Genomic DNA, 72089 nt, shown 5'->3' on the forward strand with positions numbered 1-72089 from the left:
ATTTTAGTTTAGATTTCTTTACTTGTATGAGTCGTGAAGCTACTCTTTTTATTTTTTATTCGTTTATTTTCTTATTTTTATAATATTGTTCGATTTCATTTTCGAAGTTAAAATATAAATAAAAGATAAAGTCAAAAGACTGTTTGCACAGGAAAAGGATAAAACTAGGGTTGGTCACCCTATCTTGGTGGTTAGTCACTGAGACCCTCATTAAGCCTGAGTATGGTGAGGTCGCAGGTTCGATCCCCATGACCACGGAACTAAAAAAGAATTTTACTGCGAACGCTACAACCAATAGCGTGAAGGTACAGGGATTAGTGTAGTTGGACTGCATCATGGTGAATTAGTGTGTACGGTTAGGCCGCACATTTCAACTAAGGGTCATGGTGTCCTTCTAACGTTCCCTATGAGGCCATTGGCATGTGCGCAGTCCTGTCCTTGAGGTCACTACTATACCTTGGGGTAAAGTGGTGCTGTTACCTGAGAAATTAAGTACTCGGTATAATGGTTGCCTAGTGAAGATGATAGGACATAAACCCGAGGTTAGTCTCATAAAAGGCAATAGGTAGTCTGGCCGTAAAAACTAGCAAAGAAAAAGGATAAAACTACTACCATTCAATTCGTTTCAGTGAGATGATTCTAACAAGCTATGATACATCTTTGTACGATTATTAGATGCCAAGTTATTTAATATATTCTTTATATAACTGTGATTATAAATGGTTCTTTTTAATATAAGATTTTTAAGGATAGGTGTGATAGTGACTATAGATAGATTGTGACTATATAGGATAGATTTTAATAATAAAGTGTTTTGAACATTCAACTGGTGTGACTATATAGTAGAATGTGACTATAACGGGAGTGACTATAGAGGGAGTTGACTGTAGTTGATATTCTCTTGCACTTTTTACATTGCAATTGATTTGTATATCCAAAAATTATAATACTATAATCGCATAAATTGGTTGATTTAGAGGTATAAGGGGAGTCACAAACGTAGCCTGAAATATTTAAATACTTGAGGGTTGAGGGTAACTTTATCGCATTACGTGGAAATGATGGATAACTCATGGTTAAATAGGTTAATGTGTCTTGCCAATACCTAAAAAAAATAAATAAAAAAAAAATATTAAAAAATTTTTTTTTAAAAAAAATGAAGTTTCAAAAAAATGAAACTTTTGAAACTTACGTGAAGGGTCTCCCCGGCCGATAACTAAAAAAATATTAAAAAAAAATATTAATTTTTTTTTTAAAAAAACAAAGTTTTGAAAGTTTGAAGAATGAAACTTTTGAAACTTACTGTAAAAGGTCTCACCAATACCAATTAAAAAAAGGAAATAAAATTTGTGCGCACCCGCGCATGTGCGCACCCCTCCATTTTTGGTAATTTTTATATAGTAAATTTGTCGATCATTATTTATCACGTGACTTTAGTAAAATCCCGATTTTTTTAAATATTCATGCCGCAACTCTTACGTATATATTATAGAGCCTTAAAAATTTATTTACTATGTGTATTTTTGCCTATTCTACAACTTTACTTAATGAGTCATGAAGGATTTAGAATGTTATTTTTGACTTTTATATATAATATATCCATGGGATGCGCACATACGCAGGTGCGCACAAATTTTAAACCCTTAAAAAAATATTAAAAAAAATATCAATTTTTTTTAAAATTGATTTTTTTTTTAAAAAAACAAAGTTTCAAAGTTTTCAAGAATGAAACTTTCAAAACTTACCGTGAAAGGTCTCGCTTAGAGCTCTGCACAGGTCACGTCGGATCGGGTTACCTGGTTAATCTGAACTGAAATTTTTTTTCAGGTCAGGTCGGGTCGGATAAACCGTTCTGATCTAACCTGACCCATTTAACCTGAAAGTATTCAGGTCACTTCAGGTAACTCAGGTTACCCGAAGTTTTATTATTAAATATTGTAAAAAAACGTTTTGTAACGGTTTTTTACTTTTGTTTTTATATATAAAACGCTGAAACTATTTGTTTCAGTATTTTCCTTTTGATTTTACATGTAAAAATGCCGAAACTGATAGTTTCAGCATTTTTTTTTGATTTTACATGTAAAAACGCCGGAATAATTAGTTCTGGCATTTTTCTTTTTGATTTTGCATGTAAAAACGCCAAAACTGATAGTTTCAGCGTTTTTTTTCGATTTTACATGTAAAAGCGCTGGAATAATTAGTTCTGGCATTTTTCTTTTTGATTTTACATGTAAAAACGCTGGAATAATTAGTTCCGGCATTTTCCTTTTTGATTATACATGTAAAAACGCTGAAACAGATAGTTTCGGCATTTTTTTTGATTTTACATGTAAAAGCACCAGAATAATTTGTTCTGGCATCTTTCTTTTTGATTTTACATGTAAAAATGCCGAAATAATTAGTTCTGGCGTTTTTTTTTTTGATTTTACATGTAAAAATGCCGAAACTGATAGTTTTGGCATTTTTTTTTGATTTTACATGTAAAAATGCCGGAATAATTAGTTCTGGCATTTTTTTTTTGATTTTGCATGTAAAAATGCCAAAACTGATAGTTTCAGCATTTTTTTTTGATTTTACATGTAAAAACGCCAGAATCATTAATTCCGGCGTTTTTCTTTTGATTTTACATGTAAAACTGCCGAAACTGATGGTTTCTGCATTTTTTTTGATTTTACATGTAAAAATGCTGAAACTAATAGTTTCAGCATTTTTTTTTGATTTTACATGTAAAAATACTGGAATAATTAGTTTCGGCATTCTTCTTTTTGATTTTACATGTAAAAACGCTGAAACTGATAGTTTCGGTATTTTTTTCGATTGTACATGTAAAAACGCCAGAATCATTATAAGTTTCGGCGTTATTTAATTTATTTGACCCAAATATATGTCAGTCAACGGGTCGGGTCGGGGACCGACCAGCACTGACCTGACCCGTGTCAGGTCATGAATTTGATGACCTGACCTGAATATTTCAGGTCAACCTGTCGGGTTATCTGATCTGTCGGGTCAGGTTGCAGAGCTCTAGTCTCGCTGATACCTAATTAAAAAAATATTAAAAAAAATATTAATTTTTTTTAAAATTGATTTTTTTTTAAAAAAAAACAAAGTTTTGAAAGAATGAAACTTTTGAAAATTATTGATCCAAAGCGAAGGTCTCACCGATAGTGTTTGGAATCATGTAAAAGTTATTCAAATAACTCAAGTATATTCAAATATTCGAATAAGCATAGTGGTTATTCGAGTATTCATTTAGCCAGATATAGTATAGTTAAAATTTTAATTGGGCATTAAATCCTTAAATTTAACTGAGTTAAAATTATAATTCAGGCTAAAATTATGTAAATCATTACTATAAAAGGAAATTTAACTTATTCAAATATTATTCGAATACACTTTATAAATTTAAATCATCAGGAATTTTTTTGGGGTGCATATCTGCGCAGATTTTCAGAAATTATTTCTGCACAGATCTTATACCCTGGCGCAAAACATTAGAGGAAAAATCCAATAAAAAACTGCGCAGATTTTATAAATAACAAAGTTCTGCGCAGATTTTTAAATAAAAAACCTTTGAAATACCTCAGCAATTTTTTTCAGTAAAAATCTACGTCACAATAATACAAATTTATTTATTTTTTTTTTTTTAACCGCAATGCATTTGATAGTTTATTAAATAGTTCACAGACTCGGAAAATACAATAAGTATCTAAAAACCTAATCTACCCTATCTAATATAATTAACTACCAAACCACTCGTCATGCGTAAAGCACCCCACGTGTGCACTGTCGGGTGAAGTTTTTGCTCAGAGGGTATGATTGTTTTGTAAACGGTCAATCTTAGTGTAAACGCTTACAAGGCATTCACGGGACCCACTACATCGCGAATAAAAATAAAGAAAAAAAAAGAAATTTTTTTTTTTGTTAAATGCAAATAAAAAGTAAAAATTTATAAATCCATCCAGATCGTTCCTCTCACGAGCGTCCCATAAAATAGTGAGAGATAAGCATCCACCATCCAGGTCATAGGATCCTAAGAGCACAACATAATGGTAGGACTGAACAGCTGTAGTAGAAGCGAATCGTTTCCAATACGTCAGGTTGTCTGGTGCGAGGTCCCATTTACAAGTAGAAAGTGATTCGTTATCAGTAAGGGTAAACATTAACATCAGATGTCCATTGGCACGGCTTGATATCTTGAACACTGCTAATCGCTACCCTCTAATAACTTCAAGCCACCAACTATAGTAAGCTCTATCCATTTGTGTAATTATTATAGAAGATGTAAAACTAAAATACAAGTAACAGAAAAAAATATCATCTAAAACTGTAGAAAAAATTGAAAAAAAATAAAACGATAAAAGTTAAACTAGACTCCGGGTGCCATAAAGTTGAACTTTGTCTCTATCCTTCTTCCTCTGAGGTGTGTAGGTACTAGGTACAGTCGAAGATAAGACCCAAGGCTTTGATTGAAGGTTGTTTAAAGATAAACCATCAGCAGTTAGTTCCACAATATCGGAAAAAGGTCAGGTTGAGCGTTACGTTAATAAATCCATTAAAAATCCAAATTAAGTTATCCGTTCTGAAATTATTCCCAAAATAGAAGTTTTCTTCCGAGTTGTATATGGTTTGTAGTTGTACCAGCAATTTGCGGAATGTGTCCAAGAACGCGTCCAGTTTAAGACGCGATCTAATTCAAAAATCATCTGAGGGCTTCCTAATCGGGAGTCTTGTGACTTGGCGAATAGGAAAGGCTGGAAGGTGTGTATAAACAATAGGTTTCGAAGGAGGTGTAAGAGAAGGTATAGGTATGTGTCTTGAGTTCAGGAACACCACAAAGAAAAAAAAAAACACGTAAGAAGGTGAGATGTTAAAGGGTAAAAAAAAAATACTAAAACTAAATAAACCACTGTGGGTTTCTTTCTGTCAAGGCTACGCTTGAAGTTTATAAAGTATAATAAAATAAAATAAAAGTTTATAATATAAGCAAAATAAAAGAAAAAATAAAATTTTTTATTGTTTTCAAAAAGTATGGTCCAGACGTTTAGCGGAAAGAGTTCTTCACAAATTAATTTATTGCATTAATTACTAATTTATTTATATAATCAAAATTACTTTTTTATTATATATTAACAAGTTTACAAATACAATTGAAATCTATTACTAGTCATTGCTATTCATCATCTCTTTACTGCACATTTACATGTTGTTAATGGTTTGGAACATTGTTCTAGTTGGTTCGATTCTAACAAACAATAGAGACCTACAAATGAAAAAAAATTTCAAAGCAAGCAGCTTCGAAATATATAATCCAGCAGTCCGGGATCTAAATATAAAAGAAAAAATGATCATTAGTATAACGATCGTTAAAGAAAGTAAAAAAAAAAAGAAACTTCAAAGTATTTATCTTTGAAGTTCTTTAAATGGGAACCTGTGTCTTTCGGCTTCCTTTACCTAAAAAAAAGAAGTATGAACGTTAGTTAACGTTTGTCAATAAATTAATTAAAAAAAAATTTTTTTCGAAGGTTTTACCTTCGATATGGAAGTCCGGAACTCATTTTCGACTTCCTTTACCTGAAAAAAAAGGAAATACAAACGTTAGTTAATGTTCGTCAAATAACTTATTAAAAAAACTTCGAAGGTTTTTTATCTTCGAAATGGAAGTCTGGCGATGTCTTTGGACCTACAATAAAAAAGAAATGAACGTTAGTTAACATTCGTTAAACAAAATTAAAATTAAAATTATTTTTTTTCGAAGTTTACCTTCGAAATTCTTTCGTCTAAGAGCCAGAAAACAAAAACCCTACAAAAAAAAAACAACCAAAACATTAGTAAACATTTCGTAAATTAAAAGCAACAAAAAAATATAAAGAATTTTGAAGTTTTACCTTCGAAATTCTTTCCAGGAGGTATCTAGAATGACGAAGACCTACAAAAAAAAAGAAACGTTAGAAAACGTTTTGTAAATAAAAAAAACATAAAAGAAAAAAATTTCAAAGGAATTTTACCTTCGAAATTCCGTCCAGTCTCCAGGAAGCCATCAACCTACAAATAAAAAGAAAAATGAAACATTATTAACGTTTCGTTTAAATAAAATAAAAAAAAATATTAGTTTTGTAACAAAAAGTTCATTACGAAACTTACCATATTGAAAATTCTGTCCAGTCAAGCCGAAAACCTACAAAAAAGAATAAAGAACGTTAGAAACGTTCTTTTATAAAATAAAATAAAAATTTTTAAGTTTCGCAACGAAAATCGTTGCGAAACTTACCATTTAGTTTCAGATTCTTGGAGTATCAGAATCTACAAAAATAAATAAGAAACATTAGTTAATGTTTCTTAAAAAAAAAAAAATTTTCATAACGAAAATTCGTTATGAAACTTACTTAGCATCTTGAAAGGGAAACTTACAAAAAAAGATAAAGGAAGCATTAGTAAACACTTCATAAATATAAAAAAATCGGTTTCTTTTTTTAAAAAAAATCAAAGTCGAACGAACTCACCAATTTCGTTCGTCTTGTACTTTGAATCTCCCAGAACCTAAAAGAAAAATAAAGAACCAACCGGTTAGTAAAATAAATTATAAACGAAAAGCGAAAATGAAAAAAATACACTCACCTGAAGTCTTGGAGATTTACCGAAACCTAAAGAAAGAAAGAAAAAAAGAAAAAGTTGGTAAAAGGAAATTTGAAATGAAAAAATGAAAATGAAAGAATAAACGCAAACTCACCCGAAGTCTTGAAACCTAAAAGAGAAATAAAAAAACCAGTTAGTAAAAAAGAAATTCAAAGAAAATCGAAATGAAAAAAATGCAAACTCACCCGAAGTCTGCGTTTTCCTATCACCTGGTGACCGGAGACCTACAAAAGAAAGTGACGAACGTTAGCATGACACGTTTCATCGTGGTTTAATCTTTCTTCCAAGGTTTCCCGAATGGCTATTTTTAATAGTTCTTGGTATAATCTGACTGGTAGATGAAGTATATGATTAGTTTTTGTGTTCCGGATACCTAAAAAACAAAGACGAACGTTTAGGATAATATATTTCGTTAAAATTTAATAAAAAAAAAATTCTACATCTTACGTCTTACCTTCGAAATGGGCGGCAAGAAAACAAGAAACGTTAGTATTAACGTTTCGTTAAATAAAATTAACAAAGAAAAAAATATAATTTTTCAAAGTTTTACCTTTGAAATGAGCGACCAGGAATCTACAAAAGAAAAAAAAGCGAATGTTAGTATTAACGTTTCGTCAAATTAAATAAAAAAAAAATATATAATTTTTTGAAGTGTTACCTTCGAAATTGGAGACCAGAACTCGTTTTCGGCTTCCTTTAACTAAAAAAAGTAAGACGAAACGTTAGTTACTGTTCATCAATATAATTAAAAAAAAAATTATTATTTTTTTTTTTTGAAGGTTTTACCTTCAATATAGGAGCCGGAACTTATTTTCGGCTTCCTTTAACTAAAAAAAAGATGAAACGTTAGTTAACGTTCGTCAATAAAATAAAAAAAATTAATTTTTTTTTTCGAAGGTTTGTTTTACCTTCGATATAAGAGCCCGAAACTCAGTTTCGGCTTCCTTTAACTAAAAAAAAAGATGAAATGTTAGTTAACGTTCGTCAATAAAATAAAAAAAAATAATTTTTTTTTTTCAAAGGTTTGTTTTACCTTCGATATAGGAGCCCAGAACTCAGTTTCGGCTTCCTTTAACTAAAAAAAAGATGAAACGTTAGTTAACGTTCGTCAATATAAATTAATTTTAAAAAAAATTAATTTTTTTTTTCAAAGGTTTGTTTCACCTTCGATATAGGAGCCCGGAACTCAGTTTCAGCTTCCTTTATCTAAAAAAAATAAGATGAAACGTTAGTTAACGTTTGTCAATAAAGTTAATAAAAAAAAAATATTTTTTTTTTTTCAAAGGTTTTACCTTCAAAGTAAAGTCCGGAGCTGTTTTTGGCGTCCAGGACTTCAGAAAAAAAGTAAAACGAACGATAATACCGTTCGTTAAATACTAAAAATATAAAAATAAAAGTCTGTGAGCTGTTTTTCAGCGTCTAGGACTTAAGAAAAAAAGTAAATATTCCTTCAAAATGGAGAGTCCAGAACATAATTTCTTGAAGTCTACCTTCAAAATGTCCAAAAGAAGGTACAAACTTCATCAACTTCAAAGAAACTCGAAGCTTAAATAAAAACACTAAAAAATATTGACTAATTTTTTGGTATCTTTATAATAATTTATTTCTTTAAAAGTGGTAAAAAAAAAAATATTTTTTCAAAGTGTTGTAAGAAAAATTATTTTTTTTTAAAGTGTTAAAGTGTTGCAAAAAAAAGCTTTAAAAAGTTTGTGTTAAAACAAATGCAAAGTTTATCAAAATAAAAACTGAAAGAAAGTTTGTAAAGTTTATCAAATAAAAAAAGAAAATGTGAATTTAAATTTTTGATAAAATCTGCAATTTTGGAGATTATCGCAGATATTTATATAAAAAATTGTCATAAAAATCGGAAACTTGCAAAATTGCAGATTATTGCATAACTTTGTAAAAAATAAAAAGCAGAAATCTGCAAAATTGCAGACTTCCGCATAAATTCACAAAAAAATGCAGAGATCTGCTAATTTTACAGATTTCCGCAGTTCTGCATCTTAAAAAATTTCCCGATGATGAATACTCGAGTATATTCAAATATATTCGATTCCAAACACTACTCACCGATACCTAAAAAAATAAATAAAAAAATTTAACTTTTTTTAAAAAAAAGTAGTTTCAAAAGAATGAAACTTTCAAAACTTACCAATCCAAAGTGAAAGGCGCCGATACCTAAAAAAATAAATAAAAAAAATTTAATTTTTTTTTAAAAAACAAAAGTTTCGAAAGAATGAAACTTTTGAAACTTACCAATTGGATCCAAAAAGCTGATATCTACAAAAAAAAGAAGGAAAAAAATAAAACTTTTTTTAAAGTTAGATTCAGCACATAAACCATAATTGACTAGTCTGATCAGCCAAATCTTTACCAATTTCTGGTTTATATGATCTGATTGGCAATGATTACTGGTAGTGCATATGACTGTAACTGAATAATATGAATACTTCAACCGGCAATCATGTCGGTTGAACATGATAAAATTGCAGATTGAACTGATATTTCAATGAAAAATAAAAGTGAAAATCTGCAAAATTGCAGATTATTGCATAATTTTATAAAAAATAAAAGCAGAAATCTGCAAAATCACAGACTTCCGCATAAATTCACAAAAAAATGCGGAGATCTGCTAATTTTACAGATCTCTGCCGTTCTGCATCTTAAAAATTTCCTGATGCTATCTATCAATTCTAGAAACATGATATAGTCACCATTCGACGCGTCTCACTGAGACGATTTGAATGGTAGTGGTTTCATAACTGGATGACGAGTTATTCCGCTTAAACGCTTTTTTTGGAGTTTCAGAGTTTCAGCATTTTGACAAGCAACTCTACAAGTGGGAAGAGTGATTGTCATTATTTATTGGTTTGGAAATGGCCGGTCTTTATATTATTTTATGAAGACCTTTATCAGATTAATAGGTTTATTCAATATAAAAATCATTTATTATATGAAGACCGGTATGAGGACTGGTCAGTCCTCAGGACCGGTCCTACTGCGCCACAAAAAATGCAAGACCGCGGTCCGGTCCTACAAGTCCTGGGACCGACCAGTCCAGGACCGAGTAGGACCGGTAGGACCGATGACCATCCTTAAGCATAAAAGCATTGGGTCCAGTACTCCAGTAAATTTATGGTTCTTGGACCAGATTTGCCTGAACATTATCCCGGTTTGGTATTAGGAAATCCGTGGTTGCAAAAAAAAATAACGCAACTATTGAATATTGATATGTGTAATTCATTACTGACTATAAATGATGATTTCGCCGGCTCGAAAGCAATGTGATTGATCATACATGTTAAAGAAAAAATATATTTTTTTAATTAAACATCACGCGTTTTTATTAAATATATTCAGGAGAAAAATGGATATAGCAGAAATAAGGCCATCGAGAGCAGTGATTAGTGTTTCGAATTCAAGACATTTAGGTAAATAACTTTTCTCAACTTTGATCTAGAGGAATGCTCGAGTCTATTTAACAAGAAGTTAGTAACGAAAAATTACGAAACATTTCGGTAAATTCAGAACCCTAGATCCAAATCACAATATTTATTCATGACGATTATCAAATTCACAACCCGAGAGGTTATTCTATTCTTGTCAAGATCGAAGTTTGAACAATGCAATGAACGCTGTTATGTACACAAAGCTGGCATGCAAACATTTTTATTATTTTGATACACATTATAGTATGTTCACAACAACATTGATAAGTTATTGTGCATTATACATTGACAGATGAAAAATAAAACGACTATTCCTATTACAGCAAAACCCTAATTTTGTCAACAAATATCAAACAATCAAGATAAATTCAGTCATTTTTTTTCATTATATTGTGCCATTTGAACTCTATTAAATGCACTAATATTAGCTTCCCAATTGTGGCTTTTAATTAGATCAATTGCATCCGGATCATTAATTCCAGTTGAATACTTATTTCCATCATTGTCTTGAACAGTAACGTGTGCATGTCTATGAATGTTGTGCTCCGGCTTTTCTTGAGGTGAATTCGGTTTAGGGTCAAATTCACTAACAATACGAGTAGTTACATGAAATTTTTCCCACTCCTGATCTTCGGGATAATAAATTATCTGTTCTGTTTGCTTTATTTTTCCACCAGAAAGTACTTCAGTGGTCACATGGCCTTTGGACCATAGATTGCCTTCTTCAACTTCTTTGATTAGAGCCTTCTCTGCATCCTCGTTCATGTTACCATCTTCATAATTATTCCAGTTATCCGAGCTATCATTAGGTCTGACACCTACTTCGTGAACAGTTGCAAAGGCATAATTTAATGTCAAATCCGAACCCAAGATGGAACTATAAACAGGTTTGTCGTTTGTCATAATTTATTATCTGGTTTCAACCTTTTTTTAGGTATTTGTATTTAAGAGAAGAATCTTTTGTAGACAGGAAAATTGCTGGTTCCTGAGAGTTTGTAGGTATTATAGTGACTTCGTTGACAGCAACTTTGTTAAATAATTTTTTAATGTCTAGCGTTTATCAGTTGTAGTCAATTTATAAATAACGATTTCCAAATCTGTAAAATGATATCTTATCGACGACGAGTTTCTATATCCGTAAATGAAATCAAAGAAATACCCCAGCCATCTATCTGGCACAACATAATCATCAGCAATATCCCCAATAAATTTTCTATCCGATTTTTTTACTGAGCCACATCACACAACAGGTTTGTGTGACATTAATTTATAATCGAAAAGAAAATATTCACCACTACCTCTATTTTTTCCCGTGAAAAAAGTCTACATGCAACACAGGACCTCCATAAATGTTAATACTGACGACAAAAGCATATGTTATGAAAGGCTGAGGACTTTGGAATTTCGAGATCGCCAGGCGTAAAACCAGCTTTATGTCTTGCAGGGTAGATCGTTATTCGAGTGAGCGAAAAAATATTTTTGCCTTTAACATCATCTTTAAAACGAAAATGGAGGATAATGCTATTTGCCATTTCCTAAATACATGAACCTATAGTGAGAAAAAACACTTCACCCGCTCCCATACATACAGTACATAATTTAGGGCATATACATACCTTATTTTGCGTTATTTTCTCTGGGAAAGTTTTTTGCGGAAAGTTGGCTGAAACTTCCACATACCCCTACATGCTTTATACCTTGCTGGGAAAAAGTTAAGGAGGTATGAAGCATAATTAGTATTGTCGTCTGATGCCAAGAGTTCCATGAAAGCACATGCAAATAGAATCATGATCTTGTAACTGGCGGGCATGTTACTTACAAGAATTTTCATCTCTACAGGAATGATTTTGGTAAAGATGTAAGAGAACATATGAAACCGGAAGCTGAGATTGGGAAATATTTCCCTGAGTTCCCAAAGGATCCTCCAAAGAATTAGTATTTTTTTTTATTTCTAGTCGCAATTTTATGTATTGTAGCCGGCTTCCGGCAACGATTTATTTCATAAATAAAGAATATTATTTTATCGAATGTACTGTACACGAGAGAGCGGGTCACGTGTAATGATGCGGTCCATGCAATATATTTTTATCCGAACAAAATCTAGCCTATATAAAAAACGTAGCACTATATCAGGTGATAAGTGAGATGACTCCTCATCACCATCACAACGATTCAGAATTATATTCTATGCTAGAAGAAATTCGAATGCCAACAACGTAATTCAGAATTCTTACTTCAACAGCTACTTTGCTCAACACTACACATATTGTAGGTTTTAGAGAAACCTCTCAGCAAATCAACAGAATGATATGTAATCTGCTTCCGTCCCTGAAAATAAATTCCTGATCTCACAGGCTAGAGATATTGTCAATTCTGTACAATGGGGTCCATCTTCTTCAGAAACTATGTTTAAGCCTAAGACGATTCTCCCCTTTCCATTCATCTTCAACCAGGTGCTTGTGTGATGTATCTCAACAATTCTCCACGGCATTTGCAATGGTACAATAGGTATGGTTACTGATGTAAACTCTTTAGAAGAGTATGCTAGAATCACTTTTCCTGTTAGGGCTCCTATTATCAACATTGACATTTATAAGCAAACCCATTATTTTAAGATCAATGGAAACAATTGCAATCATATGCAGTTTCCCTCACAAAATTGTTTCACCCTTACCGTTCACAAAACTCAGGGTTTGACCTTACCAAGGGTATGCTTAGCATTGGATGGGAACATCTTTTCACCTGGTCAAGCTTATGTTGCTCTTAGTAGATGTTCTTCCTGGGATAATATAGAAACATCTCACCTTGATAGATCAGCTTTCATGGTTGATCAGGATGTTATCTTGGAGTATCAAAGGTTGACTGACATTTCTAATACAAATCCTCACCTCTTTTCGTGATTATTATAAGATGCTATCCCGATTTTAAAAATAAAATGTTCTTTTATTTAAACTGATTATTTCATCTATTTATACCAAAAAAATTTAATTACGCATTTTATTAATTATTTAGAACCCTAAGATTACATAGTTTTAATAATTTTATAAAATACTTAGAGTTACCGATAATAAATTAAGAATAACTCTATAACTAACTGATCTATCTAAATGATGAAAATTTAAATTCTAATTGTGAATCTAAATTATTGTTCGTTGATCGATCTAAAAACTATTTTATAATTTTGCTAATATTTCTCATCTGTTTTTGTATTATTTTTATCTTTAAATTGTGAACACAATAAACTAACTACATAAATCATTAAATTATTTAAAAAAAATTGCAAAATCGAGAAATTAATATATTAAAAAATATCTTATTAAATTTACCGATCATGTTACATATTTATTTTACGATCTACCTATCTCTATTATAATTATGTAAGATTATCTTCACGTGCTGAATTATTAGCCAATAACAGAGCACAAAGCTTTCACGAATCTCAAGATGTCAAATTGACTTTGACAAAAAAGATCGATGGAGTTACAGTTGAATAATGCATTTAAAGACCAGGATATACAGAGCATTATAGATACACAGCGGATACGATGAGGTAGTCAATAAAACCCAAAAACATATCGATACATGGAACATCATAATGGATACAATCATGACAATTATTTATAAGTTAGTGAATCTATGGAATAAGTGGCAACGAAATTCAAATGCCGAATTGTTTAGCAATGAAGATAAGAAAGATCAATGGTTTGGCCGCGTTAATAAATATAATAACGACTACAAAAATTCATCTAAGTGACACACAAGAGTTGGGTTCATTAAGCTAAAAAGCAAAATACGAGCTAGACAAAAATTGGAGTTGCGTATTTTTGCGCGAGGGAAAGATAAACCGATTCGAGATGCGATGCGCTGAAATTCGAACTAATCAAACCAAGTGGCTCGATAATGTATTAGACAAACGGAAACCTCCCATCATTATAGATAAAGCACGTATTGTTAATGAGAACGATCCTACCATCATTACTCACCCTAAGCTGATAGTTTCCCAATTCCACGAAAACCAATTTAAAGCCCGTAACACGGATCTAGACAATTTGTCCGAATTTTGGCAAGAAATATGTAAACCAAAGGATAAATATGCGGGAGGCATGGAGACACTCAATTAGCCGATTACGTTCGAAAAATGGATGCATATTTATGTCAATTTAAGTCTGGCTCTGCAGCAGGACCATCGGGAATGACAATTTCCGAATGAGGGGTACCTAATATTAATACAATTTTTTAATTATTCTCTTAAGCAAGGTTTTACCTTCAATTTGGTCAACGTCTTTAATAATACCAATACCGTTGCACTTTTGGATTGTTTTAGGAAAGCGGTCACCAAGCTTATAACCAACGGACTTAGTTCAATTATTTCATCCAATAATATATTAAAGGGCTGAACTTCTGCGGTTTAAAGGAAGAGGGCACCAGCGCACCACTATCCATCCTCACAAATATCATAGAAGATTCCCAAGTAGTGTTGTCGGTAACATCATGAGGCCATCGATATATTATACCCTCGAACTGTTTTGAGTTGAAAGTGGTAAAAATAGAGGATAAAGGATCTTCCATAACAACGGAGAGATGGCGTCTCCCTGATCTATGCCGTCCTTAGCAACAAAATTGATGTAGTAAGTGAGGGCGCTCAATTTTCGATGTAGGAAGAGATTAATAATCCATTTAATGATTAGCCTATATGGATGACACATGCTTTATAGAGAAAAAGTACAAAACAATATAGATCTAGCTAATGAATTTTATAGAATGCACGATATCCACATCAACGGCTCGAAGTTAGAACTGATTGTCTTGAACCCGAGTAATTTATAGAGGAACAGTATGTAAATGTGACAAATCAAAATCGAAGCCACAAACTCGGAGATCAGATATTTGGGATAAACAAACGATCACGGGCGAAGCAACTACTAGACTTAAGGATGTCGTCAACTCATTCATTGGAAAATTCGTCACACCTTATATATTTAACTAATAAAGTCTTAATTCCAAGACTGATTTATATAGGTCAATATTTTACGTTATCGGAGCACGATTGGAACAATATTTTTCTCCAGTCATCAAAGACCTTCCTTCTTCTTTTCACATAACGCTCTCATGCGTGAAGGTACGATAGGATTACCATCACCCATGGGCACAACTCCACTCAACAGATAGCCGAATTTGCACATAGAATTAATAATCCCTCCTTGGCTCAACGGATCAGATTGAGATCCGCACAATTGAAAGCTCTCATTACACTCCCATCTTTGATATTGCTCTATCTGACGTTCCGAATCTCAGATATTTTTCCGTTCATAATGTCAACTTGCATATACTTTTGGCGGCTCGTACTATGAATATTTCATTCTAAACTGGCAGATTTGATCGAGGTCATTGGTCGATCAAAGGAGGGCTAACTTCTCTTTACCAATTATTTCAATAATATAATACTAGAAAACTTATGTTCCGCATTAAGCGTTTCTCATCTTATTCATTGGTAACAATACAGACATCTGACGAGATTATCTTCTAAGCACACTCTCGATTATTTTTAGTTTAGATGACCAAATATAGTTTAGACTTTTATCACATTATATATGTATTTTTGACATCATTATTGGTAATATAATAATATAATGCATTTAATGATAAAAAAGGAAAAAAAAAAATAGTTAAATTATTACCAGAATAGCAGGTACTCCGAAATCACCAAGAACGTCGAGTCAAATCTTCATTAGATACATTGTCATCGAATCTCTTGATTAAAATGAACGGTTTACTTCTTTTGTCTTTCGGTATATCTTAAAGTTCCTTTTGACGTATACACATATCATGAACTTATCGCGGTGTCAATCACACAATCATAGCTTCATAGAAAACCCTGTAAAAAATCTGATCCGTGTTTTATCTTTCCATGTTTTTTCCGTGAATGTATCATTTTCATGGAATTTATAGCCTTAAATCATGGAAATTTTCATCTCGCTAACACGGATATCCGTGAATGTATCATTTTCACGGAATTTTTACGGAAGACACGGAGAAATAATGGAAATATTCGGATAAAAATTTTTTATAGGGAAATAATTATCTGCCCACATGTAGACTGGATCAAACTAAGTTACTTTCTAGTTACTTCCTATAATCAAATCATCTGAGGGCAAAATATTATTACATGACGATTGGGTTCTTCTCTTTAATCTTACCAGTAAAGAGTCAAGCAACGGCACCACCATTACATCGGGAATTAACCATAGCTCCAATCACCAAAACAGACGTATGTGTATGGATAGAGGGATGTATTGAGAACCAAGAACTGAAACGTGAGCTTATAACAGTCCGCAATGAACTGAAACATAAATCGGCAGTAACATTCTATACCGATGGATCGTTAGTTTACAAACACATATCATCACAAACAACGGGATGTTGATTTAGATACACCAGTTGTCGATGGGGCCGCTTTCATTGTTCAGGACAGTTAATGCGAGCTTATCATTATGTCTCTTCAACCAGATCGGAACTAGTGACGATCTTTTTAGTTCTTCTATCGGCACTATGTGCTTCTAAAGTTACCATTCATACAGATAGTCAAGCTGCAATTCACCACTAATCATATTCAATATTTGTCTACAAGAACAAGTAGATGTTTTAGCTAAAGAAGCAGGGAATACGGAGGGTCATTTTAATAATAGTTTTAACTATAGCCACCCTAATATGCGTTACTTTTCCTCATTTTCAAAGATTCCCAATTGAACAGAAATTTAGAAAATTCGTGAAACCATTTTTCAGACTTATGTCGCGGCAGAACATTCATTACTTCTCGTTAGCGACAACATAGGCGGGACAAACATGGACATCATTGGTTGGGATATTACATGGTCGATTTTCAAACAAATCAAAGGCTTTAAATGTGACTCAATGACCAATCATAAGCTTTTTATATTTATTAATAAATTATTTTATAACCTTCTCCCGACTGCGAATATACTTAAACGCAGAAACAATAATCTTTACACAGACCTGAATGTCCTTCATGCCAAGAGAATATTATTGAAGTCTCATAACATCTTATGGATGGTCATTCATACTCGGGTCAGAGACAAGAATTACACCGACGATTGCACGATTTGGCTATCAGCTATAAAGTTATTACAACAGCAGAATCTGCATTCGTTTCCGTACAGTACAGTTTAACTTTTCGTACAGTACAGTTTATCTATCTACCTTGCATTAACATGCATCGTAAATCAAAATAAGAAAATTCATTACTTTAGATATTATGACTGAAACATTATTTTGACGGAAAGTTATACTTCGATAATATCACGAAAAATATTTCACATGTTTGAGTTTTATTGGAGTAAAGACTAGAAAAATGATTATTTATCACCTTATTTAATAATTATATATCAGAATAACAAAAATTTATAAAAAATATTCCTTTATTTATAATATAACTATAAAAAAAAATAATAAAAAAATACACTGTAAATTGTAATAATTTATCTATTGAAATACAGGTGTATGATAGTTAAACATTACTTTGCAACTTAAATATTTCGCTTTCTCGACTCTCGAGGTTCCCAAGCATTATTTCGTAAGTCTATAACATTCTAAAAAAAAAAATCAAATATTTATTAGCAATATAATATATTAAATATAATACAAAATTATTCAACAAAATTTACCATTAACAAAAATTTAATGCGGATTGACAAATTCGGAGATGTTGATAGCTCCTCCATTTGTTCAAAGTATGATTCCATTTTTTGATCACGTTTGTTTGATTCGATATGATGATCAAGTTGTTTTCCTACTATATTCATTAATCTACATAAACTTTCCATTTCTACTTCCTCAGGTAATTCTAAGAATTTCTCAATACATTCATATATATCTCTCTTTGCAATAATTTTTGATTTAAATAATTCGCCAATGAAACTAATTAAACCAAGACCTTGCCGCCTAATCTTTGCAGCCGCATAATATTCATATGACATCAGATCCGGTTCCCCTTTTTTATTGAGGGGAAATTCAATGTTAACCTTCCAGGAACCATTCTTAAAATCATTTTCACAGCGACCAATAAGATACTTTTTAAATAATCTACCGCCTTTAGGAAACTCATTCCCGAATTTTTTTAAGGAAATTATTTTAGGATCGACTCTTTCTATCATCCTACAGCAAAGCTTAGCATAGTATATTGCACAGAAATTCGATTCATCAAGGGATTCAAATATAAGTTGAACTATTTCCCTAAACATATATCCATCTCTTCTATTGTTAGCATAGTAAATAATTTGATTTGATATAGAATCAAAGTTTTTTAACGTCAATTTATTTAATAACGCTTTGATTTTACATTGTGCTATGCGAAAAGGGATGAAAAATTCAATTTGTCTAGGTATATTTAGAACTTGAAGCATTTGATGTACATCTTGGATTATAGGTTCACTGGGTGGATGAGGATCTGCTATAGATGATATTACTGGAGTTAGTAATTGTGTACTTCTAAATAAGATCGATCAAGTACGAATTAAGTCCAAAAATACCTGAAGTAGAGTCTCTCATTAACGTAGTAGTAAATCTTTCTTCAAATTGGTCTTTTTGAAGTTGATTTGAACTAATTTCTTTATTAAGGATTAATTCAATATTTGGTCTACTATTGTGAACACGTAATGTTTTTATATTTGAACCAACTTTGACGGTAATATTTTTATAGAGTTCTTCGTTTTTTAAAATGTCGATTAAGTTTTGTAATAAGTCTGACAAGAGACTTTTATCTGTCATTTTTTTTAATGAAAATGAACGGAAGGAAAGACCCTATAAATATTATTTTTCTGTAATAAGTGCAACGTTTAGTTTGTTACTTTTTTAGATCAAAAATGGTTATCTTTTGTACCCTTCGTATAGGAATAAATCATGTATATCTTTTCATTTTGAAACATTGACTAAAGTTATTATAATGACAACCTTAAAAATGTTTTTTTTCGGCCGTATCTATTACAATATACATTATTTTGCAGAAGTTTATTACTTTATTATACCCGCCATTCAATGTTTCAGATATTTATGATGCACGTCAGTGTGCATCAAATAGATGAGTCAATTAATTTAAATAAAATAAATAAAATTATGAATTATGATGTTCCCCTCATTATTTAACGAATAAAGGTTTATACAATCATAATTAAAAAATGCGAATTGGCGTTACGGAAAAGTCTCGTTTTTTTTCGTACAATTTTAGGTTAAGGGGGAATAAACATAGTTGCTATATTTGTAATCAAGCGGCACTCAGTCTAATTAATTATACAATATCTGATATAATTAGAGTCGAATCAAACTTTATGCGACTTCGATTTTTATTGGTCAATTGGATCAACAAAGATGGGACTGCGGGCTGTGCCAAGCAAATAGTAGTACAAATATGAGTTTAATAATTGTATCTAATTATGGCACTTTTTTCATACATTCTTTTGGGATTATAATATGCATTATAATATAACTTTCTTTAACCACAACTTGTATCATCATTTATCAAAAATATACTATCAAAATAATAGAAAAAAATTTTTAATTTCTTTTTTTAAATCTATAATACAAATAAATAATGTATAATACCTCGTTTATTTTATGCATACACCATAAATTATTTGTTCTACGTACTCTTAAGTCCGAGTTTCAATAATAACAGAGAATATTCTTATTGTTCTTAAAAAATTTATTCTCTATTATATGAACCATTGAAACAAGTATCATCAATGATTTGTTACTATTATACAATTTTATTCTCTTAATTTTTATGTAACATATTCTTTCATCGCCTCCATATTTAGTTCTATAAAAATCAAGGATTGAATGATTTTTTGTTTCGCATATTATTTTCTCTAACTCAAAATGTATAATTCACAATCGGAGAAGTCGGAGAAAAGAGTTATTAAATGTTATAACGTACTTGATTATGATTAAGTCACTTTATTTTAGTTATTTCACAGAATTTTTACAGAAAGTATTATAGCAATTTACTATATCAAATCAATTTACATCTTACATTGATTTTTTTTCATGAATTAATTTGTTACCCATTGATACAGAAAAAATATATGCCTTATCAAATCATAAGATGGTATTGAGCACGTTCAGAATTTTTGTACTCATGATGGTCGAATAATTTCTACCGAGTTCCGAATATTTATGAAACTAATACCCTGTCTCGGCCGTAATTAGATATTATCTTGCGTCACGTTTCATTTATCAAAATAGAAAAGGGAGTTCGATTAAAAAAAAAAAAATATGTTTTTTTAACCATATATATGCTTGTAGGCTTGCAAAAGAAACTTTATTGTCAATAATTAATGTATCAAATCGCTTACATATTTGTTTCAAATACGTGATAAATAAATTTTAAAAAATTTCGTTCAATTGTTGGACTTTGACACATTAATTTGGTATTTTAACAAAGGCAATTAATATTTTCTTACAACATGAGTTTTAAATCTTAATAACAATTTTAGATACGGTACAATTGTGGGACATTCATTTTATTGATTGAAATCAATAAACCTTAATTTGCGTATTAAGATCCTTATAATAATCAATTACTGTAAAAGATACATATTCGCTTAGTTTAATTTAAAATTAAAAATGAAAACTTTTTACGTTTTTAAAAGAGATATAAACATGATAAACTTTATTCAATAAAATTATAAATGGAAACAAAATATGTGTAATATCCGTTCATATCCGATAAACAACAAATGCCCATTGTGTCCTAATTAAAACATGAAGAGGTTTGAGAAATTATTATGTACTACATGTCATTACAATATTACAGCAATAAAAATGTAAAACTATTGTTCCTTTTACAACATTACTATTGTTTTTTTTTAAACTTCATTAAAAAAGTTAAAAGTTTGTTGAATCAAATTTAGGAAATTATTTACTGATCCCGGTTAAAATTTAGTTATAAGCTTAACAAATAAATGTCAAATGATCAACTGCAAACATAGAGGTTGTAGTGAACTAGTGATTGCATAATAATTACCATACTCTCGTTAATTGTACGTGATATATTTACCCAAGCGACTCCGAGACCGGTTTCATATCAAACCGGTTCGAATGCCAGTCCGTAATTTACTAAAAAAGGAATTATTAAAGAGATTATAAACTTGTTTAGACTCGGAGATCGACTAATGCAATAACCGCATATGACTATGTGTAATCTATCGATTTCCCTAAAAAAATTCTTTCTTGCGAAAGATATTTTTGCATTTATTCAATAATTTTTTATGTTTAAAGAGCTATAACTTTACTACCTTTTTTATCAACACTATTACAAGCAAGCTAGTATTCCTGCTTTCCACTTAGAAATTTCGCAACTATACGGAGAGGCGGGAGAGCTTCGTCCGTTCACGTGCTTAAGAGATTCAGACATCTCTACAAATAATAAGAGTTTTTATTTCATTTTACTTTTACCAGTATTTACAAGTGGCGCTTCCTCGGAAGTGAAAGAAAATATGGGGAGGACATTCAAAATTGAAGAGAATGTCCGTCACCCGTTGTCCAACTGGCGCTTCTTTGTCTTCTATTTTTAACAAAATACAAAAAAAAAGAACCCTTATACTTATAGGAACAATAGAGAGGCGACTCTGGTTACTTACCATGGAATTATATATTATACACAACTTACTACTGATTGTCTTGATAAAGTCCTTTATAATTACATTATAATCAAAAAAGAAAGAAACAACAATTTATCGATTCAATTTCTTTTTTTTTTTTTATAATATTTTGGATATATTACTTTTGATTTTAGATAATAATATTATACAAAGACAATTTTCCTGTAGAATTATTGATATTTGAAGATTTTATTCTTAGAGCCTCATCCATTCACCTATGGGCAGTGATGTTGGAAACCATATTTGGACTTCCAAATCTTCCAATTCCAATCTTACTTCAACATTGAGAATTATTGAAGGATTGGAATTGGAAGGAAGAAATTGGAAGTCCAATTTCATTGGAAACTTCTGAACATCACTGCCTATAGGTCGCGGAGATGGGGCTTCGTAGAGTCAAATATCTTTGTCTTCACATATAGAATTAAGATAAATAATCAATCTGTAATAAATTTTGCTTATGTGAGGTAATTAAAGATTTGGGAGCGGTTTAATACATATATGTACATTTACTTTCAATATGTATTTCTTTTATTTCTTTTATTTCTTTTATAAATAGTATTACTGAAATCGACAATGATTTTTATAATGTATTTGATAATAATAATAAAGGAACGAAATAATTAAGTTTTTTTTTTTATTTACAAAATCCGAACATTGATATTTTATAATAATTTTTTTTTAAAAAAAAATATGCGTTGCGTTGAATTAAAAGTATTCGATGTTGATAATAGTGCTTCGATCCGTTGATTAGCATCACAACATTTTTCTATTGTTTTTGTCAAACTATAATTTTTGTCAGATTTAAAAAAATTATTCTTTTACAAATTTTATTAATTTTGGCCAAACTTATAGCTCCAACTCAAATAAACCGTTGCCAAACCGTAGTAAACCGCGGATTGATCCGTTAAAATCCCATCCGGATCGAAGCACTAGTTGACAGATCACGAAATTTTAAAAATGTTATCCATGGGTACTATTGGAAATTTTTGCACTATTTCATTATTTTTCTCGGAAAAAATATTTTTCGTTATTATGCTATTATACAAATGTTCGTACCTTCGATTGACATGTGACTAAATATGAGACTTTATAGATATAATTCAATTAAAATAATAAAACTGATCAGTTAGTTAGTTCATTTGGACGTATAGATATTCCCTGTTAATAATAAATCATGAATATAAATAAGTAAATTTAAAAATTTTTTATTATCCAATAAACCTTATTTTTATTAACAAAGATTTTTTTTTTTTTTTGGCAACGGTGGCCACAGCAGAATTGTACATACAGAATTATTGAAACGTATTGGTATGCTAATACATGAATTACATTTTTTTTTTAACTCATCATTTCAAAAGTATTATGTGAATGTGAATTCAATTAATTCTTTGTTATCTATGCTAAAGACCAACAATACTCCCACGACAGATTGTTAAAATATTTGTCCTTTATAGTTTCTCCGGCAACCATTCTAAAAATTCTTATTCATTAATCGAAAACAATATAAGTAATAAGATTTTGAAAATTTTAAAACACTATATTTCAACAAAATTAATACTAGATGCAAATAACTCCAATAATTATAGCATTAAATAATCCATTCTTTAATGACTTTTCGATCATTTAATCTAATTTCAATGCACTTGGATCCCTTCTTTTAAAATTTGGATCATAATTAGATTAATACCCATGTATTCTACCTCGCGAATTTCGCATTATTCCCTGAACTTGCATGATTAAATCAATCATAAATAAAGAATTAATTTTAAATAAACACTAACCACCTTCAGGGATAGTTCTAATCGAAAGATATGAAATACTAAATATCTTATTAATTTGAGTTGCCAATTAATCATGGTCAGTCAGTTGTCTATATATAAAATCCCGCCGTAGCTTAATCTTTCACATCATGATCCTGACAATCGGTATAAATTAATCAGAAGATAGTGAACCTTGCATTAAGTAAGAGAAAGATATTAGAGTTAGAAGGAATTAAAGTAAGAGAATTAGGATAAATGATTAAAGTAAGGAACTGGGTAAAAGAAAATTGGGTTATGAAAGGGAATTGAAGTATAAGGGGAGTGGAAGAGCGTGCCTTTGGTTCTACGAGGATCTGACTTAAATTCTTAATTGGAAAGTTATATCTCGGTAACGAATTTTTTTTTTAACAAAAAAGTTTTCTTTTCTTCTAAGCTTTAATTAATCATAAAATGTAAGTGCTAGTGCTGTATTACCCACAATACTGATTCACTATTAATTTGAAATTACTGATTCTCTAACATGATAAATAATATTAACGCATTAAAAGACAACATTTCTCCTTAATATTACTAGTGAAATAAATCATAAATAGTAAATCGAACTATATGTTTGAAAATACTAGCGTATATATTGCCATTACTCAAAGATACGCGTGATTTTTTCCCTCCTCACAAGAGCATGGAAAATACTAATCTCATATGCTCCAGTTTCCTATCCCTATTTCTTTTGAAACATCACATGCTCTTTTATTTCAACTGGTCTATTTTAAATTCGGGACTGACTATCTCGTTTTTTCTATTCACATTTTAACGATTTGGCAGATGACCTAAACTCTCCAAACTTGAGAGAATAATAGTCATACTTTTTTCGGGTTTCTTTCCATCATTTCTCTCGCTAATAACAGATCATTTTTTGTGATTTCCATTTTTTGTAAATACTCTAATTAACTTGCCCTATTTGGTTGGATAATGTTTAAGATTCTGAATGATTTGGAAGAGTTTGAAAATTCCAGAGCCAGTCCGTATTGGTCTTTCACCATCGGTGCCATATGTAGATACTGATAGATAATAGTGCGTTGGTGTCCTCCGACCAGAAAAATCTATAACTTTGCGGGATATAAGGTGCCACAATCGCGAAAGGAGGAGAAAGAATTACATGACTCGAACCAGGTGTCTTTATATAAGAAGGGCGTCTAATTTTATTGTTGTAATAAATGTTGTTCAGACGATTTCATCTCGTATTGAACGTGCTTCGCGTTTGCGATATTGTTTATTGTATCGGCGACGTTGATTTGCGGTTTTAACTTTTTATCTAGCTTTTTTTTTGAGCATCCGATAACGGTGGAATATAATTGATGATGAGGTTATAGGTTATTTGATGGATATTTATCGTCAGTTTTGTCGTCAGATGAGAAACGGACACGTGTGATCCCGTTCCATCTTTCAATCTGTTGTATACTAATAAATTTTTTGTGTGAGATGTTAGGGTATCCTGATGGGCTTCGAACGAAAACGTCTCAACGTCCAAACACTATATCTCAACTTCTTCAATAAGAAATTTAACGTTCCTTTCACATCACGTATAATGATATTCTTAATCGTTAAAACTTAAAATTATTAGCTTATAACAACCATAACAATCAATTAAATGCACACATATCTTGCCATACCTTCAATTTTCAAATGCTGCTTTTAGGAAACATTTAGACGATTTCAGCGAAGTAAAATCTGGATTTCTTCATCCCAATAAAGTGATCATAAGATCCTATACCGCCAAAGAAGATACAGTACGTATGAATAATATTCACAATAGGTTTTTACTAATAAATATCAACTCTTACGAGAATTCAGAAATTATATCATTGATAAATGACCGATCTAATCTTCAACTGGTATCATCCCATTATCATACCAAAGCATAAATATCGGAAACTTAGATTTGTTTAAAATTTCAGGGGCAACAAATGGGACACCTCAACTAGTTTGTGCTAAAAGGTGATGAGGGAGGAGGTGGTGAAGGAGGTGGCGAAGGGAGTAAGGTAAAGTGAGTTGGAGTAAGTTAATTTCTTTTAAATTAACTTCTTAGTATATTCAGGTTTATAATATTTAGATACAAGTGAAATCTAGACTTGATATCATTTCAGGAGAAAGGAGAGATAAAAGAGATGATGGGAGAGGATGAGTTGTTGACGGAAATAATTTTATTTGATTTGGCGAAGGTAACTTGGCGAAGGAGGAAGTTAAATTGACTTGGCGAAGGAGATCATTTTAATTTCATCTTTCACCAAAGGTGTCGATGGGAATAAATTAAATTGACTTGGTCCATATAAACTGGTATCAAATCCTCTGACTCCACCATGTTCAGTTATATTACTTCTGACCATGAATGAGACTAAGCTTATAGAAATTGACACCAAGAGATCAACAATTTCTCTCCAACTAAGAAATTCTTCATAATATCCAAGAAATAAATATCCCCTCGTTATAATTTCGTAAAACGATCATTTAGTAAAAATTTTGGTGAACCAGAATTATCAAAGAAAAATTTTGAGATCGAAGTTGGCAAACTCCAAACTTTTAACACCATGTCGCAAATCTAATCAGATTTTCACCCAACATTCTGTATAAAAAAAAAAACCAATTAGATTTCTTTAAAGAATAAAAAGACATACTTAAAATATTAAATTAACATACTTTGCAATCAATTGTAAAATATATAATTCTTGTACATTTTCCAATGAGTCTTGAAATTTTTTTATAAAATTTTGTTTAAATATATATATCACACAATTATTATTTATAAATATATTGTAACAAATAACAATGAATTTTGCAATTAATAATAACGTTATAATTACACTAAGCCTTATTACTGAAGACTCCTCTTTTTGTCACTATAAATAGGCGGAGGGAGCACTAATGGGCCTCTACTGTTTACAGAGGAGGAGTTTTTCATAAGGTTAAACAGATGTTGTATGTACAAAACGTCAATACGTACAAATACAACTAATTAAAAAATTTTTTTTTTTAAAAAAGAAAAAATTTTAAAAATTTGATATCATGTGTATCACGTGATCGACATTAATTATACTTGCCGCCCATCCCAATCCCATCCCATCCCATCCCATCCCATCCCATCCCATCCCAAATCCCAAATCCCATTCCAATCCCATATCCCATATCCCATATCCCATATCCCATATCCCATATCCCATCCCAAATCCCAATTAATTTAACCTTTTTTTTTCACTGCAAAATTATTTTTTATTGTAAAATTTATTATATTAATTATATTAATAATAATTATTATTATTATAATACTACTGTATGTAAAATATTTTTTTACTATGATCGATATATTATAAATTAAAGTGCAACTTAATTATTGAACATATAGTATATATGTAGATTAAAATTGGTTAAAATTAATGATCTTTGAATTATAATTCCGGCCAAATTTTTCTTAATTTTGGCCAAATTCGTAATTCCGGCCTAAAATCGGTTAAAATTGAAAACTTAGGTTAAATGTAATGCCACATTTTTGCACAAAATAATCCTCAAACTAAATATGAAAAATAAAACTTCTTGTTGGCCTCTAAGTATTTATTAAAAAAATTTCCAAATGCTTTTGTTTTTTAAATTAAAACTTAACTAGAATTTGGTGTTTTTTTTCCCATTAAAAATAAAAAATAATGTGAAAAAATTTGTCAAATATAATGAGCAATATAAGCCTTTAAATTAAAATAAAAAATATTTTATAATATTATATAATAAAAAACAACATTAAAACATATAAATTTAAGTGAATTTTCAAAGGTCTGATTCATTTCACTGACAATCATTTATTAACAAATATTTTATAGACAAATATTTCACCAACAAGGTTATTTCACTGACAAACGTTTCACCAACAATCATTTCATCAACATAAAAAATATTTATTGAATATGAGATATTTTATTATAAAAAAAACTTTTTTAGATATTTAGTTTAAATCTAATAAATATTGATATTTATTTCCATTTTAGACGGGTTAATAGATAGAAATCATAGAATAACATATAGTTATATATATCTATTGTATTTTTTTTATTTTTTTATATATGTTATTATAAATTTCATAAGAAATGCGCAAATATATATATATATAAACTTATTAGTTTTTGATCACAACAAAACATTAATACATTTATTAAAAGTATGTGCTATTTTCTTTATTAAATGTAATAAAAAAATATATGTTACTAACAATAAAATTTTCCTATTTTATGTAAAGATATAATTATATAAAATATTTATAAAATTTTTATATTTAATTTTATATATATGTCAGTGAAATGTTTGTTGGTGAAATAATCCTATAGGTAAAACATTTTTCAGTGAGTAAAATGATTGTCAGTGAAGTAATTGTGAGTTAAATGCAACCTATTTTCAAATACAATTCAGATTTATTAAAAAAATTACCTTTTTATTTTATTTATATAATTGTATCGTAAAGGTTAACTATTTTAGTAGTTTTTAATTGTTAAATAAACTATTTATTAAATATAAGAATAATTAATATTATTAATATTGATTTAAAATTTTTGACGATTAAAGATATAGAAAAATCAAAAGTTAATTATAAGGTTTTATGGTTATGTTTATTCAAGATAATTAGGATCTATAGTCTCAATGTAAAGATAACTAAAGTTAAAGCGCATGGTGATTGTGACTATAATAAGGAAGCAGATAAGCTCGCTAAATCTGGTGCTGAGAAAAATGTATTAATAATAGAGGATAAATTGTTATTACACAATGGTACGATTTGTTGGAGAGATATGCCTATAGAACGTAACCCCATTCTTATGATAAAGGGAATCAAGGACGCTCAATTTATAGAAGAATTTCTAATGCTATACCGTAATAAAGTTTATAGACAATCAGATTTATTAAGGCTGATAGATTGGAAAATATCTTTAAAGTTAAATAAAGTTAAATAATATAAATCAATATGATACATTGTTTGAGAATCATTATTTACAATCATTTAGAATTAAAATTTGTTGTAATGAATTACCAACTTGTGCTAATTTAAAAAAGCGTAAACCAGATCTATATGATAAAGATTGGAAATGTAATTTTTGTAAAATAGAAGAAGAAACTTTTGATCATTTTTGGAAATGTAGTAAGATTCAAAATGTTGTGCAAGATATAATTAAAGGATTAAAAATCTTTTTAGTTAAAATTATACAGGAGTATTCAAAAGATGATATAGATACACAAGAATTAAAAAATAAAATTAATGGGATGCTCATATGATTTTACATTTTTAATGAAAAATCAAGTCAGTTGTCAGTTAATAGAATTTTTAAGGTGCTTTAAAATAACTGAAGAAAAATTGTTATATAAGGTGCTAAAGCAAATAACTGGGCGAGTTTTATTAGAATTCAAAGTGCTTATTTGGGAATCAAGGAACGAATTACAAATAAAGGAAGAAATAAGGTGCGGTATTAGCAGTAAAGTTAAAAAAGCTAAGTCACATAGTAAAAGCACTGAAATAGATGTCAAAGATGTTGACTGTTATATATTAGAAAGTAATTGGAACAAATGGAATGATTTGGCATTCCATCGTGGTGGTCATTGGGCAAATTTTTAGGTAGATCATGACAGTTACTTTTGAATTTGAGGTCGCATCATGGTTTTTAACAATGATGTGATCATTTAGATGACAGGTCGACTTGTTCTTTATGAAAAGTAGTCTTGTTTCATAATGCTTAATTCTTATATGTATTTGTTTATCTTATGTTTGTAAGTTTATATATGTAAGTAAGCGTGATTATAATAAGACATGATCGCATCTATAATAAAGTTTTAAAAAAAAAAAAAAAATTAATATTATTAATATTAAAAAATCTTTTTTTACAATTAAATCAATAGAAATCTAATATTGAAATATAATTGGACAAAAATAAATTAGTTAAAAATAATGGATATTTTGTAGGTTTATTTAGTTAAAAATAAATTAATGATTTAAAAATAAGTATATATAGTAACATTATTTCATTCTTGTTTTCTATGATAAATGAAATTTTATCATTATTTTATATTGAAAAACTGAAAATTTTTAATAGATTCAATCATTTTTCTATTTCATTTTCTTCAAATATTGCATATGTGCTGATTTTCAGAATTAGTTTAAATTAAAATTTTTATAAAAATTTAATATTTTAGAAAAATCAACATTACTCAAATCTAAATTAAATATGTGTTACATATTTATGTAAATCAGATTTAATAAAAAATAAAAAATTTTTTAATCAATAACCACTTCTTTTTCCCCATTATTACCCATCACTTTTCCATCATTTTTCTATTCACTTTTATTAAATGTGACAAAAAAGTTTATAAGCATATATAGCAGTTGTTTTTAAGTGGTAAGTAAAAGAAAAAATTTAATATTTTATATACATAGAAAAGACATATTTTTTCAGCTTTAATTTATTGTTTTTTCTTTGTAAAAAATACATGCAAATAAAAAATAATTATAATGTAAAATAGTTGTAAAATAAATAATAAGATATTCTTTTTCATATAGGTACCTTTAATTAAAATATTGATTTTATTACATTTTTATTATACAAAATACTATATAATATACAGTAAATTGGGGGTGAGTATTAAAAAACTTTTATTTAATGTTATTATACTATAAGTTGGTAAATATTTCATTTAAATTAATATAATTCTTAGCACTTACTATATATATTAAAAATTTGTATCTCAACTTTAAACGTAAATATCTCCAGATCTAATGATCCAATCGGCAAGCTCTTTTTTCGCTCATATAGACCAGATCAAGGGCTTTCCGAAGAGCCTAAATTTATAAAAAACGGATCAGTGGATCCCAAGATATTTGCATTTAAACATGTTAAAAGTTCGTACCTCAACTTTAAACGTAAATATCTCTGGATCTAATGATTCAATCGGCGAGCTCTTTTTTCGCCTATAAAGTCCAGAACAAGGGCTTTCCAACGAACCTAAAATTATAGAAAACGGATCAGTGAATCTTGATATATTTGCGTCTAAAGATGGTAATACAAATTCTGACATAAAATAATTATTTTTATTGTTTGAAAATATCTATTATGATACCATCTTTTATATGATATTTTTATTATACTTTTATAAACATTTATAGCTACTAAGACTATATAAATTTTTATTTTACTTTATATTTTATTAAAATATACTTACTTTTTATTAATATATGTTAAAAATTCCATATATATGAGAAATGGGTTTTTTATTAGTGAAATGGGGTTTTTCACACCTCTTTTACATTTAATAATTTAAGTTTCGCAAATGTAAATTTTTGTTCAACTTATTATTTAGTCAAGTGATCATCAATCAGATGATTTTTTGGTATTACAAAACAATTTTGAGTAACGAAAATTGTGCAAATCAATTCAATAACTCTTTTTAATGCAGAGTAGACAAATCAGCCCATATGTTTTTCAAAATAATTAATTATATATTTGTTTTTTATCTTTTAAAATTATTTTATTAGATTTATTCTACTAAAATCCTTAAATGGCAAATAAAATCTTTTAAATAAAGTAAAAGAATTTGGGATTCTCTTATGAAAGCATTTTTTGGTAAGAAATAAAATTTTCAGATCGGACTTTATGTAGGTGACAAAATCGTGCATTATTATTTCCAGAGATATGCTAACATCATCATTTTACATTCATTTGAGAGCTGAGAATTTGCTCTATCGTAAGAATCAAAGATCAGGAAAATTGGATCACTGGATGAGACGTAATTAACGATCAAAGTCAAATCAAATTTAAAAATAAAAAATAAATATATTGGACGTAATTATTCACAATCCAGTGATTCAATTCATTCAATTTTAGGCTTATTAGATAGACCTCAATTTTCTCTTTCAAATGAATATAATTTCATTCATGTAGCTTATATACAGGTATTTAATAAATTTTTTTATATCAGATTTTATCAAACTTATAAAATTTTATATATATTAATAATATAATTGATGATTCCTGAACATCTACATATATTAAACGAATTATTTTAAATTTATTTTAAAGATAAAAGTTGGCATCACCTTAGAGAGCAAAGATCATTCAAATTGAATCACTACATATGAAGTAATTAATGATCAAATTTAAATAAAATTCAATAAATATACTGAACGTAATTACTGAACAACTAGTAATTCAATTCACTTGATTTTAGATTCATTAGATAAATTTATATAGCTTATTTCTACAAAGAATTATCAATAATTTTGTTATGAGAGTTATATTTGATTTTTTAAATTTAATGATTAAAAAAAAATTAAAAATTATATAATTAATTAGTTTTTTTTGCATTATCCAGTATAAATTTATTATTCTTATATAAATGATAATTTATATTTGTTTTAATAAAATTATTTTTATGTAAAAAAATTAAATTTCAAGAATCAGCCCATATGATGGATATTTTCATTATTGTAATCATTATCATTAAATGGAAAATCCACTGAACTAGTTGCTAAATTAAAAATGAGCTCCTTAATAGTTAATATCATTTTACTAAGTGTTACATATGTATTTCCAGAAAAATAACATGTTGCCTTCTCAAATGGAATTAAAATATCAACCAATTGGTCTAATAAGTTCCATTCTTCATTGGATAACATAATTTTTTTAGTTTATTACTATCTTTTTTGTCCTCTCTATTTGTACTTATATAAAGATCAACTTGGAGTTGAATAATTGCATTCTTAAGGTAAAATAGTCTATCCCAGGCATAGTATGAAGAATTCTATCACGTCTGTATATCTTGTATATAACGCATTGCATTATATCCTCATACCCTAATTTACACTACACATTTTTTAACCTTTCTATCTGTTTTTGTGTTTAAAAAAATTGATTATTTGTTTTACATGCTGTCACTATCATCTGCCACCTGATAGTAAACAAAAAGGAATCGCCCTATTATCTTTTACCTTAATGAAACGTTAATATATTCTTGCTTGGTTTAGATTTTATTTCTACTTAACTTTCAAACTGTGATAGCTCTCACCACGATAATTCTTCCATGTTCTTCTTTTAAAATATGATAGTTCTCTTTATGACATTAAATTCATAAAATCCATTATATGATAATGTACATTTTGACTAACTGAACTATTATGTTCATGCATTTTATATATATCAAATAATGTACTTTTTCATTAACTTATTATTCATTTTAAATATTAATTAAAACTTAGGCGAACCATAAGTATATTTAACATATTTTTAATAATTAATATTTTATTGAGTTACTCTGAACTGTGGAATCCATATTGAATTCCACCTATATTTATACATTTTGAAATTTAATTTTTACTATCCTAAAATTATAAAAGTACCTTAAAATAACCTGTTCTTTCTTTCATCTTTCTTATTTCTTGTTTCTTTCATCTTTCTAATCTGTTTTCTTTCAATAAATATTACATCATAAAGAAATATTCTATCGTAATAATAATCTTTTTAAGAAATAATCTTGTAAAGAAATAATCTAATAATTATCAATTGTTCACAACTTATAATCTATTTTTTGTGGCTTATAATTACTCCTCCTAATTATTCCTATTGATGAACTTGATAAACTTGTTATTTTATTCCTATTGATGAACTCAATAAACTGATTGTTATATCATAATCAATTAACTTCCTAATTAATCTATCTGATTTTCATTAATAATTTAATAAACATTACATCATATAGATCATTCCTTTTCCCAAATGTTGATGCTCTCGGTTAATTATTTATCCCTATCACGTGACTATCTAATCATGTCAATTCAAAATTAATCTGTTCATGTTTAGTACTTGGTGGTTACAACGTGCAGCTAAAATTTCTACAGGTGCTAGTCCTTTTCTAATTGTTAATTGAAGTATATATGCAATATACGGAAGTCTTTTAATAGCTTCACATTACTAGTCTTTTTGGATCAAAATAGGAAATGCTGCCTTCATATTTGAACCATTATCAGTAATAATTACTGTTACACATCCACTAAGATTCCAATTTAATATAGTATATTTGCAAAGTAATTTAGCAACAGCATTAAAATGGAGCATATTTTATTTCTAATATTATATCTTTAATGTTAAAATCAGGCGTAATCTATGCAGCAGTAATACTAAAGTAACCATACTTAGCCCTACTAAACTAAAAATCTGTAATGAGAGATACAGTTATAGCAGTTTCTTTTAAATATTTTTTAAATTTTCATAATTATATTAATAGCTTTTAATTATTATTGTTTTAATTTTTTGTTCATCAGGTACTACAAATGAAGGATTAAATTGGGCCATTTTTTCTTTATATACTGGATTTGTAATGATAGCAAAAGGTTGATTGGTAAGCAACATCCACTTAAGAACAGATTCTTTTCGTTGTTTTTGATATAACTATAATACTATTTTTATATGATTTTAATGCATTGTGTTAACCATTAAAACCATGTTATCTAGGCTTATAATTTCATATCAAAATAATGTCAAAAAATTACAATGGTTTTGTAATTAGTTTGTAATAGTTTTACAATTTTTTTTAATGAATTTATAATACAATTGTAATTTATTTCAAAATACATTTATATAATTTTATAATGGATATTTGTAATAGTTTTTTAATTAATTATACAATTGTTACATTATTATATTATATATTCAGTATAATAAAATATTATAGTTAATAGATTATTTCTTATAAAAAAAACAAGTTTTAAAGTAGAATTAGTAATTTTGAAACTTGCCTTTTAATGACTATACTATTTACCACTCCAAAACATGAAACCTACAAATATTAAAGAAATAATCAGTAAACTGTTCCTTTGATTAAAAAAGTTACAGATTTTGAAGTTAAACTTCGAAACTTACCATCACTTATCTGTTAGAACTTTTGTTGAAATGCATAAATTAAGAAATCTGAATGAAACTTACGCGTCCAAAAATATCTAAAGATATTTAAAAAATCCGAAGAGCTACTTTACTAAAAATAGCCAATTTTTTGAAATATTTTTATAGACCTAGATACAATGGCTTTTAAAACAATTGTGCAATTATTTTGTAAAATTTTTAAAATATATCAAGATATATTTGAGGTATTTTTGAGATTAAAATATTAAAATAATATCAAAGTTAATTATATTATAATAATAAAATAATAACAAAAATATTAAAAAATTATTGTGAAGAATATTTGTGATTATTATGTAGTCCAAATATATTCTAATAAAATGGTACATGATTCAACATTTAAAAAAAAAAAAAATTATTGTGAGTTATTTTTATAGACTTAGATACAATATAATTACAAAATAATAACAAAAATATAATAAAAACATTTTGATGTATTAAATGTATTTTTGTAGTATTTTAAAATTATTACAAAATCATTTCAATTGGCCATTTTTAGTAAAGTAACAACCTAAAAAAAAATAAAAAAATAAACTATTAGTTACAGTCCATTAAAATAAATAAATAAATGAAATAAATAAATGAAAGAAAAAAATGAATACTAAAATTTACACGTCTGAAGACCTGGCTGAGCTTTTTTATAGTAAATTTCTTGTTTGTCAGTAAAAAATTGAAAATCCTGCAAATACTACATACCAAAGACTCAAAGATCTGGAATGGTTCTACTAGCATTATTCTGATATTCCCATTGATTCAAATTAGTATTATAAAGTAAATATCGTCTGAATTTTTGAATTTCTGAATTTTCAGGAACTAAACCTACAAAAAAAAAGAGAAACGTTCAGTTAAAATGTTTCTTAAAGAAAAAAAACAAAAAAATGGAAGTTTTATAACAAAACATACAAAACTTACCATTTTAGGACCCATATATATTCAATACCAAATATTTCTGAACTTACAAAAGAAAGGAAATACTATTAAAGTTAGCGTTTCTAATTAAATAAGATTATAAAAAAAATGCTTCATAAAACTTACCTTTTATCTTTCCTAATCAACCAAAAGACTGAAACTCTACAAAAATAATATATAAAATATTAATAAACATTTCTAATTAAATTATTAAAAACTTGAAGTTTTGCTACATCTGTTATGAAACTTACTATTTCCTATACTCCACATGTTATATGTCCTGAAGTTTACAAAAGAGAATAAATGAAATGTTAGTGATCATTTTGTTAAAGAATTAATGAAAGTAAACCTCCCCTTTACCAAGTTTTCCATGCATCACATTTGAGGACCAGAGCCTACAAAAAGAAGAAAACCAAAATGTTAGAAGTTTTGTTGAAAAAAATTATTTATAAAAATTAAAAACTCCTCTCACTGAAATTCCATGCATCCAAATACTTTAAAGAACTGATTATCTATAAAAGAAAAAATGAAATGTTAGTAGCCATTTCATTAAAATAAAAATATTTTTAAAAAAAATGTCTTACTAACGTCTGACCTGAAAGACCAAAAAAAGAAAAAGAAACAAACTTTTAGTAAGGTTCATTAAAAATAAAAAAAATTAATAAAAAAAATTATCTTACTGAAATCCTGAGCCAAAAAGCTGAAGAAACTCCCTGTTCAAAGAAATCCAGAAAACTATCCAAAAAAAAGAAAACTCGGAACGTTAATAAAATAAACATTTCATTAATAAAATATGAAAAAATACACTCTCCTGGCCTCCCCTTTCCTATCTAATTTCAATGCAATCCTGCCATCTAGAAAAAGAAAAAATGAATTTTTAAAAAATTGTTTTTAAAATAAAAAAATGAAACAAAAAAATTAATTACTTACCAAAATGTCGCATCCAGGAAAACCAGTAGAACTATCTAGAAAAAAGATCAATTTGTTTTAACAGAATGTACAGAAAGAAGGGAAAGGAAGGGAAAGAGAACAAAGGAAGGGAAAGAGAGAACAAAGGAAAGGGAGAGGGAAAGAACGAGAGAAAAGGAAATAGGGAAATGGGAAAGGATGAGAAGTGTGGGAAAGAAAGAAAAAAAGTTAAAAAAAGCTTAACTGCGGCTCGCAACCACAGTTATTTGTAATTAATTGCAAAATACATAAAAACAATTTCAACCATTACAAAATAATGTCAGTATTACAAAAGTATAATGAGAATATTATAAAAGTATTTCAAAAAAATAGCCATTTTTAGTAAAGAAAAGTGAGTTGCGATATTGAGTGGGATTCACTTTTTTATATTGATTTTATATAATAAAAGTGAGTTGCGATAATGGGATTCACTTTTTTATATTGATTTTATATAATAAAAGTGAGTTGCGATATTGGGATTCACTTTTTTATATTGATTTTATATAATAAAAGTGAATCGCGGTATCAGAATTCACTTTTTTATATTAATTCTATATATAAAAAGTGAATCGCGGTATCAGAATTCACTTTTTATATTAATTCTATATATAAAAAGTGAATTGCGGCATCAGAATTCACTTTTTTATATTAATTCTATATATAAAAAGTGAATTGCGGTATCGGAATTCACTTTTATTATATAAAATCAATATAAAAAGTGAATCCCAATATCGCAACTCACTTTTATTATATAAAATCAATATAAAAAAAGTTAGTTGCGGTATTGCGATTCACCTTTTTATATGATTTTAATATAAAAAGTGAATCGCAATATTTCGAAAAAAAATGGTTTGCACCATTTTTTTTTTGATAATTTAATAAAAATCCTGAAAATTTTCAGGTTTCAGTTCAGGTCAGGTCAAACAGATAATCTGATATAACCTGACCTGACCTGACCTGAAAAAAAATTTCAGGTCAGGTTTATCAATTAACCTGGCCTGACCTGACCAATTCGAAACTCTAGCATTTTACATATAAATACGACTGTTTCACAATTAATGTTATACTAGTATTCTTAACATTGGTATACTCATACTATTAAATTTTATAATTTAAAATATATTAGAAGGAATAGAAGGAATGTGAAAAGTTTTACCATCTCTGATACTAATGTGGCTTTAATATGACTTTGCCATGACTTTGCCAAGTTTTTTTTTTCTTATGACACAGCCTTCTGTAACAAAGCATTTTACAACTGTTTCACAATTAATGTTGTACTAGCATTCTTAACATCAGTGTACTCATACTATTAAATTTAAAAATTTAAAATATATTAGAAGAAATAGAAGGAATGTAAAAAATTTTACCATCTCTAATACTAATGTGGCTTTAATATGACTTTGCCATAACTTTGCCAAGTTTTTTTTTCTTATGACACAGCCTTCTGTAACAAAGCATTTACATATAAATATAACTGTTTCACAATTAATGTTGTACTAGTATTCTTAATATTGTTGTACTCATACTGCTAAAATTTAAAATATATTAAAAAGATTAGAAGGGATGTGAAAAGTTTTACCATCTTTGATGCTAATGTGACTTTAATATGGCTTTGCCATGACTTTGCCAAGTTTTTTTTCTTATGACACAGCCTTCTATAACAAAGCATTTTACATATAAATACAACTGTTTCACAATTAATGTTGTAATAGCATTCTTAATATTGGTGTACTCATACTATTTTTTAAAATTTAAAATATATTAGAAGGAATAGAAGGAATGTGAAAAGTTTTACCATCTTTGACGCTAATGTGACTTTAATATGGCTTTGCCATGACTTTGCCAAGTTTTTTTTCTTATGACACAGCCTTCTATAACAAAGCATTTTACATATAAATACAACTGTTTCACAATTAATGTTGTAATAGCATTCTTAATAATATTGGTGTACTCATACTATTTTTTAAAATTTTAAATATATTAGAAGGAATAGAAGGAATGTGAAAAGTTTTACCATCTGATGCTAATGTGGCTTTAATGTGACTTTGCCATGACTTTGCCAAGTTTTTCACAGCCTTCTGTAACAAGCATTTTAAAGGGTAAATAAACAAATTTAAAGGGATAAATTTAAAGGGTAAATAAACAAATTTAAAGGAATAAATTTAAAGGAATAAATAAACAAATTTAAAGGGTGAATAAACAAAGCATTTTAAAAGATAGATAAAGAATTTCTTTTAAATGCAATGTCAACATGGACTTTGTTTTTTATTACATATAACTGTTTTACAACTTATTTCTCTTTCCTTATTTTTCCCTTCCTTTAATGTTTTATAACTTAGACAAAAAGTTACAAAATTACTGGAAAAATCAAAATTGCCAACTAATATAATATGACTATATTACAAATAGTTAAAAGATAGTTAAAAGTTTAGTATCCCACTGCATTTTTATATGAATGAAACAGCTTATAATAAATATAGAAATTTTATTAAAAAAAATATTTTAATACATATAGGACTGACCCAATTCGCGTTATTTTTTTCTTTTTTTTTGAAAAAAATGGACAAGAAAAAGAAAGTAGACACAACAGACATAAATTTATTAATACAAGAGATTAAAGAAATACATAATATTTCTTTAAACACTTTCAACAACTTAAATAATACAACATATAGTACTATAAACCGCATTTATTTACTGTACAAGGTCAACATTGTTCAATGGTGATTCCATGATAGTGATAGATGACTGGAAAGTTATAGCACTAGGGGTTTTTCATTTCATTATTAAAATTAGAAAATAAATTATATTATTGAATATCAGCAGTTCTGATAGTATTTACAATATTAACAATACTAATTATACCAACACAGTTTATTCCACTAAAGATCCACATATTATTAATGTTGATATGGAGAACATAACTTCTATTGACTAATACATAAAGATTAATACACCTTGAATGTTACTCATAATAAGTGGCAACAGTCAAAAACAATTTTATCTACATTGCTCAAATTGTATAATGTTTGAAATATTTAAAAAAGATTAGATAAATTGAGGATTTTCGTCTTGCAAAATAATTTATCATATCATTACACATAATAACACAATTATATTTATAATAATACTTTAGACTTTTAATTTAGTATGCAAGTTATTCAACAAATTATTATAATAATTTGCTAAATAGTTAGATATCTATACAGGATACATTAGCAACTATCACAGTTATTATAGTTGTTATTACATATATAGATATATTATATATTATTAAAAATCAAATAAGTTTTCTACAACAACTGCATTTAGTATAGTTCTCTAAAATATATTATAGGATAATACTACATTGAGCTTTTGGAATAGTTGGATTGAATAAGCTATTTTGAAAAACACTAAATATTATATATTTATAGACTTCAATACAACAATTAACAATGTATTGACTATAGTAAATTTATATAAATGGGCAAATTCTACCACAATATTAAATAATCAGGGCTAAACTTGGTAGTTATAGTCAGATATAAAGCAATTCTAAAACAGAGATCATGGAGCAGATAAAAACAAGCAGCCAATATACTAGTAGTAAATTGAGATTGGAATTTGGAGACTACCACTCTATAGTTTGCTCAATTTCCTTGATGTCCTACAAGGCTACACTATGAGATAGTTGGATTGAATAAGCTATCTATAATATAGTCACTAGATATTATATTGACTATAGTAAATTTATATAGATGTGGCAAATTCTGCCACAATATTAAATAATCAAGACTGCTTGTTTTTTATTTTGTAAATTAAACTTGGCAGTTATGGTCAGATATAAAATAGAGATCATGGGCAGATGAAACAGTTCAGATGAATATATATGGATGTACTTTTTTCAACAAAATATACTTTAAGCTATTGATTAATCATTCGTGTGTAATTGATATTTGTAGATATTAAATAAGTCCAAGATCATTCACTATGGATTATTTTATTTCTAATCAAAAATTGAAATAGCTGGTAAATTGAGATTGGGTTTTGGAGACTACTACTCGAAAGCTCACTCAATATCCTTCAGTTGATGTCCTACAAAACTATACTTATACATATATATAATGTATCATTCCTAAGAGGAGGTGCAGATATCCCTACAATACCTTCTCTGGTCTACCAAACCACTAAAAAATTAAATAATATAGCAGTTAAATCATGTACTGCAACTTATAATGCCAAAGGATATGTATGTATTATGGCATTAAATAATACAGTTAGGAATAAGAAGAAGAATAAATCACAGACTAGGCAGTTATAGCAGATATAGAAGCTTTCAAAAATAGAGATATTAATTAATAATTGAAATAGTGGTAAATTGAGATTGGGTTTTGGAGACTACTACTCAAAAGCTCACTCAATACCTCCGATATTCGACAAAATGAAATCTTTATAAGTAGAAATTGGTGAGAAACGGCCATTATTATTGGAGTATGCCAATTCATTGTCCCATTATCAGAATCATTACCAAATTTGCTGATAAATCAATAAAATCAGCAATTTCTAAATTACTATTATTTATTACCACAAGAATATAGTTTTATCATCCAGTATATAATTCTCAAAATTAAAATTATTATTAATACATTCTTTGAATTTAAATTAAGTATTATTAAGTATTTATATTATTATTTGAATATTATTTATCAATAGAGTATATAAAAATTAATGGTAAAAATCATGAATACAAAAAACTGTAATTAAAAATGTACATTACACATTGTAATATCTAGTCATTTAACACATTGTATATATTTAAAATATTAATGCTTCAATAAATTTGAATAAATTTGAAAAATATATGTAAAAATACTTGTAAAAATACTAGGGAAACGGTAAATTAAACCGTTATGTAGTCCGGAGCTTATCAGTATATAGGTAGATAACCACATGCTCAATTAACCGATCGAGATAATTTCGTGTAATATAAGAACCAATTAAACGTCGACTCAAAGAACAAGCGGACGGATATTTTGTACCACCACGGCTAGAACATATAGAGTCCTTCGCTACGCTCCGGACTAAAAAATATTGATATGGATTTGATATGGATTTGAGATATGGGATTTAGGTGAGTGGGATTGGGATTTTATCTCCGTCAATCACGCTTTTTGTGAAGTTAGATTAACATCTAATCTCAATTATAATCTCAATCATGCATTTTCACTATAATTTAGACTATATTATAATATCACAAAATATTTTATAATAAAGTGCTTATGATCCTTAATAAAACATAATATAGTTTATTATCATATGCATAAGAAATAAAATGAGCAAATTAAATAAAATTATTCAAGATAAAGTTTACAATACAGCCAATAAGTTCATTTATGGGCTTTATTTCGTCTGTATTAATCAATCAAATTTAATTTACTCGTTAGTGCTATGTTAAATTTAAGTATGTAATGAAAATCAGCCAATATTATAAGAGAACATCATTGACTGAGTTCGTAAAAATTAAATTTCAAGGGTTGAATGGGTGCATAATAAAATAATTTTCTTTAATTCAAATACAAATATTTGATCAATAAATTTAATATCTGTTACTAATATAAAATATAGTAGACACGTGATGTATTTTATGAGTCTGCCAAATTTCTTATACTTGTGGGAATACCGTCAGATATTGCAGTACAATTGAGATTTTTATAAGGTAAATAGTAGATTGTATATAGATTAATTTGGATCATATTATTAAACAATTAGTTTGATAATTCAATTAACCGAAAATAAACATCTCAAAACTAATGTATGTACTATAACATCTTCAAAGAAAATCATATTTAAAAGCCAAAATTTATCTAACCTTAATTGAGTTTTCATAAAGATTCTTCGCATTATATTCGCATTATAGAATTTTAATTTACACTATAGAAAAAATATTTCTACTAAAATATTATGCCAAATTGGCAATTCAAGCTGTTATAATTTTAATAATTTGTAATAGAATTTAAAACTCGCTATGCTAATATAGATTTCCAGCAATTTTATGCTGAAAAATTCAATAGTACTATGAGCATGAATTACTTTTATTATTTATGTTCTCTCCATATCAATATCATATCTAAATAGCGTAAAGTTTTCTTAAACTGAAGAACAAAATAAAAACATTTCTGTATGTTGTAAATATATAGTGTAATATGAAATTTTTATACATTTTAAGTAATATTCACTAATTGCGAATTTTACTGTCTCTTCCCGCTGCGCAACAAAAATATTTGGCTGAGAATTGACATTTTTACAATTGTAAAGTTAATATTAATTTATCCTTTATTGAGAATAAAATTATTAAAAAAAACACATATATACAGTATAAACAAGTTGTTAATTTTTTTATAATTTAAACTTGTATTTGCATTTTTTATTGTTCGTAATTAGCTTTTCGTAACTTTCTATTCTTTAAACAATTATCGCAAAAGCATTGTATATGGTTATATGTCCGACCTAACTCGTTTCTTTCGTGCATTATCATCAATATCATTCAATCATTTTTCTTCAGTTACCAGTCATTTTCCGGGAATGGATCCATTTTTACAGAGTTTTACAGAAATAACGGACAAAATTTTTTATAGAGTTGGTTATTAAGAATTATATTTTCTTATCTCAGGCTCAACCCCATTCTGATAAAAAGGCAAAACCAAGACATACGATATTTAAAGATAATATTACATTCTGATTGATCATAATTGTTTTTTAATTTCTTTAAAAAATTGATTACAGATGCTTATTATTTCTGGTTTAGAAATTTGGTAATAAAAATTTAATAATTAAGTGTAGATTGAATTCACTTAAAATTCTAAAATTCTCAAATATTATCAAGATTAATGTAAAAAAAAAGAAGAAAATTAAAAATTTATTTTTTTGCAGTTTAAAGTAATTTATGATAAAAAAAAAATGAATTTTAATTCTGAAAATTGTAATATTGGTTCAGGTATATATGATTATGTAGTTTTATGAGCTCATTATTAAAAATAATATAAAATTAAATCTTCTATCAATAAAAAAAAGAGCTGGTTCGACAGCTTTCAGATAAAAAAAAAAATCACGTGACAAGTAATGATCATCACACCAATTTAATCATTCCCGGTTTCCCGGTACGCATTTTCACATTTTGTTTCAAAAAAAAGAAAATAATTTATATTTATTTGTAAAAAAGAATGGATATTAAATGTTGTGTAATGAAAAGAATGAAAGTAGTGTAACTCAAGTTAATATATATTTCAATATGTTTGTGATATAGAGTTTTGTGTTGCAGCCTGCAGGCTTCAGAAGGCTGTGCTGTGTACATGTGGCTTTTCATTATAATAACAAAACAAAAGCCAAAGATTAAAAAAATTCCGCAATGGCGAGCATTAGTGATTATTAGCATTACGCCATTACTTAATATAGATATAATTCTACCCAAAACTGCAGAATTTTTTCTCGTGTCTTACTGGGCTTATTTGCTATTACAATTCTCGGCTTGGTTATAAATAAAAACAAGCCACACGCATGTAGGACATAACACAGCTTTCAACAGTCTGTATCAATATTTGTAATACCATATTATAATTATTATATGAACTTGATTGTAATCAAGATTTTGCAGCAAAGAGTTTAGACATATTGAATGAAATTTGTTTTCTATCTTTCTTTCAAATCAAATCATTCTTGATTTAAGGACCGTTTTATATACATGATACAGTCAGTTAGACCTAAGTAAAGATGGGAAGCGATATATTTCAGTAGTTACTATAACAGAAAAAACAGCGCGAGCGATAGCTATAGAAAAATTTTATAAATTAGATTTATACTTTTATTTTAAAATGTATCTGTTAAATAGATTCAATTTTACTATATATACTATATATTTCAACCAATGCTCATCTTATAACCATTGGTGCTCTTTTATTTATTTATTTATTTTTTTTAACACCATTATGTAAAATTCATCATTTAAAGTAAAATTACTATACTATTTTCAGTTAAGATTGTAAACATTGTGCCGAACAATGTTAACAATGGTTTAAAATATATTTGGACAAGTCTGTGACAAATTTTATCAAAAATTTGAGATCTACAATCTAAACTTTGACAATTAAAGAATCTAATACTTTTAAAAATATCAATATAAGAAAATTCTTTTAAAGAATAGCATTATATGTTATGTAATTGATTTTATTACTCAGTGTAGATATCATAATTTCTGTAAAATTATTTATTACTAGCCGAATAATAAAATCTTATGAACTATATGAGAATCATAGTCCTATCAATATTCATTGCAATATTATTGGCCTTTCTTATAACAACAAAATAAATAAATTATAAATTTTCTACCATCGTCAACTTGTTACTAATAACTTGTCCACTTTGTGAAAGAATAGTCAAATTTTTATTAATCAAATAATCCAACTCTTTTACTACAGTACTTTCAGATCCTTTCCTTGCCATGATACTCTAAAACTCTTGAACAAATTCTATTAATACTTTAAGGCTGCCAATCTTTTCAATTTTAACTCGTCGAAATAATCAATTGCAGCAAGTTGCATTGGCGGTTGAATGCAACTCTTCGGTTACAAATTCTTATATTTCACTCATAGATGGTTGTCGATTATTATCGTAATTGATCAAAAAAAGTTCATTTAACGAATTCTTCTATTATATAAATTAATTTAATTCATAGAACCTATTAACAAATATAAAATGTTACATATATTTATTAACACACCCTTTTCTTTGATTTTTAAAATTTCTAACAAGTAATGAATAACTTCGTTAAATTTGTTTCTATTGTCAATGAATGATTTGCGCATTTGTTTGAGGATTCCTTGGTGTATACATGATCTCCAGCTATCATTGCGATAAGTTCATCACAACTGAAACTTAATAGTTTTCAACTGATAAGTTCCGAAATTAATCTTAAACGTTACAGAATTTCATGACACTTTTGAGTATCAAATTATAAATGTATCAACAATCTTTACAGAAACATCACCACGGATCTACTCATTCTACTCATTCTAGTTCCAAACCTTTATTTGATTGTTGTAAAAATATAACGTAAAAAAAAATAAAATTTTTTAAACAATCTTATATCTAAATAGATTTGCATTTAAAGAATTGAAAATGAAAGATTATTCCAGTATGCTAAGTACTTTTTATCATAATCTAAATCTATCTATATTTAAATATATGTCGTGAAAATTTTTTATCGCAGTACTATAATCAATTCATTTATTTTTCGACGCAGTGTGTTTTTCAAGTAATTATTTTTTTCGTTTTAAATTAAATTTCACTTGAATTTCTTGAATTTTTATTCTGCTGTGATCAAGTAGGCAGCTTAGCGTTAGCGACGTGATTTCATAATTTGGGCCAAAACTATGTCTCCGAATTTCCTTTTTCGGTTTGCAACAGGACGTAATAAAGATGTCTGTAAATTTGTTCTTGGCTTGTAAAAAAAACTTACCTTACGAAAAGAACAGTAGGATCGTCGAATGCAAATTGAATGCAACTTATTATGGATAGTAAAATTTGATAAAAGTAATAAATTAATAAGAATCAAATAAAAAAGCAAATATGTTATGCATTTTAATAATTTAAATAAAACTAAATTTAAATGCATAAACATGTGTGAAGTATGACAATCTCATGATTTACAAAATTTACAATGAAATATTGTACAAAAAAAGTAATAAGTACGTTGGTTTACTTTCCCAAACGACTATTTATTAATAATTCAAGTGAAAATGTTACTTTATCGGAAATTCAAATGCATATCGGCGTTTCAGAATTGGGAAATATTCCGTTTTTTATTTTCATATATATATATACACACATATTTCCTTTTTATTAAAATAAAAAAATCAAACTAAATTAAGGATGGTATCTTTTTCAAAGAAAATAATCTAATATGAACAAATTGAGATATATCTTCTTAAAAAAAAAACAGGTGAGGGGATTGATACTTTTTTAAAATAAAAAAAATTTTTTTGGAGATTTAATTTATATTATTACGAAATTTTGAAATTTGTTTTTTTTCTTTTACTTTTACTAACGTAAAGCTTTGAGTGATCGGCCAGAATTATGTGTGGCGTAGTGCGTGTTACGTCATCAAGTAATGTAGTATAGAAAAACAGGTTCATTGGTCGATCCGAAGAAAGCGTCTAAAAGATTTCTATTCAAAATTCTAGCTAGATTAATCAATCTACTTGGGTGGCTATGTTGCGAATATTGATCGGCCGTGTAACCACAAAATTTGATAAGTTATGTAACTTAATTTATATTAGCATTTATAAACTTTTTCTAATTTCTGCGAAAATACTTTCTAACAAGACTGACTTACTTGTGATTTTATAAATTATTTAGAGGAAAAAACAAGACTTTTTTCAGGTTTTTTATAAAATTTTCGTGCATTAGATTATAAATATCAAAAAAAAAAAAAAAAATTACTAATTCTTTCTTTTTTGATAACGTACAAATTTTTTTTTTATTTTTTTTATCAAATTAAATTTTTAAAAGCAATGGTTTGGAGTCAACAAGAAATCCATACTTTAATTAAACTAAGACAAAACACAAATCAAGTAAATATTTTTTATTCTAATTTACTAATAAATAATAATAGAATAATAATAATGAACAAATATAATTATTATTTTTATATAGTTATACTGGAATATACTTGAACGTTTGAGACGTGCATATTGGAATAATATTGCAAACCGACTGAATAATATTTGTAATTCTAATTACGTGGGAAACCAATGTAAACGTAAATTTAATAATTTAGTTACTGTATATAAAGTAAGTTTATATATAAAACATTTAATTATTATATTATCGAATTATTATTAATGATAGATTTTTAATATTTCAGAATATAGACCGTTATGAAGCTAATGATCAAAGGAGAAAGAGAATTCAAGCATATAGAATATTTTTTAATGAACTTAAAACACGTTTCTGGGAAGGACCTCGTAAGAATGTAGAATTTTTTATTGAATAATAAATATATATAGTATTTTAATATCGTATTATTACTTTAGCTGATCAACATGATGTTGCAATGGATACGCCCACCATTACACAAAGAAGAAGAAACGTAAGAGCACGAAGTAAGTAAATTTTCTTAAAAAAAAAAAAAATTAATAATAATATTTATTTCTTAAAAATAATTAAATTTTTTTCTTTTTTATTAGGAAGAAGAAAAGAAAGAAGAGGAAACAGTGAAAATAATAGATAGTAATATGTCTATAAATCAAAGTATGGCGCTGTTTTTTTTTTAGAATTTTTAATTGTTTATATATAATATTGTATATTTGGCACTAAATTTTCTGATAATAAACAGGATATTTTTTAATTCTTATTATACCACATATGAAATAAATCATAAATATATATCATAGATCCAGAAATATATATATATATAAGGGTAAAGTGGCGAAAAATTTTTTAATTATGAGCTGTACGCAGTACGCATAATTGATACTTGGATATTGAAAATCCTGCAAAAATATGCAAATAAAATTTCAGACATTAAGTTATAAATTATTTTATCATGACTTCTATATTATTTATAAAACCAAATACTAATGTGAAAAAAATAGAATTTATTCTAATTTACCATTTTTTTTTCAATAATATTTTTCTAAAATTTCACTTTTTAACCCTTAGAAATTTCTTTCGGTTAACGTATAATAAATATATTATATATATATATATATATAATTTTTTACATATAAAAATTTTGATAAAAAAATGATGACCTAACTATGGATGAAAAATTCTTAAATTGTACGCAAATCAAAACTTTACTCCGTCTAATTCCAATATGATGGCGTCATGGCGACACAATCCGACGCATCTGTTTACCCTACCCCTGTAATTATATTTCTGGGTATCATTTAATTCTTCCTTATGGTTAAGTGATATACAATACTACTGACGATATTCCTTCGAAATTTATTTTACATAAAATTAAAAATAAAAATAAAATAAATTCCTTCAAAATTTATAGTTTCTACCATCCAATATATTAATCTAACAAGTGAATATGAATAGACCTTTTTTTCTAAAAAAAAAATAACCTTTATTAATAATATTAGACGTTGCTAGAACATCCGTTAAATAAAGTATTATGAATAAACCTTTAATTGCATATAAAGTATATAAAGTATAAAGTTTTAATTATATTATTTATTTCAAATTAGAATTTAATGTTATAATTTGTAGATGTACAATTTTAATTACAAGTACTATTTATTTTTTTAATTGTATATAAAGTATAAAGTTTTAATTATATTATTTACTTCACCTCACCAGGAGTATATGTTATGCTTTCATTTTCCTAATATGATTCGGGGGATTTGCGGATTAACGATTATTGGAGCAGCGATTATTTTATATTTCCACCATAATGATAAAGGTGATCAACATCTTTAAATTGAACATCGGATCAACTGAATCTCATAATCCTTAACATTCATATGAAGTATGATCCGATGAAAATGAAATTGATTTCGTTGCAGTACTGTGGTGTACATTTTTAATAACAAGTACTATTTATTTTTTTAATTGCATATAAAGTATAAAGTTTTAATTATATTACTATTTATTTCAAAATATCATATGTGCTATTCTATTTACGTATATGTTAGGCCTGATGCCTTCATTCTCCGAATATGATTCGGGGAAAGGATTTCCACCATAATCTTAGATGGGACTAAGCCACTAAGGGAGAATGTTCAATAGACAAAGGTGATCAACACCTTTAAATTGAACATCGGATTATTCATATGAAGTAAGATCACATTCATATGAAGTATGATCCGATGAAAATGAGACAGATTCCATTGCGTTTGCCCTTCGAGCCGGGAATGATAATGTTGAGTAGGAATTGTCTTCCCATGAAATGGATTTTCCCATAAAATGAGACAGATTCCATTGCGGTTGCCCTTCGAGTCGAGCATGATAATGTTGAGTAGGAATTGTCTTCCCATGAAATGGATTTTCCCATAAAAATGGAAGACGAATTATATTCCATTTATTCGTCTCAGTCAAAGCCAATCTGAAGGCGCTGCACATATCGTACAATGACAGCCAAATCACTTTGGGAATTGCTCCAGAGATTCCGTAACAAATGGACGAAGGAAAAGGGAAAAGATGAAAATGAAAGGGAAAGAGGAAAGCAAAGGGGAAAGGGGAAAGAGAAGGGAAAAGGGGGAAAGCGAAGGAAAAGGAGAAGCGAAGGGGAAAGGGGAAAACGAAGGGGAAAGGGGAAAACGAAGAGGAAAGACGAAAAAAGCGAAAGGGAAAGGGGAAAACGAAGGGGAAAGAGGAAAATGAAAGGGAAAAGGGGAAGCGAAAAGGAAAGGGAAAACAAAAAAGCGAAAGATAGTCGGGTACTGAACTCTCTGCAACGGACAATGTCAGGTCGAACCCCGAAGCGTTGTATATTTATCGGTGTATAAGAAAATAACAAAATTTTGTTTTAATAATTCTTTGTTATTAAGAACATAAATTTTTGATACGTAAATAATTATAGTATTTAGTAAATATAAGAATTTGACGAAAAAAGTTTGTAGAAGTAATAAAAAAATTTTTTTTTTATATTAATAAAAATTTTATCAGAAGAGAAAAGAAATATTGGCACATATTTATTAAATAATATTACAATTAATTACTAAATTTGGGAACAAAAAACTTTTTGATTAATGATCCAAATAAAAACCTGATCTACCTGCATGAAACAACAAAGAATTTTTTTTTTTTTAATGGGTCAACGATTATGCAACTAATTAAGCCATTTGCCCATAAATAGAAATGAGCTACGGATAAAATTTTCTGATCGTGCTAAATATGGTTCGTTTCAACAACAGTGATTTTTATTTTAAGCCTAGTGGCGTAGTAATAATAAATATTGTTTTTTTAAATAAAACATAATAAATATTATTATATAAAAAGTTCATTTATTACTTAAAAAAGAATGAAAAACAGGGATGTATCCGGATTTTCAAATCCGAGTGTTACCAGGTTAAAATTTAATTTTAATTTATCAAATTATTATTATTTTGAAAAAAAAAAATTAGTCATACATAATACATTTGCTTTTTGTCAATTTTTTATTTTTGGAAAATTAATTCCACTTTTGTAGTTAATTCCACTTTTGTAGGAATTTCAAAAGTTAATCGTTCCCAATTTTAAACGAAGAATTCGACGAAAGAAAATTAAAATAAATTTTAATGTTACAAATTATAATAACAATAATAACAAATTTACAATAACAATAATAACAAATTTATAATAACAATAATAACAAAGACAATCGCAAACCTTTCTTTCAAAAAATTACATATTATGTACGCGAGTTTTCTCCCAAAAAATCACAAGGGGACCCTTACACTTGAGACAATTACAGACGATTACGCACAATCATAAAAGGAGGTAATCATTAGACGATTATGCACAATTACGAAAGGACGTAATGATAGAATTTTCTTTCTTTCAAAGAATTACGTCAGACGATTACGTACAATCACAAAAGGACGTAATGACAGAACTTTCTTTCTTTCAAAGAATTACGTAATATTATATATGTAACACGCGTAAATATTTTTATTTTACGAACGCGCGAGTGTTTTCTTATAAAAAGGCTCTGAAATTTCAAGCAAAAACCAAAAAATGCAAAAAATCAAGAAAAACAAAAATTTAGAAAACTCAATTATATTACAAAAATCTCAAAATTATATTCACTTATATTATAAAAATTTCAAATTATATACTCATGTCCTATTTACTACACTTATTATTATTACACTCATTTAAACATCACCACAAAATCTCCTTTTCCTCCTTTTACAACATTAATCTCGCCACTCTTTTATTGTTGCTTTCTTTAAAATCTCGAAATATTTTAATTTTTGAAAAGAAATTCACTGAAATATTTTCAAAAAATTTTTCAGAGTTGATTTCTCCACTCTCCAATAATATCGGGGGAAACCAATTTCTAATGATTGATGATAGCCTATTGAAAATGTAGACATTTAAAGATTATTCTGGGCTTTGAAGAGCGCAGAATAATTAGATTATACAGAGGCTCAAAACCGATTTACAAAAGTGCTTCCACAAAGTCCTTCTTGTGGAAGAGGCCGACTAAAAAGTGCAATAAATAAAAAGTTTAAAAAATTCCAATTGTTTAAATACTTTAAGAATTATTATATTTATAATTTAGATAAAATTCTTCATATTTAATTAATATTAATTGCTCTTATCGCTTCGAATGAGCTGGAACTTAATTATTAATTAATTATTGTTCATTCATTCATGACTTATTATATATTGATAGTTTAGAATATATATTGTTATTACTTAAAAGTAATTTAAATTTTGTTTATTCATTCATGACTTAAAATTTAATAATAAAATTATTATTTTTTTTTTTGATAAATACTTTTTCGTTTTAATGATAATTTTGTCTCATTATCACCAGTAAATAAAATCTCATTATATAATACGTCCAATATAAATAATATATTGTAAAATTTTGCCCCCCAAAAATTAGAGTAAATTGCATATATTGATAAAATAAAATATGAAGATCATCCCTTTTTTTTTTAATTCTGGGCAAGATTATTAATAATGATGCAGATCAAAAAAAATCTTAATGCAGCCCGGATTGTTAAATTTTCTATTACCTTTTTGGGTTTTTAACGACGAAAGGTAAAGAGATTCCATATGTTTATTATAGGCTTCTAAAAAGGAATTATACAAACCATAAAAAGAAAACAAGAGGATCGTCATAATCGTATGATATGCAACTTATAGAATAATGAAATTCTACAAAAAGACAAAGAATAAGGGTCAAAAAACCCATTTTTGTGTCGTTATTATAAAAATATATGAAATTTTTTTTTAAATCAATTTATAGAATCAGAAATAAACAATTATGTCATTTAAACTTAAACATGCCAAGAAATCTATTTTATAGTTTTACAAAATTTTTTTTTTTCACTCAAAAGAAAGTTGTTGTCATGGGAACTTTTTAAAAAATCTTTTATTTTTATCGATTTTAGCTAGTTCGAAATTACAATCTATTGATAATTTTTTTCTTAAAGTGATTGTTAAAATCGAAAATTTCAATGAATGCATATTGGCGTTTTTCGGATTTAGTCATCCGTCATTCATCTTTTGTTGTTTAAATAAATATTTTTTTTTTTTTGTTAAAAAAAAAAATATTAGCCCAAATGAATCATATGACAAAAATGTATCATTTTTTTCTCTTTTTCTCAAAAGAAAAAATATTGCTGATTTTTTAAAAAAAAAAGAATTTCAGAAGTTGTATCGCGGAATTCCGGAATTTTTTTAATTTTTTTCAATAAAAATTTTACGTATACTTTTGTATGTCATAAAAGATCCACATATGCAAATGTCACTGGCCAACTAAATATCGATCGTACTCCAATAAATCCCAAAATAGTATACATCATTATTTTTTAATACGTCTTTCAAAATAAAAGGCTATCAACGTTTTCTATTCTAAGAAGATAAAAAGAAAAAATCACATGCATTACATGAATAATACGAATAATTACAATAAGTTCGCAGTATAATTCTGGTATTTTAAAAAAGAAATATATATAATTTTTATATTTTTAATATATTCATTGTATTAACTCGGAATTGCATTCATATCCCCTATTTCACATTTTGGTTTGTTTGAGCATTATAAGATAATTTATATTTTTTACACACATCTTTTCTTATACGCTATTCACTCAGATATACATATTGGACTTATCTAATATTTATGGAACATGTCCAAACTGTGATAAAAAAAAAAGGATTTCGTATTCGTGGTGATGCATATTTGGTAGAAAATTTTAAAAATTGGTCTGGCGGAAGGATAATCTGATCAAGAATACGCAACAATCCGCTAAAGAATGCATGCGCTATCTTGAGTGGATTTCTCTCAATTTGATCTTATAAGGCATGCCGTAAGAATTGTTCAATGTTCATTTTCTACGATTTACTCGGCTATTTGGATGGAAGGTTCACCCTGGAAATTAGGATGATGGTATTGAGATAGATATGGAATTATGGATACGTGGTAGTCATTTAAACAATTGGATAATTCATGGGATCTCAGTGATCACTTTATTAATCAAGTAGGTGTTTAAATCTTTGCTATTAGCTTACTTTTAAAATAATTAATTATTTATTAAATTTAAATTTAATATTAAATAAATAGTTAATGTCTGGATAGCAAGGATTGCTTCAGTATAATAGTAATCGTCTTCAGGAATTATATCAGAGGATATATATCCTTTCTCGAAACACATGATAATTATTTTGGTCTGAGAGAAATTGTCAATCTCCTGTGGTTAATTTCGTCAGGATTATATAAAATTCATGAGTTAGGACTCGTTAATGGAAATTTACATGGAGGTAAACATTTTAGTTGAACATGATGGCCTAGTTTTCATTCCGAAGAAACTCAGACACGTGATCATTTTTCTGAAAAATTTTTATAGGGTGGATGTTGGATGCGAGATCCACTGACAAAGTTTACATGAACTATTTAATTTAACACATATTCAGAAGAAATTTTGGGTTATACCATTGTTGTTCCTGAAAGGAAAGAAGTAAACAAACTCAAGCTTCCGATATTTACAGTTTTGGTATGATAATGTGTTCGTCCTTATTATGATACTAGAATCGTTCGTTCGTTAATTAATGATGTGGTTTTCGGATCAAGACCAAACCCGCTGGGTAAGACACCACCTATTTATGTTCAATTGATGGGAAAATGTTTAGGTAAAGATCCATTTGAATGACCATTAACATCCGCTTTATTGGAAAAATAGGTTGCTGCCATCTGTGATGATCCTGAGCCATCGGATGTTTAGATAAAGCAGAAATCGCAAAGTTTAATGAGGATATATGTATCATCAATAATATATTTATTACATAGTAATTCCATTTACTATAGTAGAAACTTAAATTCTATATAACTAATTAATCAAGGTTCGGAAATATTTATTTTGCTTCTAAAAACGATTTTCTAAGATTATGTTTTATTTTTAAGTAGATTTTTTTTTTTACTCGAATAAAATAAATTTGTTAAGTCAACGAGTCCGGAGCGAAGCGAAGGACTATATACTATTCGTATCGGTTTCGTGAGTCGGTGCATACAATACATATGTTATGTGCTGGTAAGCAAATGTATCATGTTCATTATATAGATTGACTGCAAATGTCACGTCACATTATAATCAAAACAAATAAGTCGTACAAAGAAAAAAAGCTTCTCACTTTCCTTTTCCTTCGATCTCTCTCTTCCCTTCCCCCCCTTCTCTCTTACTTTCCGTTGAAAAATTATTTAACAAAACATTCGATTTTTTTGTCCTTTTAGTCTTCCCGGACGTGACATTTCAGTAATCTTTTATTTTTTTTTCTTAATTTTTTTTTATCTTAATGAAAGGTTTTTAACGTTCTTTTTTTTTCTTTCTTTAGATGGTTGCTTTTTAGCTCTTTTGACACAGAATCTTGGTGAGGAAATCTAGAAATATATTTTTTTTTCGTATTTATTCTAACGAAACTTTCAATTATTCCCTTTTTTAGATGGTTGATGACGTTTAAATCCAAACAGAGACTGAAAGAACCTCTTAGTTACCAGCAGTGCTAATGAAAAAAAGGTCTTTTACGCGTAGAATTTGTGCGGACTTTACCTTTTTTAGACTTTTTTCGTTTTCCTTTTAACGAACTGTTTCTAACAGTTTGTTGTCTTTTTTTTAGACGATACGTAGAATTTCGATGGCTAACCACACGATCTGATGTAATATTATTAGTTTTGTTTTTTTTTTATTTTAATGAACTTTGCTATAATACACTAGTTCTTTTTTATTTTGTAGGCGGTCGGTTTTTGACTCTTCGGCTTTTAATTCATCTTTTTTAACGAAATGGTTATTAAAGATGACAATCACATGACACAAATAATTATCAAACAACTAACCAACTTCTCTCTTATTTACATTTCGTTATTTTCTTTCTTTTTTTTAAGCGGTTGGTTCCTCAGGTGTTATCGGGTTTTTTTTTAAAAAAAAAAATTTTAACAAAATGATCATTAATGCTTCGTTATTTTTTTCTTTATTTTAGGTGACCAGTTTCTCGAATCTCCTTGGTGGATTTCGGTAAAGATGGGAGTGTTAATATACACATATCTTTATTATGTGTTATTTGATCACGTGCCTTATCGCTCCGGAGTCCGGACTTAACAAAGGTTGCCGTTCTCTAGTTGTACTTTAAATTAGACTATACCATGGGACGCATTTGACTCACCGACAATTAATTCACCAACAATCTTTTCGCCGATAACCACTTCACCGACAATCAAATGTTTCGCCGACATGATCATCTCACCAACAGGTCATCTCGTCAACACATATAATAATTTTAAAATATATTATTATATCTTTCTTATGAAAAAAAAAAAATTTTTTTTTTTTAATATTTTTCAATTTAGTAATTATAAGTATTTACATAGCCTGTCATGAGCAAAAAATCATTTAATTCAAAATGAACTGTTTGGTGAAATGATTGTTGGAGAAATGATGTCGTAATAGATAGTATTATTATATTAAATAATGTATCAAAAAATATTGAAAATAAACTAATAAAGAAAAAATAACAAAATAAAAAACATATCGTATATTCCTTGACAATTTTTTTGTCATGCATTTTCTGCCAACCAGTATTTCGTTCCAATTTAAAGTTTATAATAAAAATTTAAAATATGTTATAGGTATTTAATAAAAAAATTCAAAAGATTCTTTTCATAAAATTAAAGTTAATCAATCAACTTACTAAAAAAAAAAAATCTTCCGAGTTAACACCATTAACGAACGACACAAAGATTTCACAAACTATGTGGATACAGTATATTCTAGTAAAATATATATCATGACAAATTAAATTATAAACTGTCAAAATTATTGATGAACATAAAATTTTAGGATGGGTACCTTTACCCGCCTTGCTATATATTCGATGAGTTTAGAAGAAAGCAATTAATCATAAATTGATGCTGCATGAAACGCTCTGTACTAAAATTTTTTTCCTTTATTATAAAAAGCAAACCTGTGATTCCTTTAACGCCAGTTATTTAGAATCATAAAAAATGCATTGCGACACGAGAATGCATTGCGACACAAGTATAAACTCAATGCACGCACGATCAACTAATATATATATATATACTGTATCTTCTAGGGAATGTAGGGATGGATCGCTAAGAATTAAAAATAGGAACCTCAAGTTATATTGTTAAGTAGAACATACGGGCTGATTCGGAGTCCGTTTTAAAATTGGTTAAATGAGACAAGCTCAGGAAATACTAAATTTGGAATTGGCTCAGCGTTGACACCAATACCATCCCTAAAGTAAAGTGCACAATTATACAATCCGATTAACTTTGCATATGTTCCTTTTTTTAAAACCTGGACTTTCAGACGTGAGTATTTCTTTGTAATAATTTTATGTGCATAAAAAAGAATGGAAAGTCGTATTTCATAATGTTCCGCACTTCCGCATCTCCTTCAAAAATTTGTAACAGACTTAGCATTATATGATATATATTGGAATCTGTATTACAAATTAATTTACTTATCATATTATTGGTTATTGTTTATTAATTCTAAAGTTATTTAATATTTTAGCGGGTAGGTAATAAACTTTACCAAATGCAAAAAGATCGAATATTTAAAAATTACATAATTATAAACTGTAATGATAAAAGATTATAAAACTATGATTATGGATTTACCAAAATGCCTAGTTAACTCTTAACCAAAAGAAGTACGAAACCAGACCATACCAAAAGAAAAAAAAATGATCTAGTACAACCTAATTGGAAATACTATGAAATGCACACGAGACGTTCACGTACGTAAGATATATTATTATCCTGGTTCGTAACCTAAGTTACTCACTATATTTATGTTGGAAGTGAAACTGACCGTTGATTTATTTCACAAGTACACGGGCAATCCAATAAACCGAGACCGGATCTTCGATAAATCGAAACCTTTGATATACTGGAGTTGGTTCTGAACCGATTTTTACAGTGCAATAGTAAAATTATTTTCGGTACGTCAGATTTCTTGATACATCGGATTTTCTGATGAGTTCGGCTTATCGAGACTGGCTGCGTACTCCATTAACTTCCAGAGATTTATTAATTTTAATGTCATACGCATGTATTTCGCGTATTTCAGTCGTTCTAATCATATTTTTACATATTCGATTTCTTCTTTGGAATTTAGGTACTTAAATTCTTGATCATTCCAATTTTTAGTATGTCTTTGGTAGATTCATGGTTGTGTCTTCGAATTTGGAATTGAATTTTTTTACTTTCTTAGCATTCCGTCATGAAACTCCGGTAACATTGCGTGTCGATTCCATTTCCTTCTGTGTCTCTGAAACCTGTGTAATTTCTTGCATTTAGCCCCCATTATTACTCTTATTGCTTTTAGCAATTCACACGTTCTCTCTATTGCCGTATTTGATATCTCTAATGTATGTATCGTAATTTAAGGGTTCTTGAGGATTAACATACATATTGTTTAAGTATTTTCTACGCGTTTTCATTGTCAGAATCATAAGTTTTGGGCGTAAATGAAAAAAAAAACGGAAATTGGCTCTGTTAATATACGTGCAAATATAGTTTTATTAACCTGTTTTTGTTACGCATTTGTAAATCCAACTGCTCCACACGAGCCGTCGACTCAAGCCAGCTCGCGATTCGCGAACCGGGTATGCCGAGCCAAGCCGAGTCACGGCTCGCAATTAGTTGAGCTCGGCTCATTCGAGCCAAGTTTCAATGCAGCTCGTTCAAGCTGCCTCACGAGCTATGAGCCGGCTCGCGAGCTCTGGGACTAAGCAAAAATGATATTTGCGCAGGTGATCAGGTGATCATCAGCTGATCACTTCGCATTTAAAATCTATTAAATCGTCCGGCCCGACTCGAGCCAAGCTACCTTAAGGCTTGGCTGGGCTTGGCTTGGGGTTGGCTCGAATTTTGGCTCAGCTCGGCTCGAGCCGCTCATGCGGAGCTTTATTTTAAATTACAATTAGATAATTTTTATATTAGTTATTGCAAAACTTTATTAGATCGATTATTGGAATTATTTTTTTCTCTAATTATTAAAATTTTTATAGTACATCATACTTCGTTACAAAATGCATTTCATTTTATTGATTTCCAATTTTCAACAAAAATTCGTTTTTTTTAAATCGAAATAACGGTAAAATAAGGTCAAAGATAAAATTATCTAGAAGCAGGATTATATTAAAACATAATGACACAGATATTATAGTTTTGTTGTTTTTTTTCTATTATCTGCAGACTCTTTTGATTCTTTCTTTCTTATAGATGCGACATTGCGACATGCAGTATCGACTATAGTAAAGTAGATAATTATAGATAATTGATTGCCGTGAATAATCGAAATAATTATACCGAATTTTAATTTAACATAGCATCATATAGTGGACACTATTTACTTCATTTTACCTAATTTAAATATACCAGGAACATTTAATTTATTACTATAATTGAATCATATTAGGGATTTTAAATACATGCACGAATTATGTTTGCTTTAAGTTGGCATTAGCCGCTATTAGGTCATTTCCACCAGAAAAAATTCGTTCACTTGTATCTACTAAAACTATTTTATGCAATAAAATAGCGATTACTCATTATTATGTAACAAAAAAATATTATTGTTATTTTTTGTCTTTAAACACTTTTTTTATTAGGCAAATTATTCTTTAATCAAAAAAACCAAAAGTCAATTGATGTGTAATATACTCAATAATTTATTGTATACGGTTGGACTAATTTACTTTCATTGTCATTGTTATTATTCTAATATATTTTTATTCAACATTTATAAAGAAAATCAAATTCAATAAAATTTTAAAGATGAGCATAAACTGTATATATATGAAGAATCTTTTTCAAAAAAAAATTGTCAAACCGAATGATTTTTCCAATTGACATCTCAAATTTCGACGCACTCATATTTTGCTTAATGAAAACTGAAGCAGAGGCTGCAGAGCCAATAGAGAATCAAAATAGAACAAAATGAGCTATTTCTATCCCTAGGCCAAGTTGGTAAATTATAGATATTTAATTGAACTTTATTAAAAAACATCAATGCTGTTAGAATTGAGTATAGAGGATATAACAATCCCATTACATGATATTTAACCAATCAAATACACAAACAAAATTCTTAAATTTTTTAATAAAGAAACTTTAAACACATATGCTCAATTATGTCAGTCTTTACATAAACATTTCATTGTGGCTTTATGTAAACATTTCATATGGCTCAAATATTACAAAATATGTAAACATTTCATGTGGCTTTACTTATTGACCAATTACATTTAACGTTATAATATAAGCCATGCATAATAATGAGGCAAAGTAACCAATTAAGTAAACATTGCATAATAAACTAATAAACAGTACAGTAATATAAATCATAGGCTGTGCACTGGCTGTGCATCCTTTGAATTTCAATATAAATTCATAACTAAAAGGTTGTTTTCCAAAATTTCCTTTTTAATTTTCTAAATTAATTTTATCTTTTGATAATAAATATACCTCTCTGAATCATATTATTGAGGTTGCGTAATGGTGAATCCACAAGCGATTTGCTTGATGCCTTATGAAAAATTATTGGAAAAAAGCTCCGATAATTGATCATTTTCTAGTTTTTATTAAAAAGACTCTCTAAAAAATATTTTATATAGATGCATGAATTGTATTACTTATTGAATTCACAGATGTTATACCCTTATTTCTTTATTTTATACAAGGCAATTGTTAAAAAATATTAAATATTTATAAAACTATTGGTGATTATAAAAAAATTGCTTTAGTTTAATTACAAGTATTTAAAAAAATAATGTATACAAAAAATATAATATTAATTTGTTATACATTAAACCTTATAAACTTTAATAGAACATAACTAATTGTACATATAATAATATTAGTTGTTCACCTATAAGGAGATTATAGTTATAAGATGTGATATTACTCTAAAAGATATTAGTCTCAAAGTTCTGGTGAAAAATAATATTTCTATGGTTTCATTTCACGGATTGCCAACATATAAAACAGTATATCCAGATATAGAAGAAGCAAGATTTTCTCAAAAATGGTTGATGGTTTTATGTCTCGTCATAATTTAGTTAATAGGAGAAAGACATCAGTTGCTCAACGGCTTCCAGAAAATTATATTAGCAACAAGAAAAGAATAAAGATTATCAAAAAAGAAGAAAAAAGATGATATATCTATTCAAAGGCTATATTACAATGTGACACCTGAAAGGTTTATTGGCAGTAATCCACTACTTCAATGGCTAAAAGTAGCTACTATCGCTAATTATAATTAAACAACAATATATATAAAGGTAGAATCTTTAGATGGAATTTTTAAGATTAGGATAATATAACTACTACATAATAAATATCAAAATATCAAAACGTAAAATAGTTACGGAAGACATAAGATTCCTTTTAATATATTAAAATCATTATACTAAAATTTTGATAAATTTATATTATCACTTGCAAATCTTCCGTATTCAACATATAGTGGAAGAGCTTACTTCTGTGAGAGTATTCAGTCCGAGGAGCTCCACTCTTCTAAAGTATAAATTTATATGAATTAATATATAAAATTTATATTAATTAAATTCATTTGAATAATTTTTTTAAATTTAAGATAAAGATTGTTATTTGAAATAGATAAATATAGATAGCATCAGCAATACAGCAATTGTATTTATATTAATATTGGATTATATTTCATACTTTTCTAATAATATTATTATTATTTCTGCGTTTAGAAATAATTTCATTAATTTAGCATAACATATTGGTGTATCTTCTGTAATTATTATTCACCCAATTTCATAATTTTTATTACTTTATTAACAAATGATAATTTTATTTTACTAAAAATCTTCATTTTACATACCTATATATATTATTTAATGGAATATTTAAACCATAGAAAATTAGAATTTTATATACCATTTTTTTATGAAATATTAATTTATTAGATTCACTAAATTCATTAGATTCATAGAACAAATGATATTAGAACTTTATTCCATTAAGACAATGCATTAAACAAGCATTTACAAAACTGGTTCTTTGAAAACTCTTCATGCTATAGGTGTTCTATAAATCCTTGGAAAGGCTTAAATTAAAAACAAAAATAATTATTAAATTAGGAATTGAAGAAGTAGTAGCAAGATTCTTTCTCCCGTTTCCAAGTGGACTGAAAATGCTGTTAAAACTTTGAAACCTGAGAAAAGATATTTATGTGAGGCGAAAGGAGGTCTAATTATACAATAGAACCACATATTGCTTCTGCCACAGAACAAACTCTTCATTCTTCTTATGCTCCTTAAGACAACAGAGAGAACAGCCATTCTCCTCCTCCTAATATTAATAAACACACAACACTATGGATACAGACGAACTATAGTAATTCAATGGCTGAAGCAAGTATCCTCCCCAACAGTCACTTCATCGTCAACAGTTGCCTCATCATCAACAGACTTGCTTGTGACACATTCAATTAATTATTATTGGAAAATGGGAAGACAATGCATATGGAAGTGTTTACAAAATCTGGATTTTTCGTGTTATTATGATGACATACAGTTTCTATAATAGAATATCCGCATCTATAAAAAAAATTCTAGAAAAAATCTTGATAAATGATTATTTTACAAGAAATTTCTGAAAAATTATTTATAGGGTTCATAATTTTAGTTATCCCAATATTCTTTCATATATATGAAAAAAAAGAAAGAAAAAAAGAAATTAAAAGGAATATTTAGTAAGAATATCATCACGGTTAGTTAATTTGGGTGTTCTATAAATCCTTAGAAAGGCTTATTAGCTAATAAGGTATTAAAAAAAGGAGTATTTAAGGAAAAGCATGTATCCCCTCTATTTGTGATACATTCAATTAATTATTCATGTCTTCCTTGTAAATAATGGACAAATTTTTATACCATTGTGGCTTTAAGGTGCATGCTCATGATGTACAACATAACAGTATTTATAAAATCTGGATCTTTAATGTCATCACAACGAAATCAATACACGAACACGAACAGTGTATCAGAACCTACTACTCCTAAACGCCAAGTGTAATCCCGTATTCCCATTAGAATAACAAATAAAGTTAGAAGTTCTCTAGTTGATGATTCCCTAACAAATAAGGCATTAAAGGAAGCATTTAAGCATCTGCATGTTAAAAGCAAGTGTCCTCTCTATTCCTTCCACTTGTGACACATTTAATCAATTATTCATATCTTCCCATCTACCTACTAAAAAGTTCACACTGAAGCATATTTGGAATCTGCTTAATGATGATGACAGTGATACAAATACGTATATATAATCCTTGGAAAGACTTAACTAATAAGGCATTAAAGAAAGCATTTAAGTAATGTGTGTCCTCCTTTCCTCTCTCTATCTCCTCCATTCATGACATTTTTTTAATTATTGTAATATCAGTCAAAGATAGAAGATTCATAATAATAGAGATATCATAAAATTTCTTGCTATTATTACTTCAGATATAATATTAAGTTTCTTTAAAACTTTTAAAATGGATTTTATATTTATATACAACTGCTTCTTTAAAACATTTTTAGAATTAACTCTATATATAGATTTGATTTTATAATGAAAGTATACTTTAATCATATTTTATATAACATATTACTATATATTGCTGACCACAATCCCTCCATATATAGTACCCCCTCATTTTTCTGAAAAATCTCCAATTTCTTTTGATTTTACTATTTGAACAATCTAATTTTACACAGGCGATACATGTAAAAGTGTTGATTGACCCCCTAAAATTTGCAAGATACCTGGGTACTGTGGTCCAATAAAGAAAAAATTTAAAAAATTTTACTTATTAAATAGATATGAAATTTCAGTAACAACTCATGGCGGTACTAATGAATTTGGAATCGACATGATCATCTCTTTTCAAAATTGTTGACAACTCAGAGATTGTATGTAATTTTATAGCAATTTTTTTTACCCATTAAATTAGAAACTTAATTTTATCTTTTTACTACTATACCTTTTGATAATCTTTATAAGTAGAATAAGATTAATATACCATACTTTTTAAAAAAGTTAATTAAATATAAAGACAAAAAATTGCAATTTATTGTTATATGCATATAGCATATAATTGCATTTATATAACATTAGCTTATATTTCATACTTTTCTTATATTATTATTCAAATATTTAATTACAATTTAACAGTTTTATTACTTTAACAAATGATATACCATATATCATAGACCATAATACCCAGGTAGACACTATACATAATGGGGTACAGGATTTTTGGGTATATTTTTGTGTATAATACTCAAATACTTGATATTGTATTCAGAAAGTAAAGATCTTTCCATACGATTGCAGGACCTCAAGACCAACTGTCGCCATCTTTGGCAGAGAATGCAGCTATCATGAGCTGGTTTTGAGCATTGTAATGGTTCCAGATTCAGTGACAGACATGAATGAAAACTTGTGAAAACCCGAATGGAAGAATTGAATCCATCAAACCGTTTAATTCGCACTAACAATGTGTGGAATTTAGCAATCATTGACAATATCGATTTTAAAGAGAAGAGTTTCAAGTTCGGTATTTCCTTTTCCTGGAGGCGTCCACAATCCTCATGGGCAATTTTATACAAACTTTCCCATGAATCAAATCCAAATCTAACCAAATTTGATTCAAAAATCATGTGGGTTCAGCTATCATGGTCATGTGGCACAGATATTCACCAAATAATTTTTATGAATACATCTGTAAAACTGAAAAAGATAAATTCACTACAAAATATGAGAATGTACATAGAGCTGGCAAATCCATCAATTACTATAATATTATACTACCAAACAATGAGAAGTATAATAAATAAGATACTTTACCCTCTATAGAAAAATATATAATGAAAAAGAAAAGAGTGAAATATTCTGAAGTAGTAGCATGCGGACAATAATCAGAATAATTTTGATACCTGTCTTATAGACTATTTTGCAACTGCTGCTTAAAAAAACCAATATCTTACTATAGCAATCATGATAATGGAGTCATAATCAATCATGTGATAATTTTTAATAAAACTGTTAATACATGCGGTTCAAAATTTGTCATTGATGAAATCACATTACACAATATAACTCTTTTAATAGCTAGAAGAAAAAGTCACAGTCTCTATGATTAATTTACCTTAAATATTATATTCAGATACTATACTGCAGCATCATTAGTGGTTATAATCCATTTAGTTGGAGTTCTGGATTTCTACAATTTCAAGAAATCAAGAACAGAATATTTAAACTATATAAAATTTATAAAATTAGAATTTATATATTTATTAGTTTCATATTAGTTTCATAAAATATAAATTCTTAAAACTATTAAAATAAATTTCATATTTCATATTTATATAACTACTTCTATCTTTAAAATATTTTTGAGAATTAACCTTAATTAACCTTATACATCAATTATTTTATGAAAAGTATACTTTAATCAACATATTATATATATAAATAAAGAGAATATAATTTAATATTTTCTTTTCTTTTACATTCCTTTTAATAAAAAATAATATACCCCGGATATTTTAAAAAATTCTAAGAAGGGTATTTATTATACATGGGAGGTACTAGATATACGGTAATTTTAATTTATTAAAAATTTTTATTCATTTTACTTACTATATATTATTTAATAGAATATTTAAACTATTATAAAAATTTAAAATTAGAATTTATATTTATTAGTTTCATATTAGTTTCATAAAATATAACATTCTTAAAACTATTAAAATGAATTTCATATTTATATAACTATTCTATATTTAAAAATATTTTTGAGAATTAGTCTTATACATCAATAATTTTATGAAAGTATACTTTAATCATATTTTATGCAACATATTAATATTCACAAAGAGAATATAATTTAATCACCTTTCAATGTCTTCTTTTCTTTTACATTCCTTTTGTAAAAAATAAATAAATGTAAAACAAGTATATTTTTTAAAATTAATATAAAATAACAAAAATAAATTAGGTTAATTATAATTATATTATTTGCAAGTGTAAATTTAAATATATTAAACTATGTTAATTAAGATTAAAAAATTTGTTATTATATTACATTTTTCATCTTATTTTTACTGCTTATACTGAAAACAATTTTTTATTAATAAGTATTATGGATTTATATATTTATAATAAAACTTCATACTAAGTAATAATAAATAACTAAAAAATAGAAATTATCAAAAATTATAGTAAAAAAATTATATACAAACCATACAATATTAAATTAAAGATATAATATTACTTTATTTTAAAAATTCTAGAATTCTATCCTTTAAATCTTATTTAGATTAATCTGATTTGATTCAAATCGGTAATTTAGAATATCCAGGTAGTATCCAGAAATTATCTGGATATCCAGATTGAACAGATACTACAAGTAAATTAGAAATCCAAATGAACAGATATACACTCTACTTGGGTATAAACCTCATACTGGATCATAGTATTCTTCATGATTGAATACTAATTCCAATCCAAGAATTGAGTACTGTAATGGTATGTTGCATATCTTCTACCAAAATTAACCAGGAGTGATATCACTTGCAGACACATCTGGAATAATATAAATTATTTGAATCTTTCATTTTCATTTTTATTGTTTTTATCAATAACTCTCCTATTCTTTTCATAATTCGCCGCTTTTATACAGTCAACCTCCTTTATAGTCACACCCCTCAGGACTGAAAAAAAGGGTGTGATCTAAACATGGGGCCTGAAACCTCTGAGAGGATTTCCGAAAGTTTCGGGTTTCGGAATATACGAATCGAAACCTCACCCGAAACCCTAAACAAGTTCCGAAACCCTAAATAAATCCTGAAACCGAAACTAATTTCAGTTATCTCGAAACTAATCCCGATATCCAGAAACTCGTTGATTGGATACAATTTAAATAATTAATAGATCGATATTCAATATATCGTGTTTGATAACCATCTTTACTTTTTACATTCAAGCCTTTGGCTGTCTCACATTAATTCACCTGATATAGTTTTTCTTTTAATTTTATTAATTTTCATTCTTCTTTTAATATAGATATCACTTCCCTAGTATAGTTTCTACCCCTTACTATGTTATGGACTAGCAGGCCATGCCTTCTCGTCTTGGGAATAACTGAAAAGGTGGGCGGCTTCTCAAGTGGGAGTTTCATACAATTATATATTTTGATTAGTATTCATATTTTATTATGTAATGTCTTAATTGCTAATTCGGTTAAGATCGGCAGTGTCTTACTATGTAAAATCGGGGCAAAAAAAGAAAATAATTATCTCTTGATCCAATGATCCAATTTCAATGAACTTTTTTTTGTTTTATAGATCTTGATTTCCTCAATAAAATAAAAAATTTATTGAAATTGAAATACTAAATTATAAGAAAATCGTGAAAAAGTATTTCATATTATTATTATGACTAAATTTTAGTAAATCATAAAAAAAGAATTGATTCCTAATTCAGTGATCCAATTTCAATAATTTTTTTTTGTCTTTTAGGTCTTAACCTCCTCTTCACAATAAAAAAAAGTTTGTCAATATTGGACTGCTAGATCGGAAGATAATCACAAAGATATATTTTGCCATATCATGAATCTAAAAATCGTCTGGCAAAATATGTTTTCGCAATTATCTCACGATCTAGAGGCCCAATTTTGACAAAATTTTTTTATTATGTAGAGATTATTGAGATCTAAATAACAAAAAAAAGTTTATCGAAATTGGATCACTAAATCAGGAGATAATTGTCTGCTTTGTTATTAATGGAATCTGATTGTTGTCAGTAAAATATGTTTTTGTGATTATCTCACAACCTAATGGTCCAATTTCAATGAAATTATTTTTATTTTATAAAGGTAATCCAGACTTACAGAACAAAAAAAAGTTCATCAAAATTGGATTATTAGATCATATGATAATTATTTTTATTATTTGCACCAATTTCCCCAATTTTACATAGTAGGACACTGCTGATCTTAACCGAATTAGCAATTAAATCTCTTGTATGACAGTCTATCTATAACATAAAAATAAAAAATAAAAATAAAAATGTTTGGACTTAATTGAGAAGTCTTTTTAATAAAATGTCAGATAGTAATTCAATATTGTTATAATTTTAGTTATTTTAATAAAAATTAATTAAGTAAATTAATAGGTTTCGGTTATATTTCGGTATATAAAAGTTTCGGGAATTTCGGGTCAGTTTCGGGTTTCGAGTTTCGGGAAAAAAACACCCATCCCGAAACTAAGTTTCGGTATATACCGAAACCTAAAGGGTTTCGGGAGGTTTCGGTTTCGGGCCCCATGTTTAGTCACGTGATTAGTACAGTTGCGGTGTCTATTTTAAGGACACTCTTTTTTAAATTGTGAGTAACTGAATTCGAATATACGATTCCAATGATACATGACTGAAAATGGTCATAAAGATCTTGACCGGCTGATTTTATTGATTGTTAAAATTGGATTTGAAAAAATTGTGTTACATTTGGAAAAAATCATATTCTTGAATTAAGAAGCTTTTCTGATGACCCATGTAAACATTCAAGGTTCTAAACATTCTGTAATTTTATAATTCTACGTTTATAATTAGCCACACAACTCAGTACCCATTTTCAATTTGAAATTTACTAAGATTCGAAATTCGAATACGCGTACTTTGAATACTTATTTAAATGTATATTTTTGGTATTTCCTTCCATTACTCCTTTATTCCAAAAGAGTATTGATTGATAAAAGCTTAACCTAAATTTAATTAAGCGTTTTGGGGATGAAAAATGAAACTTTTTTAATTTAAACTAGTTCATTTTAATGTTACCCATTTTTAATTAAGTGAATCATAGACAACTTTATCAATTAGTATAATAATACATTGGGAGCTTTCCAAACAAATCTTATAAATCTTATTTGTGGACGTTAAATCCTTTATAAATTATCCTGTAATGTTAAATCATTTCATTTCCTAATTATAACATATTGTAAGAATTCGTGGTTATGGAAGTTCATTTCGCCGGTGGACTTTTCGCCGAAGCCATTTCATCGAAAGGGTATTTCGCAGAAGAGAAATTTAGTCGAATGGAATTTTCGCTGAATAGACATTTGCCGAATCCTTTTCTCTGAATCATCCATTTCACCGAAGTCAACTTCATCGAATAGGACATTCCGCCGAAATGTTAGCGATTGATTAAAATTTCAATCTAATACCCGAACTATAAATCTTTTTAGTAACAAAATTTTGTAAATATCATACGAATATTTTGGAAAATATGATTTAAATATCTGTTCGATGAAATATAATATTCGATGAATTATCTCTTCGGCGAAATGTCCCTTCGGCGAAATGGCTTCGGCGAAATGTGTTCGGTGAAATAAACTTCGGCGAAAAGTCAAGATTCCATTTATTATAATGTAATTGAAAGAATTTTAAGCAAGTTTTTTTTTCAAAATAACAAATTCAAAATTTACAGATACTTAGCCGAACGCATAAGCATAATGATCTTGGCAAAAAATCACCTGGAACAATTTCCTTTACGCAGATGGAAAAGTTCTAGGCGTCTAAATAATGAATTGCGCAGCACATATTTTATAATATTAAATAATGAATAATTATTTTTAAATCAATAAACGTTTTGCATGACTTAAAAATATCCTACAATGAAGTTTATACATAAAAAAACTTAATTCAAAATTCTTAATAGGTATTGACTTGAACTCGACTTGAGTCGGTTCTTGAAAATCGGTTTGAAGTCAGCTTCGATTTTTATTATGGTTAAAATAGTTCTAAACCAAGGAGACTCAGAATCTTCTGAATTTAGATCGGTTCAAGAATTGGCTCGATGCAAATCATCACGTGAAAATGTGATTACTCTCAAGAAACATTCAAGTTTGCAATTTCCAAATTAGAGTTTTTCGTTCAGCGGGTGATTAAACATTTCGGATTCGTTTCGCCTACTCATAAAGCCACACTTTTGATTTACGGAAAATAACTAAAAGGCAACTTGGATAATTTTCATGTTTTGAGTAGAGGCTGGATCCGTTATCCGTTTGAATTTTCAGTGGTCATAAATTTATTTCGATTTTATATATAGCAATAGAACAAATTACACTGTTATCCGGATATCCGTCGGATATTAAATTACTACAACATTCAGTTACGAAAATAAAATTTTAAACTTTGTCATTATAGATGATCATTGGCTTAATGACTACCTGCTAAATCATTTAAATCTGTGGGTCACTATCTAGTATAAATCTGAACGATCTTCAATAATAACCGTCCAAACAACGGATCCATCTCTAGTTTTGAGGCTTTAAATTCCGTGAACATATGGAATAAAGAAAAACACGGAATAAATTTTTATAGGGATTAAATAATGTATAAATAAAATAAACTGGAATACGCAAAATAAGGCTGTTGTTTTATGGCTTATACAGTAGTGCCGAGTGCGGTAGACGGGTAGGGTATCAACAAGATAAAATAATCACGAAATCGCATCGGGTCGATCAATTGATCAATCACACTTTCACACTTGCATTGCCACCTAATAAGCCATATTTCCGTATGATAAATTTCTTTTATTAGAAAATTTATGGCTTTTTATTAATAATTTTTATTACAAAAGATAAAAAAAAAATCCGTTTTCTTTTAAATATGGCTACTTTTGAGTTTCAAAATTTTTCCAAAAAAAAAAATAAAAAAAATACATTTAAAATACAATATGTCCAAATAAATGTCTCAGTTACCTGTAACTGCTATGACACACAATCATATATTAAAATTTAATATTTAAAAAATAAATTTATTCTATATTTACCCTATCAAATCCGTTCAGGACCTTTCTTGCGTTCTTTGAAGGTTCTGCATCTACTTGTTCACCCGTAACTTATACCATGACAAGTAAGTAATGGAAACCTTTGGGTTCGATTGGCATTTACCATAAAAATTTTTTACCTTCTTTATTATGTAAGTATCTTATTATAATATTATCAATTTCATCTTTAAGATTCCTTAATAATTTTATTGATATTGCAGTTTAACTCCATGCCTACCTCAACCAAACTCAAGGAATCCTAGCGTAAAAGACAAAATAATCATGGTACTTATGGGTTGGAGCGGGTATTGAGGTATTAATATGGAGAAATTATCCAGCATTTCAAAATAATTATATTTAGTATAGCATATATGGACATTTTTGATACCCCTATTATATAGGACGGGATATTTGGGTATTAGACCATGCTTCCAAGACATTTCCAATACAACATCCGATCTAACTAAATCATAACATGTGTTTAAACACGCTGTAAAGCACTCTTTGTTTCCAATTTGTACAAAATATTCCAAAAGTTCTTCTGCTACTTCGGTGGAACGTTAATATCATGAAAGGTGATGTCCATTTTAAAGATGACGGGAAAATTGGGTTATGGACGGGATAATTATATTTAGTATAGCATATATTGAACATTTTTGATAATTCCCTAGGATATGTTAGTAATATAAGGCAAGATTTCTTTTCAAAATATCGAACTACAACACAAATTAATCAATAAATTTACTAATAAAAAAAAGTTTTTCCCAAATAACTCGAATAAAAAAATTGTGTTATAATAATTTCGATTTATCATAATGTAAAAATTCCACCGTGGAACATTCTCTTTCCTTAGAAACGATCGGAAATCACGATCAAATACCCAACGGCACCCAGAAAAACAAATAGGATTTCCTTCATATAAAAAGTAAACAGTGAAACGTGAGGGTGTAACACATGATAAATAAAAAAAAATAGATCACGTGATCGAGGAATTAAGTTCACTCGAATACATCTTCCACCCGTGTTTCTAGCGACAAAAATTTTATCTTCATAGATTTAATTCATCAATGTATTTATTTAGGACATGATGATATGATACAACTTCAATTAAGGAGGATTTTAAATGTTAATAACACGCATTTTTTTATTAATTGTTTAAAGTTAGTAGTACTTTTAAAACAAACATTAGAAATACATAGAAAAAACAATTGTTTTAAAACTACCTGCTAACACAATACGTTATTACTAGTATTGTCAAAATAAACTATATACTATTTCCATTGATGTTAGCTAAAAGTTCTTTATACGTATTGCTCCAAATGTTATAATGAAATCTGTTTATCAAAATGCTGTTTCTACTATTTTATTTTCTAAAATGGCATGTGTAATGTTTTTTATTTTATCATCCATTGTTGTTTTTCACAAATTTTCTAATCCGTCACTATCAATCCCATAATTCTTATGTCCATCAACATTAGAAACCATTTTTCTCTTTTTCAATCTCGACTACTTTATCCCAGATGGATTTCCAAATGTCCTCTACTACTTCCCCACTTCTTTAGATTTTGCCATCTTTCCAAATTCCCTAGTATTAGATAAAACTCTGGTAATTTCGTGTACCTTAGTGTAGATACTACTAGTGTGGCGTTCCATTAAAATACTATATGTAGGTAAA

General features: G+C 27.9%; 12 protein-coding genes across 12 annotated transcripts in view; 5 read left to right on the top strand and 7 right to left on the bottom strand.

The window, feature by feature from the left end:
* Positions 1 to 5599: 5599 nt before the first annotated feature.
* OCT59_001498 (uncharacterized protein) lies at positions 5600 to 8157 on the bottom strand (the record flags this gene model as incomplete). Its single annotated transcript, XM_066139625.1, has 16 exons — positions 5600 to 5680; positions 5761 to 5800; positions 5886 to 5926; positions 6006 to 6042; positions 6269 to 6300; positions 6501 to 6537; positions 6616 to 6641; positions 6728 to 6742; positions 6879 to 6960; positions 7184 to 7206; positions 7292 to 7333; positions 7542 to 7583; positions 7667 to 7708; positions 7798 to 7839; positions 7926 to 7945; positions 8124 to 8157. 16 exons carry the CDS (start codon positions 8155 to 8157, stop codon positions 5600 to 5602), a joined length of 636 nt encoding a protein of 211 aa, XP_065989016.1.
* Positions 8158 to 10262: 2105 nt separating this feature from the next.
* OCT59_001499 (uncharacterized protein) lies at positions 10263 to 11261 on the bottom strand. Its single transcript, XM_025318440.2, has one exon. It carries the CDS (start codon positions 10986 to 10988, stop codon positions 10458 to 10460), a length of 531 nt encoding a protein of 176 aa, XP_025176185.1. The 5' UTR covers positions 10989 to 11261; the 3' UTR covers positions 10263 to 10457.
* On the top strand, positions 10937 to 11318 carry OCT59_001500 (uncharacterized protein; the record flags this gene model as incomplete). The annotated part of the gene is made up of 3 exons (XM_066139626.1): positions 10937 to 10972; positions 11052 to 11080; positions 11150 to 11318. The coding sequence occupies 3 exons, from the start codon at positions 10937 to 10939 to the stop codon at positions 11316 to 11318; spliced, it is 234 nt and encodes a 77-aa protein (XP_065989017.1).
* A 2621-nt stretch (positions 11319 to 13939) lies between these two features.
* On the top strand, positions 13940 to 14206 carry OCT59_001501 (uncharacterized protein; the record flags this gene model as incomplete). Its single annotated transcript, XM_066139627.1, has 1 exon — positions 13940 to 14206. The coding sequence occupies one exon, from the start codon at positions 13940 to 13942 to the stop codon at positions 14204 to 14206; it is 267 nt and encodes an 88-aa protein (XP_065989018.1).
* Positions 14207 to 16251: 2045 nt separating this feature from the next.
* OCT59_001502 (uncharacterized protein) lies at positions 16252 to 16509 on the top strand (the record flags this gene model as incomplete). Its single annotated transcript, XM_066139628.1, has 1 exon — positions 16252 to 16509. The coding sequence occupies one exon, from the start codon at positions 16252 to 16254 to the stop codon at positions 16507 to 16509; it is 258 nt and encodes an 85-aa protein (XP_065989019.1).
* Positions 16510 to 17487: 978 nt separating this feature from the next.
* On the bottom strand, positions 17488 to 18869 carry OCT59_001503 (uncharacterized protein; the record flags this gene model as incomplete). The annotated part of the gene is made up of 3 exons (XM_025318438.2): positions 17488 to 17692; positions 17768 to 18552; positions 18632 to 18869. 3 exons carry the CDS (start codon positions 18867 to 18869, stop codon positions 17630 to 17632), a joined length of 1086 nt encoding a protein of 361 aa, XP_025176183.2. The 3' UTR covers positions 17488 to 17629.
* A 7228-nt stretch (positions 18870 to 26097) lies between these two features.
* OCT59_001504 (uncharacterized protein) lies at positions 26098 to 26735 on the bottom strand (the record flags this gene model as incomplete). The annotated part of the gene is made up of 3 exons (XM_066139629.1): positions 26098 to 26140; positions 26215 to 26263; positions 26612 to 26735. The coding sequence occupies 3 exons, from the start codon at positions 26733 to 26735 to the stop codon at positions 26098 to 26100; spliced, it is 216 nt and encodes a 71-aa protein (XP_065989020.1).
* A 2069-nt stretch (positions 26736 to 28804) lies between these two features.
* On the top strand, positions 28805 to 29158 carry OCT59_001505 (uncharacterized protein; the record flags this gene model as incomplete). The annotated part of the gene is made up of 1 exon (XM_066139630.1): positions 28805 to 29158. One exon carries the CDS (start codon positions 28805 to 28807, stop codon positions 29156 to 29158), a length of 354 nt encoding a protein of 117 aa, XP_065989021.1.
* Positions 29159 to 31226: 2068 nt separating this feature from the next.
* OCT59_001506 (uncharacterized protein) lies at positions 31227 to 31658 on the top strand (the record flags this gene model as incomplete). The annotated part of the gene is made up of 3 exons (XM_066139631.1): positions 31227 to 31320; positions 31419 to 31486; positions 31614 to 31658. The coding sequence occupies 3 exons, from the start codon at positions 31227 to 31229 to the stop codon at positions 31656 to 31658; spliced, it is 207 nt and encodes a 68-aa protein (XP_065989022.1).
* Positions 31659 to 35293: 3635 nt separating this feature from the next.
* On the bottom strand, positions 35294 to 36339 carry OCT59_001507 (uncharacterized protein; the record flags this gene model as incomplete). Its single annotated transcript, XM_066139632.1, has 9 exons — positions 35294 to 35306; positions 35400 to 35441; positions 35523 to 35550; positions 35757 to 35791; positions 35869 to 35908; positions 35985 to 35991; positions 36077 to 36131; positions 36202 to 36250; positions 36327 to 36339. 9 exons carry the CDS (start codon positions 36337 to 36339, stop codon positions 35294 to 35296), a joined length of 282 nt encoding a protein of 93 aa, XP_065989023.1.
* Positions 36340 to 48955: 12616 nt separating this feature from the next.
* OCT59_001508 (uncharacterized protein) lies at positions 48956 to 49451 on the bottom strand (the record flags this gene model as incomplete). Its single annotated transcript, XM_066139633.1, has 1 exon — positions 48956 to 49451. One exon carries the CDS (start codon positions 49449 to 49451, stop codon positions 49155 to 49157), a length of 297 nt encoding a protein of 98 aa, XP_065989024.1. The 3' UTR covers positions 48956 to 49154.
* A 22071-nt stretch (positions 49452 to 71522) lies between these two features.
* The window catches only part of OCT59_001509 (uncharacterized protein), a 2514-nt gene continuing 1947 nt past the window's right edge, over positions 71523 to 72089 (bottom strand). The window contains exon 4 of the mRNA XM_066139635.1: positions 71523 to 72089. This exon is cut by the window's right edge and continues 947 nt beyond it. The gene's annotated coding sequence lies outside the window, so the exon portion shown is untranslated.

Source organism: Rhizophagus irregularis, chromosome 1 (genome assembly GCF_026210795.1).
Source record: "Rhizophagus irregularis chromosome 1, complete sequence".
Classification (NCBI taxonomy): Eukaryota; Fungi; Glomeromycota; class Glomeromycetes; order Glomerales; family Glomeraceae; genus Rhizophagus; species Rhizophagus irregularis.

Bases quoted from the DNA above. Each gene is read 5' to 3' on its own strand.
- OCT59_001499 (XM_025318440.2), bottom strand. From the start codon at position 10,988: ATGACAAACGACAAACCTGTTTATAGTTCCATCTTGGGTTCGGATTTG.